The sequence below is a fragment of the Coturnix japonica genome, chromosome Z, assembly GCF_054131305.1.
Source record: "Coturnix japonica strain WE chromosome Z, WE-NBRP24, whole genome shotgun sequence".
NCBI lineage: Eukaryota > Metazoa > Chordata > Aves > Galliformes > Phasianidae > Coturnix > Coturnix japonica.
The window spans coordinates 6599884-6660831 of NC_140702.1; the positions used below are offsets into that span (position 1 = coordinate 6599884).

Consider the following 60948-nt stretch of genomic DNA (forward strand, 5'->3'; position numbering starts at 1 on the left):
AAGGAAGGAAGGAAGGAAGGAAGGAAGGAAGGAAGGAAGGAAGGAAGGAAGGAAGGAAGGAAGGAAGGAAGGAAGGAAGGAAGGAAGGAAGGAAGGAAGGAAGGAAGGAAGGAAGGAAGGAAGGAAGGAAGGAAGGAAGGAAGGAAGGAAGGAAGGAAGGAAGGAAGGAAGGAAAGGGAATTAGAGATAGCATGTTTCTGCATATCTATATGTGAAATCAGCCAGTTCAAAGACAATATTCCAACAGAATGACGTATCAACTCAAACTGAGGTTACTGGGCAACAACGGGGATCTCAGTGGAGGTAAATAGATATTTAAACGTGTAAGTAAATAAACTGAACTGTGCTTTATCCCTGTGGAGTGGGAACGCTTTCAGGTACAATAAATGTGTATCTCTTGTTTGCACTTAAAAAAGCAGGGAAATCATGATAAAAGAAGTTTGCTTATCACAGAAGCTTGATGTGAGTGGAATTTGTCACAGCTCCAGAAGTAAGCATGTATGCAAGTTGTTTTTACTCCCTGCTATCTTCAAATTCACCTTCATTTTTTTATTTTTATTTTTTTTTCAGTTATTGAACAAAAATAATCAAAACAATGAAAGAGGTTCCTTATCTTCAGTTAAAAAGCACGTGCACATCTGTAATCATACAAAACTTTAAAAGATGGGGGAGTTGAAACAAAATTGCATCTTTGACTCTAGATGGAAATCTCTTTTCATAAGGGCTGGAATCCACTGCAGTCTGCTTGAAATATGTTGAGTAAAAAGCTGGAGAGGAAATGCTTTTTCATGTACTTAAGAATGAAACTAGAAAATATTAAAAGATTGTTTGTTGTCACAATTTTGAGAACAAAAGGCTTTTACAGTTACTGTTTAGTGGTCTGATTTGGATGGAATTAACCAGGGGATGAAAATTTCCACCTTATGTTTCAGTTCTGAGTTCTATATCTGAGTTCTGTGCTAAGGTATTTGTGGAATTATGCAGGAACTAATTTCACGTGTTTAGATGAAATGTGATGGCCTGAAAGAATGTTCATTCATTTCCTAATGTAGCTGAGATGGATACATGCCCATACATTTGTGTGTGCCATTCCCATTTGGCTGTGTTGTCTTCTGCAGTGTGTGCTGAGCAGTCTCCAGGCCCTGCCAGGACACTTTTTAATTCCTCACATTGATTACTGCAGACATAGAGCAAACTGGACTGACCTCTGGCTAAGTTACTTGTTGGTGGAGCCTGCATCTTTGAGATGGCTTGTTTTTATTCTGTTAATGCCAGTTGTCAGAGTGCTTGAAAGGGAGTCAGTAAGTCCCTGGTGAAAGACATAATAATACATAACGCTATCTTGCTTTCAATTTGGGGTTCTTTTTTTTTTCATCCACTTGTGGTGAATACTTTGCTGTGCAGGCTAGACTGGGAAAGGCTATCTGATGTGCATCTAACAGAAAAGGAAATAAAAGAGCAGATGTGAAATACACTGCTTAAGTAAGACAGCTTCAAAACCTGTGTGTGTTCAGATGCTATTCTAGTACATCGTATCAACAAAATATGAAATCAAACCTTTTTCTAGCTCCTTTTCTTCTAACCAAAGTAAATAAAGTGGAGAGAAAATTCTTATCCCTGGACCAAAGGGACCATTTCGGAGTGCAAAGCTTACAGAATCAATGATGGGCTCCATGATTCTATGCTACTTATTGTCATCTAGGCTGTTCATTTTACACACTGGTAGAAGTAAAAGTAGTAAGAGAGTTGTTAACTCTTCCTCCTCGGTTTTGGGCTGCCACTTTTAGTGCTGGGTTTATTGATGACCACGTAGCAGTGGGCTCAGCAGGAGGACAGTATTCAGCAGGTCATATCATACCATGCATTTGCCAAATGCCAACACTAGATGGTGCCCCTAAACTTCCTGCAAAATCTGAACCAGTTGGCACTGGGTCTCATTAAAACTCATAAAACTGGCCCATCAATCCGACCTACCCAAATCCCTGTGCAGGCCCTTCCTACCCACAGGCAGACTGACACTTCCTCCAACCTTGTGTCAACTGAGAGTGCACTCAATCCCTTCATCCAGATCATCAGTAAAGATACTGAGAAGGACATCTGGTGTCTGAGACAGCAAGGCACTGTCCCTGGCTCCACAGAACCCCAGACCTGTAGTGCAAGAGCCACAGCAGGTGGCACAAAGAAGGTGCTATTTGTGTAGCTCCCAGCCCATACAGAGAGCTCACTGAAGGCAGCTTTTGGCTCAACTCTCAAAGACTGCTTTGAGACTAAAAGGAAGAGTGACATTCCCTGAACCCACACTCAGTTATTCAGGATGTACTTTGTACACAGAGAAAATGGTTTTGGCATCTGTTAGGAAAATATATATATATTAATAATTAAAAATTTAATAATAAGGAAGGGGTGTTCTAACAGATATGCTGAAAACAGCCACTCACAGCTTGCTCAGAAATGTGTGGTATGTTGAAAATGGAAGCCAGGGGGAAAAGAAATAGATGGAAGGCACTGGTGTTGTGGTGAAACCTTGCAGAGACAAGAAAACACGCTGGAAAGGCAGTGTGCCTTCAGAATGGGAGCTGTGAGGTTGGCCAGAGATAAGTACAGGTTCAGGGCAAGAGAACAGGAATCCATAAAAGGATGAGGACAGCAGTCACGTACCTCTTGGGGCTGGGCTCATTCTTCTCATCATGTCAGTGGTGAATCATTCTGGATTTCCCAATGACGGCACCTGGCAGAGATGTGCCCATGGCCTTGAACACCAGCCTGCCAAAAGAAGGTATGTTAGGCTCTTGTGAGGGTACTTCCCACTAACTGCCACTACCTGTTTTTTGTTGATGGTTTAGCTGTGTGTTTGCAGGCTTGCTAACAGACAAGTGCATCAGCACTGGGAATGAGGACATCCCCTGCCAGCACCAGGCAGCCCCCTGCCAGCTCTGCCAGTGTCAGCACTGACTTTGCTCCATGACTGAGGATGGAATTTGAAAGGGAAGCATCCAGTTTTAACTTACTTGGACAGCAGTCAGAAGAGTGTTCATTTATCAAGATATGAAAGCCAAAGTGCTGGTAGAAAATGAACTGAGCAGAGGTAAAGCTTCACAAGGAGGGGCATAGACCATCCATATTTGTGTGCTATCTGCAAGACACCTCTAGGGCACAAAGGGATGCACTGGCAGGCTGTCACCTGTGGAGCATTGGGACGGGCTCTGTGGCAGAAGGTCTTCTCCTCCCACTCCCACTGTGCGCCCCAGGTCCCCTCAAGGCAGGTCCTGATGGGTGGAGGAGCTCCAGCTGCAAGGTGGGTACTCATTTACCTGTTGCAGGTGTCATCATCTTCACTGCCCCAGTCCCAGCATGTGTTTGGGAACCCACTGATCTTTGCAAACTGCTATTTGCTCACAACAGACACACCTCCAAAATACTGATTGCAGGGTAACCCAGAGTTAAGGAGAACAAGACATCAGGGGTTGTGGTGCCCTTTCCAGACTGTGGTCCAGCTACCAACACACCTCTGGGACTTAGCATGGATCTTGGCTCTGCTTCAGCAAGCAGAAACAGCCCCTGGGGCCTTTCTGCTCTAAACCTTACCCAACTGCTAGGAGTAGCTGCAGCTGACTTGGGGCTGCTGACAGTCCTATTCTCAGCAGGGCTTTGCACAGAAAACAGGCAGACAAGACAAACCACAGCTGTGTTGGCACCAGCCTAGGGAATGCATGTGCTGGCAGGCACTCGGTTTGGTGCTGCCCCCAGACACCAAGGCAGATCCCTCTATGGCCTGAAATGGAACAGCCAAAAATGTTTTATTTTGCTCTCAAAATAACGTTTGACAGACTTCTAGAGTATGATGCATAGTCCTCACTGTGTGAGAATGCCTTGCTGTCCATGCTGTGCAGAAACAAGAGCCATTTGACACCCTGAAGCACAAGAAGAGACATGGACACTTGCAGGACCCCAGTCCCCCAGTTCCTCCCAGACTTGTGTCACACTGAAATCTGAATTTATTCTTGGAGATGGAGAGGTGTCTTGGTTGACTGTAGCACTTGTAGGTGTTCCTGTCATCCATGGGAATCAGGTCTACATCACTATTCACAAAGCAGTCACAGTTGTATTTCTTCAAAGCCTCTATGAACCCTACATTCAGCAGTTTAGCATAGTTAAATTCTACATCTCAATCCTGGTTTTAAACAAACAAACATACCCATGCACTCAGGGGTGCTGGTGGCCTGGGATGGTTGGTCACCCAGCACAGACCCTGGCAGTGATCACCAGGCCTCCACTGCGAGCAGCACAGGGCAGTGCTGAAGGAAACTGGAGACTTTTGCCAAAACCAAAGCTGCCAACTTCTCCTTGCTCAACTACATCCAACCTCCCCCTCTCCACAGCTTCAGGCACTCTCAAGCCAAGGAATGCCCGACATGCCTAGCTCCAGCAGCATGTGCATGCATGTGAGTGCAGACTGCCTCCCTGCCTGACTACATGCATCTGGTGTGGGATGCAAATCAAAGGCAGATAAAATTCAGAGAGCAGCCTCAAGCATCACAAATGGATCAATCCAAACTGGTTAGTAGCTCTGCAGCTTGAGAACCAAATAATTTAACTAGGGAACAGCCACAGCTAATTTCTGAACCAAAGATTTAACATGGCACTGTCAAACTGAGGTTTTCTGGGGCCTAAATGACTTCACAGAGAGAAGTGAGCTTTAGCAGAGGAGGACCTGAGACAGTTCTGAAGTAGAAGGTTCATGCCTTTCCTAAGGTGGTTCCTAAACAGATCACCATCACAGCAAGAGCTGTGAAAACTTCAGCACAGGAGGCAAAGAGAAGCTGAACAGAGGGGATGGGGAGAGGGAATGGCTGCAGCTGTGGGAAGGGAGTTCTTTGGTCTGTTGGCAAAGGGGCTCACGGTGCTGGCACAGTGGTGTAACCAGGTGAGCTGACTCACAGCTCCCACCTCATGTATTTCAGTGGGAAAATGGCCATGATGCATTGCCAACGACAGGCTGAGATGCCTGCTCTGCAGAGGAGGCTCATCTCCAAAGTGTCCCATCCACCTCACTGCTTTGCTGACTTCTCAGCGTAGAGGAGTGCTGATGGTGATAAGCCTGCTTGTGTGTCTGGGTAGGATCACAACACGCTGCTTTCCAGGAAAAAGTAATTTATCAGTGGCACAACAGCAAAAGGAATCGTGGCAAGAGGGACATGCTTTACATGGCATTGCTTTCCACAGTGGCAGCCCCAGAAGCTCCTGGCTCTGCCTCTCATTCATGGTCCCATTAGCAGCAGTGTGCTTCCCAGCCAAGAGCATGGCAGCTCTGACAGGGTGGATGTGCAGGAGGCAAAGACAGCTTGGATTGACCATCTGGCACTTGTTTCTGCTTAGGATCTGACTTCTGGAGGAAACAGCTGTTTTTCTTTCATGGCCAGGATCTCTCAACAAATAAACAGCTGGACAGAGAACATTAAAAATGAAAGCATTTTTAAACATGGCTGAAAATGAGACTTCTGCCTTATCATATTGGCCCATGACCTCAGAGGCAGATGGTGGTGCGGCAAGAGAGGTTACACCTTTCCACCAGTATTCCACTACCTGTTGCTGAGTTACAGATGGCAGCAGAGGGGCAGTCCGACAAAATGGGTCTGGCATGATACTGCAGATAAAGCAAAGGTGTGGAACTGAATTCCTCCATGCAGAAAAAAACAGCACCAACTAACATTCATCACTGATTGCTTAACGTTTATGGAGACCAATTGGTTGATGCTGGCACAGTGAGGTGGGTGGTGTGTTTCAGCAGTGACACCATCACAGCACCTGGGGAATGAGTTATCTCCGCTGATGCAGGTTTTCACAAGTGCTGCATGCAGGATCTTGTTCATCTCAGGGAAAAATACATTAATGATGGTGATTACGTTGAAAAAAATGTGTTTTGTAGCTGTAAGTGGCTCAGTGTTATTGAACTCTTTGTATCTGTTGTAGTTACCATATAAATGTATAGGGGACATTACTTTCAGAGCAGCCCATGTAATTCCTTTTGCCTTTCAGTCTTCCTAGAAGCAACTCTCAGACAGAGCATAGATCCCAAATGCTTTTATCACCTTATGTTACACAACTTCCTAGACATTAAAAACTTCTAATCCAAATTTGAATTCCAGCATTATTTTGCCAGCCTTGATCTATTCTTTCAAGTTACAAATAAAGGGAAGTGAACCATAAAAGCATATTACATTCATCAGGTTCTTGCAGAGATTAAACTTCATTCAGCTCACGTGTTTGTCCAGGAGCTGTTGAATGTTGGCTTCTCTCTCTGAGCATCACCAAAATCTGGGCAGTTTCACAAAAGTGCTCTGCTGTCAGTATTTGAAAGAAGTGGTAATAAATGCAATACCAAAGAGAACACAGGTCCCTCACCAGCATGCTGGCTGAAGACCTTGAAGCCATGTGTGTGCAAGCCCACATCTGAGAGCACCCTGGAACTGGGCCTGCTGGAAACCAAAGAGTCCTGAGCCATGAGGACCCACAACCTCTGCCCACACCCTTACCTGCACCAGTGCAAAAGCTGCATGAAAGTGTTGCAGTGACAGTATAAAGTGACAGAATCATATGTAAGCACTAAGTTTGGAAGAGACCTCTAAGAAGATCAAGTCCAATCACTGAGCCATCAGTAGGATGCCCACTAATGAGTGCCATATCTCCATATTTCTGGTACAGCCCTAGGAATGGTGTCTGTGTTTTCAGCTGACCATCCAGGCACCTACTGCATCACACTCTGAGTCTGGGGAACATGGAACTCTCCCATCTCCCAGGACATCAGATTGCCTGGGTGGTTCAGGGTGGATGTATTGGTCAGAGCAAAGCTTTGCTCCAAAGAGGCTGCACATTGCCATGTGTGGCCTGACCACATGGCTACTTGCAGCACAAAGTGATGGAGGGCAAAGAGTGAAAAACATGAATCAAAAACAGAAAACAGAGCAAAACACACATACACACACACACAAAACCAACAACGAAAAAAAAACCACAAAAAACCAAAAAAACCCAATCCATCACGGTCCCACTTAGTGACCTCAAACCACCTTCTTTGAAATAACAACCCCTTCATTTGCTATTCAGTTGCATAGACTCAGATGACCAGCGAGTACTGAGCGAAATGATAAATTTCTGCATCGGTTTTGCTAAAAGAAAACCACAGGGAACTTCTCAAAAGTCTCGCAGTGTTCTGCAGCACGAGGCCATGCAGCTCAACCGCCTGGTCCCAGTGCTGGTGGCCGCTCCAGAGTTCCCTTCTCCTGGCCCCGCTGTTCTGAAACGTGCCCTGCTGACGGCAGAAAACGCCCGCTTCTGCCTACGACTCTCTGGAAGAAACAGAACAGAGATGCTTGTAACTTTTCAGCTCGGCGGAGGCGCTGCCCACCCTCCCGTAGCGCGGTGCCGGCGGCTCCTTGTTAGGAGCCCGCATTGCTCGGAGCCGCCAGAGCTGAAAGACCCTTCCGCTCCTCCCCTCGTCTCTTGACGGGCGGTAGACGCAAAGCCAGAAGCGGCAGAACGCATCTCCGCAGCTGGTACCAGCCCGACTCCGGCCCCGCTCGCAGAGGCACACGTACCGAGGTGCCACGTTCGGTCCCTCCGTGACACCGGGGCACTTGGAGAGGAGCTCCCGGGAAGCGACCCGACCACCGCTCCCACCGGAGCCACGGGGAAAGCGGAGGATGCGCAGCGCAACAGCGTCGTAACCGGGAGTAGTCGAGGGAGGGAAGCGATATCTCGTCCCACGCCGCTTCCCCCGCCCGGCGCTTCCGAGGGGCTCCGGGGCTGCGCCGTCACGGGGCGCTGGGGTCGGAGCTCACCGAGAAGAGTCTCGGCGTTGACGATGCTGAGACGAGTCGGGTGTCGGGCGGCGGTGCCGGGCAGCATCAGTTCCTTCGTACCACCGCACTGATGAGAAGTGCGTGCCGCTTCTCGCTACTGCCTGCAACGGGATGGGGTCAGCTGGGAGCTGCCCCGCGCTGTGCCCGCAGCCTCTACTCGGCAGCGGAGCGGTACTGGCAGCACGCGGAGCTGCCCGGGGCTCGGGGCTTCCCCGTGTATTCCCGCAGCTGTCGGTGGCGGTGTTCGCCCGGCGGGGGATGTCCCCGCGCCGTGTCCCCGCTGTCCCCGGCCCCGCATGTCCCGCTCCGTCGCGCAGCTTCCAGCGAGGGACAACAGCAGACACCTTCTGTTATGCTCTCCCAGGTCTGAGAGTTCTGAGCTGCCTTCCCTTGGCACGGCTGAATTCTCCTCGAGGTCTTTTGTGCGGGCTGGAAAGGACCAGAGCTGCCTCCACACTGAATTTGTCACAGTACTCCTGAGAGTGTATCTGGCATGACAAAGAGCACAGGTCTCAGTGTCTCTTTGCTCTTCCCCAGTGGCTTCCAGTCACTGCTTGAAAGTGCCTCTGAACTTTTGCCACAGGAAAGTTCTTGGAGAAAGTTCAGTTGAAGTTCATGACCAGAGACATTTTCCTCCTCTTTCCTCTTTACTCAAACATTTCTCATTCCTTCTGATACGTGATGGAAGTCAGTCCAATAATTACCAATAATTTTGTTAAACTCTATATTGTTAGCATCAAGATGATAAGGCAGCTGCCTGTGACACTAGTGCTGTCATTGCCAGTGTGCTCAGCCAATATTCAACAAAATGCCAGCTCATAAATTGTGAGAAAAGGCAGTCCCCTGTTTTTTTCCATGGGATCACTGTCTTGCTCTTGTGGAACATGACTTTGGAAGCAGGACCAGGTTTAAAGATGAAAGAATACTGTGCTGCAGCCAGAAGTCATTTGCATTCTGCTTAGATGGAGGTCATGCAGTCGAGAGAGAATGATTAAATATGAGTATACATGGGTATGTAATGGCATCTTCTGGTTTTAATGAACAGAGAATTAGGCGATAGGAATGCATGCTTCACAGGAAGAATGTGTGCATGCATACATGACTTTAGGCTCTCCTACACACCTCACTTCAGCCCTCTCCAGCTGGTCAGTGTGGCTGTCTCTACCCCAGCCCAGTCAAATAAAAGTCCACTTCGTCACATCACCAGATCAGCTTCTAGAACTGCTGTATAATTATAGTGCTGTGCTGTACATGAGCACACCTGCAAGTCCACCATTCCTAATGACTTGCAGGTCTGATTTTAATCGAAGTTGACAATTGAGAGGCACCATAAACATCCAAAATGAGCGCTGAAATGAGGCAGTACTGTGCCACAGAGGGGAAACATCAGCCTGGAGGAGCAGCGTGTCCCCATGGGCAGGATGTGAATGCTGATCACAGGATGGGACACATGGAATGCAGGACAGGACAGTGCCTGGCCACAGCACTGGAAACTGGAGAACACTCTTTGGCCAGTATCTTAACGAGGTATTGCTTAATTTAAGCCCAGATTTTAGTCCCTAAGCCTTCTCCTATCCCTAAGTGAATCCACACTGTCCCCTAGTGGAGTTTCCACGCTGTTACTCACAATAGATCGAATGCTAAATAGCGTTGGCAGCGCTGACTCGTTCTTTGGTGAGAGCAGATTTAGTCATCCTTAAGTGCTGGAAAGTTTGTGTTGTTGTTGTGGGGTATTCCATTGTGATCCAGCCCATCTCCATCTGCCTTTTCCTTGTGCTGATGCAGCTCCCAAGTCCGCGGCTCCCCAACTCGCAGCGCTGCCTCTGCCAGGGCCGTTCTGCGGTGTCGGAGTGACATCTAGCGTCGCCAGGACAGCAGAGCTCCGCTCAGCCTCGCTGCGGGCCCGCGGCAGCCCTGCAGGGGCGCCATCCACCGTGCGATCGCCGTCACAGAATTATCAAGTTTGGGAAAGACCTGGAAGATCATCCAGTCCAACCATCACCAACACTTCCCAGTTAAATCATATCCTTCAACACAACATCCAGACGTTTCTTGAACACTCCCATGGTCGGTGACTCCACCACCTCCCTGGGCAGTGCATTCCAGTGCCTGAATACCCTTTAGGGGAAGTAATATTTCCTAATGTCCAGCCTGAATCTCCCCTGCTGCAGCTTAAAACCATTCCTTCAAGTTCTATCGCTGATTACACAAGAAAAGAGGCCAACCCCCAGCTCACTACAACCTCCCTTCAGTTAGTTACAGTGAGCAACGAGGTCTCCCTTGAGCCTCCTCTTCTCCAGGCTGAACAATCCCAGCTCCCTCAGCCGCTCCTCATAAGGCCTGTGCTCCAGACCCCTCACCAGCTTTGTAGCCCTCCTCTGAACACGTTCTAGGGCCTCAATGTCTTTCTTGCAGTGAGGGGCCCAAAACTGAATGAAGTACTCAAGGTGCGGCCGCACCAATGCCGAGTACAGGGGGACAGTTACCTCCCTGTTCCTGCTAGTAACACTGTTTGTGATGCAAGCCAGGATGCTTTTGGCCTTCTTGGCCACCCAGGCACACTGTTGGCTCATGTTCAGCCGAGCATCAATCAGTACCTGCAGGTCCTTACTTACTGAGGGTGCACTCCATGCCCTCATCCAGGTCATCAATAAAGATGTTGAAGAGGACAGGCCCCATCACTGACCCCTGGGGAATACCACTCGAGACCAGTCGCCAGCTGGATTTAACTCATTCACCACCACTCTGTGGGCCCAGCCCTCCAGCCAGCTCCTTACCCAGCTGAGAGTGTATCCATCCAAGCCACGCGCTGCCAGCTTCTGCAGGAGAATAGCATGGGAGACAGTGTCAAAGGCTTTGCTGAAGTCTAAGTAGACCACATCAACAGCCTTTCCTTCATCCACCAGACAGGTCAGCTGCACACTTCAGCCCTCTCCAGCTGGTCAGTGTGGCTGTCTCTACCCCAGCCCAGCCAAATAGAAGTCCACTTTGGCACATCACCAAATCAGCTTCTAGCTCCTCATCATTTCTTTTTAGTGTTCCCCCCGGCCCTCCCTCTACAAAGAACTTCTGTATAGTTATACTGCTGTGCTGTACATGAGCACACCTGCAAGTCCACCATTCCTAATGACTTGCAGGTCTTATTTTAATCAAAGCTGACAATTGAGAGGCCTCATAAACATCCAAAATGAGTGCTGTAACGAGGCAGTACTGTGCCACAGAGGGGAAGCTCAATGAAACAAGACAAGTTGTTCACAAGCAGACAATGGAATGTGAGGGGAAAGAGGGAGATTACAAGCTGCATCAGCCTGGAGGAGCAGCATGTCCCCAAGGGCAGGATGTGAATGCTGATCACAGGATGGGACGCATGGAAAGCAGGACAGGACAGTGCCTGGCCACAGCACTGGAAACTGTAGAGCCTCTTCGATCAGACTTGTCTTCTGTTTTGGATGGCTGCTGCTGTACTATCTCCAGTAGAGCAGAGCTCAAATCGTCTGTTACTGCAGTTGAAACATAGAATCATTACAAGGATACTTGTCATTTTCACTAGTGAATTTCTTGTTTATCCACTGTGCCAGCTCCTGTGACAGAGGGCAGCGAGTGAAGCATTGTCCAGAGGTGCCAAGACCTGACCATGACAGCAAGTGACATATTTTCCTGGTCAGAATATGGGATGTGCGTTGTGCACAGTGGTGTGGCTTGGTGCCTGAGAGTTTCACAAAGAAGTTATTTTTTGTAGCAGGTGGATCCTCAAAAAACGAGCTGTTTGCAGTGCTTCCAGTGCTGCTTTGGTCCATCAGTACAGGTGTAGGTGTCTGCAATGTGAACACAGTGATTTAAAAAAAAAATAGTTGCAAACAGCAAAGTTATCTCTGCATAGAAACCAAAACATGCAGGATTTACCTGGAAGAATCAGAATGGCTTCATCAGTGTGTGGCAGTGCCCTTCTATTTGATGCCATATGAGGAGCCTCTGGGTGTTTGTGGGTAGATACCCAAGGGTTTGACACAGATCCCTCACATGGCATCACGGAAATAAAGGAAAATATGCCACCTTTAAGGTGCAGGATTAAGGAGTGGCTGAGATCGGCCAGAATCTTGAACAGGTATTGCTTAATTGAAGCCCAGATTTTAGCCCCTAAACCTTCCCCTATCCCTAAGTGAATCCACACTGTCCCCTAGTGGAGTTTCCACGCTGTTACTCACAATAGATCGAATGCTAAACAGTGTTGGCAGCGCAGACTCGTTCTTTGGTGAGGGCAGATTTAGTCATCCTTAAGTGCTGGAAAGTTTGTGTTGTTGTTGTGGGGTATTCCATTGTGATCCAGCCCGTCTCCATCTGCCTTTTCCTTGTGCTGATGCAGCTCCCAAGTCCGCGGCTCCCCAACTCGCAGCGCTGCCTCTGCCAGGGCCGTTCTGCGGTGTCGGAGTGACATCTAGTGTCGCCAGGACAGCAGAGCTCCGCTCAGCCTCGCTGCGGGCCCGCGGCAGCCCTGCAGGGGCGCCATCCACCGTGCGATCGCCGTCAGCTGTCAGATCTTGGCCACGCCGCGCTGTGCGACCTGCAGGAAAACACCCCAAAGTGCCCGTTGTTGCACGCTCATCTGAATCACTGCAATGTCTGCTCTTGAAAAAGAGCTTCTTTGCAGTTCGGTTATAAAACAGATTATTGTTAATCGGAAATTCACGTGAAGCTTAATGACAACATAATAAACATCCTCCATCATATCTGAAACCATGGCTGTCCAGTGAAGTCCCCAGTGACTGTAAAAAGGGAAACATGAGCCCTGTATTTAAGAAGGGAGAAAGGAAGTCCAGGCGAACTAGAGGCAGTTCAACCTAATCTCTATTCCTGGGAAGATCATGGAGCAGGTCCTCCTCAAAGCCCAAGGCACATATGGGACAAAGAGGTGACCACTCAGTTGAATGGAACCGCTATTAAACACAGGCATGCACATAAAGGTATAGCCAAATGCTGACATAGATCATCCACATTTCATCATCAGAATTTCTAATTAGAGGCATAACTTTTTAAAATAGTAAATATTTAAAAATTTAAAATTAAAACATTTTAAACTAGTAAATAGTAACTGACATGCTGCATTAATGGCTGAGTTCAAACTTTTCACTCGTTGATGTTAGAAAACTGCCAGAAAGGTAACAGCATCTGTCTGTGTTAATTTCAGCTGCTTCTGACCAAGTGTAGGGAATTGCCTTATTGGACTGCAGTGCTCCCAGTTATTTGACAGTGTCATGTCATCAAATAAGAAATAGGGGCAGAGAACTGTATCTTCTGTGTGAAACTTGTCATTTATTTACACCTTTACAATTCAGAAATAAAAGAAATAAAGGAGTTTGTTCTGAGCCATTTCAGCCGGGCTCTGGAACCAGCCCTGCTCGGGTGGGTCCTGGGGAGCCCTTTGTGACCCATCTCTGTGACACCCAGGCAGAGCTGGCAGCGACAGCAGGCGGCCTGCAGTGTCCGTCAGGACAGCGAGCAGACAGGGCAGGAGTGTGCGGGTCTGGCGAAGAGCCCCCGAGCGCAGCCCCAGTCGTTTCTGTTTTCCTTTGGCAGCCCCGCGGCTGCCCCATCCATAGTCTGAGCCTTCATCCTGTAAACGTGATGGAGGAGAGATCCCCCAGCCGCTCCAGCATGGCCGGGGAGGAGAGTGGGGCTCCCCAGGACAGAAGATCTCCAGCGGAGCCCTACCAAGTGACCGAGGTCATCCCTCGGCATGCTGGTGAGTGAGGGTCCAAAGCGGGGTGGGCAGGGCTGGGGCAGCGAGTGCCCCCTGCTCCACACCAGGACCCCTTGTCACGGGCAGACTGTGCCAGGGGAGCGAGCCCAGGGCCGGAGAGGGCAGAGCTCCTTCTTCTGCTCCCGCCTGCCTTTGGCCCCTCTTGAGCACTGCTCTCTCTCCTTGGTCAGATGCTGAATTGCTGCCTCTGCCTGATGTGGAACAGGAGGCAGCGGATTTCATCCAAGCCAACAGCATCAGCATGGAAATGGTAAGAGCAGCCATCTCCATCGTGGCTGTAGCTGCATCTCCAGACGGTCCCTCTGGCTCTGCCTTCAGGCTGCAGGAGGGCTGCTGGCCGGGCAGAGCTGCTGCTGTCCTGCAGCTGTCCTGCGCTGCTCCACACCCCGCAACGCCTGGTCCCCCTGGCCACGGCTGTCCCCACTCACACTCCTCGGTCTCTGTGTGCTTGCCAGGATCTGGTGCAGAAGCTGCAATTCCTCAACAGCATTTGTATACTGTGCAGCACCGCTGGACAGACGGGCCTCACACTGAGCCCCAATATCTTGTGCTTGCTGAAAAATCAGTGCAAGAAGATTGAGGTGAGGGGACATGGCACCCAGGTAGCTGCACCCTGTGAGAAGGACAGGACAGGGGGAGAGGGAGGCAGGGAAATGACGCGCAGACACCCAAGCGCCCCAGATGGGACTCCAGGTGCTGCTGAGAGCTCAGCAGTGGAGGTGGACAGCAGCACCAGTGTGCCAGTGTTTGTCAAGGGCCACTGGGGCGACTCAGGCCCTAGCGGCCGGTGGCAGGTTTGCTGTTGCTGGGTGCTGGCAGCTGCCAGGTGCCATCCTGATTGTGCTTTGCAGGTTCTGTTGTGTGAGGAGCCCATGGAGCAGCTGAGCACCGGCCTGAGATACTGCTGCATGAACACCATTGCTGCCTTGAGGTACCTGCCCAGCCCCTGCTTTTGCCAGCACATCCCCCGGGCACCATCCTGGTGGCCCTGACGCAGCTCCCCGCTAAGTCTTGGCCGTCGCCCCAAAGCTGGTGACATCAGGACTGTCCTCTGACCCAGAGCAGCCCCGTGGGGGAGGAGGCACCTCCTGGCAGGGCTCCCCATCCCTCTCAGGGAGCCTTGCCCAGGGGAGGACCTGTTCCAGCCCTGCCTCAGCACCCAGGCACCGCTCCTAGCATCAGTGTCTCTCTAATTGCAGCACAGTGAATGCAGTTATGGAGGAAGATCTATTCCATCTGTTCAAGGTGTGCTGCAGCGTCGTCTTCTACCTTCCTCCATCCAGGGCCTTGAACATTTCCCTCTACAACCAGGTATGTATTACTTGGGATCAATCTACTGTTGACCCCATGCCTCTGGGCTGCCGCTTGCATTACCTGTGTCCAGAGATGTATCAAGATGTTTGTGGGACAAGGCAGCAGCCTTGCCTGCCCTCACCCCTCTCACTCTTGCCTTGGGCTTGGCAAACACCCTGTGCTGTAGCCTGGTCTGAGGGCAGCAGCCTTGCAGGGTGCCCCTGTGCACAGATCTGTGGGTATCCTTCCTTGGCAGCCAGAGGGGTTCACAGCAGTCTCCTGGGTATGAAAGGGAACCCTGAAAGACTTCCACAACCCACTGTTCTCTTTACAGACCCTGGAAGCTATGGACGACATGCTGCAGATTGTACTAGATGTCTGTCCCATTGCCAGTGTCAAGAGTCGGCTGCAGGGAATCTTGGAGGTCTGTCTATTGTGAAGTTCTGCCCCCAGAGCTCCCTTCTAGTAGAAGTATATCCCGCTCCATGGAAACGGCACTGGCAGCAGTTGGAGCCGGCAAGGGACCCCGGCGGCAGTAGCCCCATGATGGGCTTGGCTTAAGCTCAGGGGAAGCCTGGATGGATGCTGTGATTCCAGCCAGGAGCTCAGCAGACCTGCTTCTCCTGCAGTGGGCATCAGCAGCTCCCAGGCTAACCAGCAGCTCCTCTCCTCACAGGTGCTGCTGCCTTTCAGCATCTCCAAGACACAGACTGTGTGTGAGAGGGCTTTGGGGCGCATCTGGAAGCTTAGTAACTTCATGACCAGCAGCTCCTGGCAGCAGGTAAGGAGACATGAAAATTCCAGCCGGGCACTCTCATTCTTTGCATCCCAGAGCTGTCTCTATGACTCAGGAGTACCTGTGAGACAAGCTGGGGCTCAGGCATGAACCCACAGAATGCTTTTGACATGAGAGTCATTATCCTTCCTTTTGCCTGTGGTCATCCCGCTCCAGACACTATTCTCTCATTCTGTTTAACATGCCTTCCCTCCTTTTTTCCTTCTTACTGCAGGGCCTTGGAAAAAGTCTTGCCCCTTCTCAGAGGACAGACATTGCCCTCGTAACCCTGGAGAAGATCACAGGGGACTACAGTGTGGATGAGAAGAAGTGGGCTGAGACTATGCTGGATGTGCTTAGGAGAGACCCTGGCACCTGGCTGATGGATGTAAGCAGAGTGAGGCGACCCTGCCTGCCACAGCTCTTGGGAACTGAAGCCATTTGAAGGCAGCAAAGAGCTGTGGGAAGGGCAGTAATAACACAGCCTGGGAGGCAAATGGCTGCAGTGCAGTGGCAGCAGCAGTCTCCCTGTGTTCTCACAACAGGTGCCAGAGATTCTGGGATTCATCCACGCCAACCTGAAGATCCAGAGCACATCAGTCCAGCAGATCCTGCTCTCAGTGCTGGATGTGCTGACCGCCCAGTTTCCCAGAGATGTGCTGAGGAGTGTGCTGACCGACCTCCCACAGACTGACAGGTATCAGCCCAGACAGCCTCACATGTTTGTTCCATATGAAGAGCAGGGCTCAGAAATGGTCTGGTTGCCAGAGCCAAGGAAAGCTGCAGGACATCCCGAGGAGCAGGCCCTCCATCCCACTGTGCTTTCCAGAGCTGGTGGGCTGCTCAGAGCTGCAGCAGCCAATACCAACCATGGCAGCCCAGAGCCCCCCATCAGGCTCCTGCCTGAGCCGTGGTGCTGTGGCTAAGGCAGCCCAGCTGACACAGCATTGCTCTCTGTTTATAGCACTACCCTGGACATACTCAAGAGTGTGCTGACCCTGCTGGAAGCATCCAAGCGGATCTGGGATGAGCTCAGCAGTGTTCTGCAGGACCAACAGCTGTGTGAGATATTGAGCATCAGCACAGAGGAGTTGGGCCTCCTTCGCTTGACTGTGAGTTACTGGACAAGGGAACGTGCTCTCCGTAAGAGCACTGCTAGCTCAGGCTGGGCTATGTCTCCCTAGTGCCCTGCCTTGAGGTGCCAGAGCAGCCAGGAGCTGCAGGGTGCAGGATGTCCTGCTGCCTCTGCCTGCCTCTCACTGCTGTGTTGGTTTCAGGCGATGCCTCCCACTGAAGAGCTGGTCAAGGAGCTGTGTAAGCCAGCACTGCTCCAGAAGCTTCTGAATGTGGAAAGCCTGCCAGTGCTCTGGCTGGTGCTCAGACGCCTCGTGCTGCTGTCGGATAGACCTGAGACGGTGAGCAGGACCTTGTCAAACGAAGGCCTCATGTTGACAGCCTGGTGCTGGGGCAATGGGCAACACTGTGTTTCAGCCGCTGTCCTCCTGATGGAAAGGAAATTGTGTGTTTTGTACAGGCAAGAGAAATCCGGGCCCTGCTTCCAGGCGTCATGGAGAACCTGCTGTTTGCCAACACAGCCATTACTGTGAAGGTGCTGAATATCTTCAGGAATGCAATGCAACATCTGGGGAAGAGGCACGCCAGTCCCTTTGCTCTGGAGCTGGCTGAGAAGATCCTGCCTCTTTTTAATCACGTAAGTCTGTTGTGGGAGGCTGAGCTCTGCGGGTGGGTACTTGACAGGAGCATCTTCTCCTTTCCTTCTCTGGGCTCTCAGGAATGAGATGTCTTGTGGGCTCTGCAGCACAGCAGGCCGTGTCCCTGCTGGTGCAGCTTGGTTGTTCTTGGTGATGTCAGGCCCCTGTGCTGGGGCTCAGCCTACACTCATGCTCACCATGGGCAGTGAGAGTGTGCTGCTGAGGTCTGACGTCCTCCTGTTCTCCCTCAGGCATCATGTGAAGTGCGAGAAGGTTCCATCTGCCTCTTCACGGATGTGATGGATGCTGTGCTGTGGTCTCAGAAGGGAAGCATGAAGAAGACCGTGCGCAGGGCCCTGCTCCCTCTGCTCTTTCACATGAGTGATGAGACCCTGAGCGTAGCACAGGTACGAATTTCAGAGCTGAGCAGTGTGCAGGCAGTGGTGTTCTGACAGCTGAGCAGTGATGTGCAATTGAGAGCAAGTTGAGCAAGCATTCAGACACTGGGATGTGTGTCTGTGTGTGTGGTGCCATGTCCCTGCATCTGTTGTTCTGTAGGCATCTGGGGAAGCCCTTGTGTCCTGTGCAAAGTTCCTGAAGTGGAAGGAGCTCAAGCAGCAGGCCTGGCAGAAGAACACAGTGGGGATCATGAAGTGTTTGGTGAGGACAATCTCACAGCCCCCACCTTTTTGCTGGGGGAAAGGGGATGCTGGAGGAGGGGTTGCAGCAGCAGCTGTGGCCACTCTGCAAACCCATGCTCTTGTGCTCTTCTTCAGCTGCAGAAGGACAGAAAGGGAGTGGAAGGCCAACTGCAGCAGAGCCTGCCATACCTGGAGGATTCTCAGGCCTCCTTGCGATGCGAGGCTGTCAGATTCATTGGTGAGCCCAACCCCTGCGTCCCTCTTTGGGCCCTGCCCTGGCAGGAAGGCACAGCCCTGAAGCCCCCAGGTACAGCCTGCCCATGCCGGTAGCCCCAGTGGGTGCCTTGCTCATGTCCACCCTCGGGCACCGTACGGGGGAGTGGGTGTCTGACGGAGTTCTTTCCCTAGGGCTGATTGGGAAGCACTCCAGGGAGCAGAGTGAGGAGATGCTGAATGAACTCTGCAGTGGTGAGTGAGGGCAGTGCTGTGTGTGTTGGGGCTGGGGGCAGAGCTGGGCAGCATGCAGCTGTGCTTTGCCCTGCTGCAAGGAAATGCTGCAGGGACAGAGGAGCATTCCTGGCAGTCCTGAGCAGTGTCTTCCTGCTGTCCCGTCAGTCTCCCGTGCTCCTCCTGGCCAGGAAAATCAAGGATTGGGGCTGGCAAGGTCTGGAGTGGAAGCTGGTGGCTCTCTGCAGACTTGGGGTTCAATCTCTGCTCTGTTTCCTTCTGTTGCAGCCCTTCAACCGTTGGAAGATGACCCCCATCTGGCAGTCCGTGTTGTGGCATCTGAGACCATCCAGATACTGCGACAACAAAGGCAGAAGGCGGCACCAGCACGGAGAAGGCTCCCAGCACTTTTCCGCTGGTCCTGCATAGCCTTCTGAGGGATAATTCTTGTTCATCAACGTTGCTAGGACACCTGTACAGCAACGTTGCTGGGACACGCGTTCCTGTCATGCAAGGCAGACCCCCTGAACAACGGCAGGCGCCTTGGAGTACTGACATCTTGGAAGAAAGAACAGGAACCAAGCTGGTTATAACTGGGTCTGTAGGTACTGACAATTGAAATTGAAAAGCACGATAGAAATCCTTTGCAAGGAAGATCAGGAGAAGACGTCTGACCGTGACCACTAGAGAGCAGCATGCATGCACACAGACACAGAACTGATCATAATTTCTCTGACTTATCTGGAACTCATCATACGAGTTCTTGAATCTTAAATCAGCACGCAGAAAAGTTATGGTTTTCTCAACTTCTGCAAAGCCAAAATGCTTGACAGCAAAACTCCTGCTTGCTTATCGTGCTGTGTGCCTCTGCATTAGTGTCACGTGGAAAAAGACAAAAAAACACATGTTCTTTTCCTATGTCTTGGAGAGCCAGGAATCCAGAATTCAACATCTTTGCTTTTGAGTTTGCATTTCAAAATCACATTAGAAAGGTTTCTGCAAACTTTCTCTGATGACATTTGACTCTTCAAACAACAACAATACTACTGTTTCTAGTACTACTAATAAAAGCAACGCAACAACAAAACAATGGAAGATGAAGGAAGGCACGGGGGCAAGAGTCACTGGAGGAAATTTCTCCAATGAACTGAATTGGTGTTAGGGTCCCCCTGCACAAGAGCCAAGGACGGAGCAAGCATGTTTTGTCCTCTTCAGAATGCAGTCTGGTCCACCTTATTGTCATCCAAATGGGATCGGGATTTCACTGTATTGTTGAAAATTAGAAAGCAGTGCCAAAGTTGCATTTTTTGAAACAGAAAAAGAGTTATTTTAAAATCCCACAGCAATGGAGTGGAGAAGATCACCAGCAAATCCTGTATCGTTTGCCTTTGGAGTAAAAGCAACAGCAACAGCCAACCAAAGAAGTGGATGTTCATCCATTCCGTGCACTTTTGTAAGGATGTGAAAGCAAGCAGACTTACCTGAAGTTGGTGTAACGTTGGTGGTAAACATCACCAAGCTCCCTCCAAAAGTGGGCTTGACCTTTTGTCTCTGCAACCATCTACGTACAGAGGGAGCTTCTGGTGAGCTCTGCTGGGATCCTTCAGTTTTCACGTTTCTTACCATCTCCCTTCCAGAAGATCTTGTGAAGAAAGGCTTTTCCTGTGAGGATGAAGCATGGATAGGAAATGTTACATCTGGTTTTGCTGTGAAGTTTACCTCTGCTTGTGACACATTCATTTTTCTGACAACTGCTATCACTCAGTTTATTAATAAAAATCATTCTTTTATTACTTGTTTTGGTGGTGATGGGTTGATGTTTGGACTAGAGGATTCTAGAGGTCTTTTCCAACCTTAATAATTCTATGATTCTATGATATAGGGAAAAGCTGATTAGTCCTCAGAGTTGGCCAAGTCATGTTCCCTTCTCATTTCTAATTCTTAAACTACACTGAATAGCAAGATTATTTGGTTTGGGAAAAGTTTTATAAGATCTTTATCAGCCGTGTTGTGCAGGAAACCTCTCTGAGGGTTTGTGTTCTCAGCTACGGAAATAAGTATCCATGTTTCCTCCTTTCTATTTAAAGTATCAAAGTCCAACAGCAAATTTTGGTTGTTCCATGACTTAGTTCAAAACACAGAGTGAATTTTCCTTTCAGTTGGTTCATTCTTCCATCATTCTAAATGCAGGCAGTGTCAGCGCACCTCTCCAGTTAATCTCAGATCCCTCTATAGACTGGAAAGTGGAAGCAGACCCCCATAGCAGGCATGTTACAACCTTCCTTTCCAGCCTATCTTAATAGATACTGTGTGCTGACCAGTTAAATATACCTTATTCCTACTACAAATTTGTGAAGTAGTCTTTCAAAATAAAGAAGTGCATTTTTGATACATAACGTCAGTAGCAATACAGTCAGTGTAGATATTACACTGCTTTTTTGAACATGGGGATAGCAAGGATATCTCCCTATTAGTCTTGAGCCTCTGAGAGGGCATAGCAACAATTGTAATGTATATATTATCTTTTTCTTTCTTTCTCCATTTATTTATTTTTTTTCCCTGAAATTCTGTAATTTCTGATTATGGAAGCTATCATTAGTCATGAATAAAATGAGAATGCAGCCATGAGTAGTTTGCTGCCTTTAGATTGACTATGATCATATAGACAAGCAAAACCCTTCTCCAGTGGGTAGAAGTACACAGGATAGCCCAGAGAGAAATAACACCAGGAGTTTTACTGCTTCTGTACATACAGATCAGGCTGCCCAGGGAGGTTGTGGATGCTGTGTCCTTGGAGGTGTTCAAGACCAGGTTGGACGGGGCCCTGGGCAACTTGATCTAGTAAAGGTGTATGTTTGGTGGCCCTGCCAGGCAGGGGGGTTGGAACTACATGATCCTCGAGGTCCCTTCCAACCCGGGTCATTCTGTGATTCTGTGATTACATTGTGCCTCGCAGATTAATCTGGTTTTAAGAAAATCGGGCTGACTTTGTTTGCTTTGCTCAACACCAGCCACATCAAGACAACAGAAGACATTACTTACAAGAATAATTGCAGCTATCTTCTAGTTGGCTTGTGCTTCTGTGCTTCTGAGAAACACCCTCTAGCAATTTCTTCTTCTCCTTTTTTTGCATGAGTCCTGTTTGCTGGTGTGTGTTGTGCTCTGTTGTTTGCTGACCAGCAGGTGAAAGGACTGTGTTTGTGTGAGGATAACGTCCAGCCGCGATGTGCCGGCGGGGCGACCACAGCTTTGTAGCTCAGCCCATGTAAAGCCCTGCAGCATCGCCGGCGCTACAGGTCAGTCCAACACCGCGGCTCGTGCTCTCTTTCTCCTGCGGCTGCGTTCGGGCGGACCATCTGCAGGGATTGGAGCAAACTCTGATGGCATCTGGAGCTGGAGTGGCTCCTTTGTACTGGTATTGTTGAGAAATGGGGATCTAATTTGGATTCCATTGGTTTCACACTGGCTGGTGGAAGCAGTGCTTTCTGTGCGAGTTGGAGATTTAGGTCTACTTCAGGGACCGTGCAATTAGGTTCATCTTTTGTCATACTAAGGGGCAGCATGTTTATATTGTCCAGGATCTCTTCAGGGCTTGAAGCTGTGCTCATTAAGTCTGGACTGGTTGATGAGTTCATGGATGAGCCTGAGCTCAGATTCCCTCACACCAGGTATGTTGGCCAGTACTATGGCATTGCTAAGGCTGTGAAACCCTGGCACTCAGGCAACTGCCCAAGAGTTCAGACATGTGGGAGCTTGAGCTTCATTGAAGAGGACTGCTATCATGCTGCAGTGCGGCTGCACTAAGGTTTAACAGCACTGGGAGCCTTGTGCAGTGCATGAGCTCAAGCTGCTGCCAGGGTTTTGCTTCCTCCTGGCTGTGAAGCTCCAGGAGCTCTGCCAGCACATTGCAGCTGAGCATTATCTGCTGTGCCTTTTCTGTCGTCCAGAAACTGTGTGTAGGAGTGTCACCTCTCCAGCAGGCTCCAATCTTGGCCACACCACCCTGTGCAAGCCATTCTCTTCAAGATGGCTTGTACTTCCACTTGTATTCTGCTGAGGAAATCCCGTAGCAAAGAGACAGTCCACCAGCAGAAACATGCTCTGAAAGTTATTCTTTCTGTCTGGGACATCAAAAGTGAATGTGAGGCTGCACCCATGTGAAATATATCAAGGGAATCACTGACTTTGACTGGATGACTATGCTTTGCTCAGTGTACCCCATTTCAGGCTCTGATTTTCAAGAATATGATTAAGGTAATCTTTCTGTACTCTCACATGGAATTTCAGATGTGCACTGGAATTTTAATGGAAAGCTGGTGGTCTTGTAGTGTCATAGCCTGGCACTAGAGTTCCTTTATAGCATGAGATTTGCTGCCTGCTGTTAGCCACATTCTTGATATCAAGATCCCTAATCTTGTTAATGGTGCTCTGTACCATCTTTAGCAGTGACCTAGACAGTGGGATCAAGAGTACCCAGAGTGAGTTTGCATGCAACAACCAAGCTGTGTGGTGCTGTTGATACAACGGAATGAAGGGATGCCATCCAAAGGGAACTGGACAAGCTAGAACATCGATCGGACCCTTGGAACCAAGTGGGATCCAACAATAACAAATGATGTCTGTTAGCAACAAATGAGGTGCTCAGCATCCAAAAGGGGAGAATTTCTTTCCTGGTTCTTCCTGTTACATTATATCTGATAAGCAGCCTGACATTGTGGGTATTTTTTGCCACTTGGACGTACTTTTCTTGCACGTTTTGCTGGCTGTCCATTAACAACCCCCAGAGCCTTTCTCTCTGTGCAGTTTTCCAACCCCTCCAGGCCAAGTCTGCATGCGGTTGCACGGGCTCGCATGTGCTATGCTGTAGCTCATACCAGCGACCCAGCCCGTCTCCATCTGCCTTTTCCTTGTGCTGATGCAGCTCCCAAGTCCGCGGCTCCCCAACTCGCAGCGCTGCCTCTGCCAGGGCCGTTCTGCGGTGTCGGAGTGACATCTAGTGTCGCCAGGACAGCAGAGCTCCGCTCAGCCTCGCTGCGGGCCCGCGGCAGCCCTGCAGGGGCGCCATCCACCGTGCGATCGCCGTCAGCTGTCAGATCTTGGCCACGCCGCGCTGTGCGACCTGCAGGAAAACACCCCAAAGTGCCCGTTGTTGCACGCTCATCTGAATCACTGCAATGTCTGCTCTTGAAAAAGAGCTTCTTTGCAGTTCGGTTATAAAACAGATTATTGTTAATAGGAAATTTACGTGAAGCTTAATGACAACATAATAAACATCCTCCATCATATCTGAAACCATGGCTGTCCAGTGAAGTCCACAGTGACTGGAAAAAGGGAAACATGAGCCCTGTATTTAAGAAGGGAGAAAGGAAGTCCAGGCGAACTAGAGGCAGTTCAACCTAATCTCTATTCCTGGGAAGATCATGGAGCAGGTCGTCCTCAAAGCCCAAGGCACATATGGGACAAAGAGGTGACCACTTGGTTGAATGGAACAGCAATTAAACACAGGCGTGCACATGAAGGTATAGCCAAACGCTGACATAGATCATCCAAATTTCATCATCACAATTTCCAATTAGAGACTTCACTTTTTAAAACAGTAAATAGTAAATATTTAAAAATTTAAAATTAAAACATTTTAAAATAGTAAATAGTAACTGACATGCTGCATTAATGGCTGAGTTCAAACTTTTCACTTGTTGATGTTAGAAAACTGCCAGAAAGGTAACAGCATCTGTCTGTGTTAATTTCAGCTACTTCTGACCAAGTGTAGGGAATTGCCTTATTGGACTGCAGTGCTCCCAGTTATTTGACAGTGTAATGACATCAAATCAGAAATCAGGGCACAGAACTGCATCTTCTGTGTGAAACTTGTCATTTATTTACATCTTTACAATTCAGAAATAAAAGAAATAAAGGAGTTTGTTCTGAGCCATTTCAGCCGGGCTCTGGAACCAGCCCTGCTCGGGTGGGTCCTGGGGAGCCCTTTGTGACCCATCTCTGTGACACCCAGGCAGAGCTGGCAGCGACAGCAGGCGGCCTGCAGTGTCCGTCAGGACAGCGAGCAGACAGGGCAGGAGTGTGCGGGTCTGGCGAAGAGCCCCCGAGCGCAGCCCCAGTCGTTTCTGTGTTCCTTTGGCAGCCCCGCGGCTGCCCCATCCATAGTCTGAGCCTTCATCCTATAAACGTGATGGAGGAGAGATCCCCCAGCCGCTCCAGCATGGCCGGGGAGGAGAGTGGGGCTCCCCAGGACAGAAGATCTCCAGCGGAGCCCTACCAAGTGACCGAGGTCATCCCTCGGCATGCTGGTGAGTGAGGGTCCAAAGCGGGGTGGGCAGGGCTGGGGCAGCGAGTGCCCCCTGCTCCACACCAGGACCCCTTGTCACGGGCAGACTGTGCCAGGGGAGCGAGCCCAGGGCCGGAGAGGGCAGAGCTCCTTCTTCTGCTCCCACCTGCCTTTGGCCCCTCTTGAGCACTGCTCTCTCTCCTTGGTCAGATGCTGAATTGCTGCCTCTGCCTGATGTGGAACAGGAGGCAGCGGATTTCATCCAAGCCAACAGCATCAGCATGGAAATGGTAAGAGCAGCCATCTCCATCGTGGCTGTAGCTGCATCTCCAGACGGTCCCTCTGGCTCTGCCTTCAGGCTGCAGGAGGGCTGCTGGCCGGGCAGAGCTGCTGCTGTCCTGCAGCTGTCCTGCGCTGCTCCACACCCCGCAACGCCTGGTCCCCCTGGCCACGGCTGTCCCCACTCACACTCCTCGGTCTCTGTGTGCTTGCCAGGATCTGGTGCAGAAGCTGCAATTCCTCAACAGCATTTGCATCCTGTGCAGCACCGCTGGACAGACGGGCCTCACACTGAGCCCCAGTATCTTGTGCTTGCTGAAAAATCAGTGCAAGAATATTGAGGTGAGGGGACATGGCACCCAGGTAGCTGCACCCTGTGAGAAGGACAGGACAGGGGGAGAGGGAGGCAGGGAAATGACGCACAGACACCCAAGTGCCCCAGATGGGACTCCAGGTGCTGCTGAGAGCTCAGCAGTGGAGGTGGACAGCAGCACCAGTGTGCCAGTGTTTGTCAAGGGCCACTGGGGCGACTCAGGCCCTAGCGGCCGGTGGCAGGTTTGCTGTTGCTGGGTGCTGGCAGCTGCCAGGTGCCATCCTGATTGTGCTTTGCAGGTTCTGTTGTGTGAGGAGCCCATGGAGCAGCTGAGCACCGGACTAAGATACTGCTGCATGAACACCATTGCTGCCTTGAGGTACCTGCCCAGCCCCTGCTTTTGCCAGCACATCCCCCGGGCACCATCCTGGTGGCCCTGACGCAGCTCCCCGCTAAGTCTTGGCCGTCGCCCCAAAGCTGGTGACATCAGGACTGTCCTCTGACCCAGAGCAGCCCCGTGGGGGAGGAGGCACCTCCTGGCAGGGCTCCCCATCCCTCTCAGGGAGCCCTGCCCAGGGGAGGACCTGTTCCAGCCCTGCCTCAGCACCCAGGCACCGCTCCTAGCATCAGTGTCTCTCTAATTGCAGCACAGTGAATGCAGTTATGGAGGAAGAACTAGTCCACCTGTTCAAGGTGTGCTGCAGCGTCGTCTTCTACCTTCCTCCATCCAGGGCCTTGAACATTTCCCTCTACAACCAGGTATGTATTACATGGGATCAATCTACTGTTGACCCAATGCCTCTGGGCTGCCGCTTGCATTACTTGTGTCCAGAGATCTATCAAGATGTTTGTGGGACAAGGTAGCAGCCTTGCTTGCCCTCACCCCTCTCACTCTTGCCTTGGGCTTGGCAAACAGCCTGTGTTGTAGCCTGGTCTGAGGGCAGCAGCCTTGCAGGGTGCCCCTGTGCACAGATCTGTGGGTATCCTTCCTTGGCAGCCAGAGGGGTTCACACAGTCTTCTGGGTATGAAAGGGAACCCTGAAAGACTTCCACAACCCACTGTTCTCTTTACAGACCCTGGAAGCTATGGACGACATGCTGCAGATTGTGCTAGATGTCTGTCCCATTGCCAGTGTCAAGAGTCGGCTGCAGGGAATCTTGGAGGTCTGTCTATTGTGAAGTTCTGCCCCCAGAGCTCCCTTCTAGTGGAAGTTTATCCCGCTCCATGGAAACGGCACTGGCAGCAGTTGGAGCCGGCAAGGGACCCCGGCGGCAGTAGCCCCATGATGGGCTTGGCTTAAGCTCAGGGGAAGCCTGGATGGATGCTGTGATTCCAGCCAGGAGCTCAGCAGACCTGCTTCTCCTGCAGTGGGCATCAGCAGCTCCCAGGCTAACCAGCAGCTCCTCTCCTCACAGGTGCTGCTGCCTTTCAGCATCTCCAAGACACAGACTGTGTGTGAGAGGGCTTTGGGGCGCATCTGGAAGCTTAGTAACTTCATGACCAGCAGCTCCTGGCAGCAGGTAAAGAGACATGAAAATTCCAGCCGGGCACTCTCATTCTTTGCATCCCAGAGCTGTCTCTATGACTCAGGAGTACCTGTGAGACAAGCTGGGGCTCAGGCATGAACCCACAGAATGCTTTTGACATGAAGGGAGGGTCTTTATCCTTCCTTTTGCCTGTGCTCATCCCGCTCCAGACGCTATTCTCTCATTCTGTTTAACATGCCTTCCCTCCTTTTTTCCTTCTTACTGCAGGGCCTTGGAAAAAGTCTTGCCCCTTCTCAGAGGACAGACATTGTCCTCGTAACCCTGGAGAAGATCATTGGGGACTACAGTGTGGATGAGAAGAAGTGGGCTGAGACTATGCTGGATGTGCTTAGGAGAGACCCAGGCACCTGGCTGATGGATGTAAGCAGAGTGAGGCGACCCTGCCTGCCACAGCTCTTGGGAACTGAAGCCATTTGAAGGCAGCAATGAGCTGTGGGAAGGGCAGTAATAACACAGCCTGGGAGGCAAATGGCTGCAGTGCAGTGGCAGCAGCAGTCTCCCTGTGTTCTCACAACAGGTGCCAGAGATTCTGGGATGCATCCACGCCAACCTGAAGATCCAGAGCACATCAGTTCAGCAGACACTGCACTCAATGCTGCAATTGCTGACCTTCCAGTTTCCCAGGGATGTGCTGAGGAGTGTGTTGACCGACCTCCCACAGACTGACAGGTATCAGCCCAGAAAGCCCCACGTTTGTTCCATGTGAAGAACAGGGCTCAGAAATGGTCTGGTTGCCAGAGCCAAGGAAAGCTGCAGGACATCCCGAGGAGCAGGCCCTCCATCCCACTGTACTTTCCAGTGCTGGTGGGCCACTCAGGGCTGCAGCAGCCAATACCAACCATGGCAGCCCAGAGCCCCCCATCAGGCTCCTGCCTGAGCCATGGTGCTGTGGCTAAGGCAGCCCTGCTGACACAGCATTGCTCTCTGTTTATAGCACTACCCTGGACATACTGAAGAGTGTGCTGACCCTGCTGGAAGCATCCAAGCGGATCTGGGATGAGCTCAGCAGTGTTCTGCAGGACCAACAGCTGTGTGAGATATTGAGCATCAGCACAGAGGAGTTGGGCCTCCTTCGCTTGACTGTGAGTTACTGGACAAGGGAACGTGCTCTCCTTCAGGGCACTGCTAGCTCAGGCTGGGCTATGTCTCCCTGGTGCCCTGCCTTGAGCTGCCAGAGCAGCCAGGAGCTGCAGGGTGCTGGATGTCCTGCTGCCTCTGCCTGCCTCTCACTGCTGTGTTGGTTTCAGGCGATGCCTCCCACTGAAGAGCTGGTGAAGGAGCTGTGTAAGCCAGCACTGCTCCAGAAGCTTCTGAATGTGGAAAGCCTGCCAGTGCTCTGGCTGGTGCTCAGACGTCTCGTGCTGCTGTCGGATAGACCTGAGATGGTGAGCAGGACCTTGTCAAACGAAGGCCTCATGTTGCCAGCCTGGTGCTGGGGCAATGGGCAACACTGTGCCTTGGCCGCTGTCCTCCTGATGGAAAGGAAATTGTGTGTTTTGTACAGGCAAGAGAAATCCGGGCCCTGCTTCCAGGCGTCATGGAGAACCTGCTGTTTGCCAACACAGCCATTACTGTGAAGGTGCTGAATATCTTCAGGAATGCAGTGCACCATCTGGGGAAGAGGCACGCCAGTCCCTTTGCTCTGGAGCTGGCTGTGAAGATCCTGCCTCTTTTTAATCACGTAAGTCTGTTGTGGGAGGCTGAGCTCTGCGGGTGGGTACTTGACAGGAGCATCTTCTCCTTTCCTTCTCTGGGCTCTCAGGAATGAGATGTCTTGTGGGCTCTGCAGCACAGCAGGCCGTGTCCCTGCTGGTGCAGCTTGGTTGTTCTTGGTGATGTCAGGCCCCTGTGCTGGGGCTCAGCCTACACTCATGCTCACCATGGGCAGTGAGTGTGTGCTGCTGAGGTCTGACGTCCTTCCGCTGTCCCTCAGGCGTCTTCTGAAGTGCGAGAAGGTTCCATCCGCCTCTTCACGGATGTGATGGATGCTGTGCTGTGGTCTCAGAAGGGAAGCATGAAGAAGACCGTGCGCAGGGCCCTGCTCCCTCTGCTCTTTCACATGAGTGATGAGACCCCGAGCGTAGCAGAGGTACGAATTTCAGAGCTGAGCAGTGTGCAGGCAGTGGTGTTCTGACAGCTGAGCAGTGATGTGCAATTGAGAGCAAGTTGAACAAGCATTCAGACACTGGGATGTGTGTCTGTGTGTGTGGTGCCATGTCCCTGCATCTGTTGTTCTGTAGGCATCAGGGGAAGCCCTTGTGTCCTGTGCAAAGTTCCTGAAGTGGAAGGAGCTCAAGCAGCAGGCCTGGCAGAAGAACACAGCGGGGATCATGAAGTGTTTGGTGAGGACAATCTCACAGCCCCCACCTTTTTGCTGGGGGAAAGGGGATGCTGGAGGAGGGGTTGCAGCAGCAGCTGTGGCCACTCTGCAAACCCATGCTCTTGTGCTCTTCTTCAGCTGCGGCAGGACAGAAAGGGAGTGGAAGGCCACCTGCAGGAGAGCCTGCCATACCTGGAGGATTCTCAGGCCTCCTTGCGATGCGAGGCTGTCAGATTCATTGGTGAGCCCAACCCCTGTGTCCTTCTTTGGGCCCTGCCCTGGCAGGAAGGCACAGCCCTGAAGCCCCCAGGTACAGCCTGCCCATGCCGGTAGCCCCAGTGGGTGCCTTGCTCAGGTCCCCCCTCGGGCACCGTACGGGGGAGTGGGTTTCTGACGGAGTTCTTTCCCTAGGGCTGATTGGGAAGCACTCCAGGGAGCAGAGTGAGGAGATGCTGAATGAACTCTGCAGTGGTGAGTGAGGGCAGTGCTGTGTGTGTTGGGGCTGGGGGCAGAGCTGGGCAGCATGCAGCTGTGCTTTGCCCTGCTGCAAGGAAATGCTGCAGGGACAGAGGAGCATTCCTGGCAACCCTGAGCAGTGTCTTTCTGCTGACCCATCAGCAGTCTCCCGTGCTCCTCCAGGCCAGAAATAGCAAGGAGTTGGGCTGGCAAGGCCCAGAGGGGATGCTGGTGGCTCTCTGCATACTTGGGGTTCAATCTCTGCTCTGTTTCCTTCTGTTGCAGCCCTACAGCCGTTGGAAGATGACCCCCATCTGGCAGTCCGTGTTGTGGCATCTGAAACCATCCAGATACTGCAACAACAAAGGCAGAAGGCGGCACCAGCACGGAGAAGGCTCCCAGCACTTTTCCGCTGGTCCTGCATAGCCTTCTGAGGGATAATTCTTGTTCATTAACGTTGCTAGGACACCTGTAGAGCAACGTTGCTGGGACACTCATTCCTGTCATGCAAGGCAGACCCCCTGAACAACGGCAGGCGCCTTGGAGTACTGACATCTTGGAAGAAAGAACAGGAACCAAGGTGGTTAGAACTGGGTCTGTAGGTAGTGACTAATGAAATTGAAAAGCACGATAGAAAGCCTTTGCAAGGAAGATCTGGAGAAGTCTGCCCGTGACCATTAGAGAGCAGCACGCATGCACACAGACACAGAACTGATCATAATTTCTCAAACTTATCTGGAACTCATCATATGAGTTCTTGGAACTTAATCAAGCAAGCAGAAGAGTTTTGGTTTTCCAAGCTTCTGCCAAGCCAAAATGCTTGGAAGCAAAGCTCCTGCTTGCTTATAGTGCTGTGTGCCTGGGCATTAGTGTCACGTGGAAAAAGACAAAAAACCACATTTTCTTTTCCTATGTCTTGGAGAGCCAGGAATCCAGAATTCAACATCTTTGCTTTTGAGTTTTCATTTCAAAACCAGATTAGAAAGGATTCTGCAAACTTTCTCTGATGACATTTGCCTCTTCAAAGAACAAGAATACTGTTTCTAGTACTACTAATAACAGCAATGCAACAACAAAATAATGGATGATTAAGGAAGGCACGGGGACAAGAGTCACTGGAGGAAATTTCTCCATTGAACTGAATTGGTGTTAGGGTCCCCGTGCACAAGAACCACGGACGGAGCAAGCATGTTTTGTCCTCTTCAGAATGCAGTCTGGTTCATCTTATTGTCATCCAAATGAGATCGGGATTTCACTGCATTGTTGGAAATGGGAAAGCAGTGCCAAAGTTGCAATTTTGAAATGGAAAAAGTGCAATTTTAAAAGCCCACAGCAATAGAGTGGAGAAGATCACCAGCAAATCCAGTAGCATTTGCCCTTGGAGGAAAAGCAACAGCAACAGCCAACCAAAGAAGCAGATGTTCATCCATTCCATGTACTTTTGTAAGGACGTGCAAGGAAGCAGACTTACCTGAAGTTGGTGTAACGTTAGTGGTAAACATCACCTAGCTCCCTCCAAAAGTGGACTTTACCTTTTGTCTCTGGGACCATCTACATACAGAGGGAGCTACTGGAGATCTCTGCCCGGATCCTTCAGTTTTCACGTCTCTTACCATCTCCCTTCCAGAAGATCTTGTGAAGAAAGGCTCTTCCTGTGAAGATGAAGCACGGATAGGAAATGTTACATCCAGTTTTGCTGTGGGGAGTTTACCCCTGTGTGTGATACATTCATTCTTCTGACAACTGCTATCACTCAGTTTATTAATAAAAATCATTCCTTTATTACTTTGTGCCTCGCAGATTAATCTGGTTTTAAGAAAATTGGGCTGACCTTGTTTGCTTTGCTCAACACCGGCCACACCAAGACAACAATAACATTACTTACAAGAATAATTGCAGCTATCTTCTAGTTGGCTTGTGCTTCTGTGCTTCTGAGAAACACCCTCCACCAATTTCTTTTTCTCCATTTTTTTGCATGAGTCCTGTTTGCTGGTGTGTGTTGTGCTCTGTTGTTTGCTGACCAGCAGGTGAAAGGACTGTGTTTGTGTGAGGATAACGTCCAGCCGCGATGTGCCGGCGGGGCAACCGCAGCATCGTAGCTCAGCCCGTGTGAAGCCCTGCAGCATCGCTGGCACTACAGGTCAGTCCAACACCGCGGCTCGTGCTCTCTTGCACCTGAAAGAGTGAAAGACTGTTGTATAGGTGGTGCTGGTACACACAGTTTGTGGAGCACAGCAACTGCTGTGTTGAGCAGGAACATCTGGACAGGAATGTCAAGGCACTGAGGTTCAACAACACTAGGAGCCTTATGGAATTTAGGAGCTCAAGCTGCTGTCAGGGTTTTGCTTCCTTCTGGCTGTGAAGCTCCAGGAGCTCTGCCAGCACATTGTGTCTGAGCATTATCTGCTGTGCCTTTTCTGTCCTCCAGAAACTGTGAGTAGGAGTGTCACCTCTCCAGTAGGCTCCAATCTTGGCCACACAGATCACAGAATCACAGAATCACAGAATGACTCGGGTTGGAATGGACCTCAAGGATCATGTAGTTCCAACCCCCCCTGCCTGGCAGGGCCACCAAACATACACCTTTACTAGATCAGGTTGCCCAGGGCCCTGTCCAACCTGGTCTTGAACACTTCCAAGGATGGGGCATCCACAACCTCCCTGGGCAGCCTGTTCCAGGGCCTAACCACTCTCCTAGTAAAGAACTTCCCCCTAACATCCAACCTAAATCTTCCCTCTTTTAACTTAAAACCATTTCCCCTAGTCCTGCTATTATCAGCCCTTTCGAAGAGTTTGCTCCCCTCCTGGGAGTAAGTTCCCTTCAGGTATTGAAAGGCTGCAATGAGGTCACCCCGCAACTTTCTCTTCTCCAGGCTGAACAAACCCAACTCCCTCAGCCTGTCCTCACAGGGGAGGTGCTCCAGCCCCCTGATCATCTTTGTGGCCCTCCTCTGGACCCTTTCCAAAATCTCCATGTCTTTTTTGTACTGAGGGCTCCACACCTGGACACAGAATTCCAGATGGGGCCTCACAAGAGCAGAGTAGAGAGGGACAATCACCTCCCTATCCCTGCTGACCACGCCTCTCCTGATGGTGCCCAGGATCCCATTTGCTTTCCGGGCTGCCAGAGCACACTGCTGGCTCATGTTAAGTTTCTAGTCCATCAGTACCCCTAGGTCTTTCTCTGCTGAGCTGCTCTCAAGGACCACTCCTCCCAGTCTGTACAGGTGCCTGGGGTTCTTCCGGCCCAAGTGCAAAACCTTGCACTTTGCCGTGTTGAACCTCATTAGGTTCACCCGAGCCCAGCTTTCCGGCCTGTCAAGGTCCCTCTGAATGGCATCCGTTCCCTCCACCATATCGACTGCACCACTCAGCTTGGTGTCATCAGCAAACTTACTGAGGGTGCACTCCATTCCCTCATCAATGTCATTAATAAAGATGTTAAAGAGCACTGGTCCCAAGACAGACCCTTGAGGGACGCCGCTCGTTACCGTCCTCCACCTGGACATAGAGCCATTGACCACCACCCTCTGTCTGCAGCCTTTCAACCAATTGCTTATCCATCTAGTTGTCCACCCATCAAATCCACCTCCCTCCAATTTGGAGATGAGGATGTGATGGGGGACCATGTCAAAGGCCTTGCTCAGGTCCAGGTAAATGACATCGGTCGCCTTCCCTTCGTCCACCAATGCTGTCACTCCATCATAGAAGGCCACACCACACTGTGCAAGCCATTCTATTCAAGCTGGCTTGTACTTCCACTTGTATTCTGCTGAGAAAATCCCTTAGCAAAGAGACAGTCCACCACCAGCAACATGAGAGCTGCTCTGAATGTAATGCTTTCTATCTGTGATTCAGAGGTGAAAGTGAGGCTGCACCCATGTGAAATGTAGCAAGGGAATCACTTACTTTGACTGGATGACTATGCTGTGCCCAGTGTACCCCATTTCAGGCTCTGATTTTCAAGAATATGACTAAAACTATTCACTTTATACTCTCACATGGAATTTCAGATGTGCACTGGAGTTTTAAAGGAAAGCTGGTGGTCTTGTAGTGTCATAGCCAGGCATTAGAGTTCCTTTATAGTGTGAGATTTGCTGCCTGCTGTTAGCCACAGTCTTGATATCAAGATCCCTAACCTTCGTAATGATGCTCTCTAACATCTTTAGCAGTGACCTAGACAGTGGGATCAAGAGTACCCATAGTGTGTTTGCATGCAACAACCAAGCTGTGTGGTGCTGTTGATACAACGGAAGGAAGGGGTGCCAGCCAAAGGGACCTGGAGAAGCTAGAACAGTAGGTCCATGTGAACCAAATGGGATCCAACAGTACCAAATATCCCGCATGCCCCACTCCATTGTGCAGCTTAAACGAATGGGCAACAGCAGACCCCCTCTGTTATGCTCTCCCAGGTCTGGGAGTTCTGAGATGCCTTCCCCAGGCACGGCTGAATTCTCCTCGAGGCCATTTGTGCGGGCAAGAAAGGTCCAGGGCTGCCTCCACACTGAATTTGCCACAGTACTCCTGAGAGTGTATCTGGCATGACAAAGAGCACAGGTCTCAGTGTCTCTTTGCTCTTCCCCAGTGGCTTCCAGTCACTGCTTGAAAGTGCCTCTGAACTTTTGCCACAGGAAAGTTCTTGGAGAAAGTTCAGTTGAAGTTCATGACCAGAGACATTTTCCTCCTCTTTTTCCTCTTTACTCAAACATTTCTCATTCTTTCTGATATGTTATGGAAGTCAATCCAATAATTACCAATAATTTTGTTAAACTCTATATTGTTAGCATCAAGATGATAAGGCAGCTGCCTGTGACACTAGTGTTGTCATTGCCAGTGTGCTCAGCCAACATTCAACAAAATGTCAGCTCATAGACTGTCTTCACAAATGAGTAGGCCTGGCTTTCAAAGTCTCCAGGCTCACTGTACCTCTCTTATGTGTTGATGAGAAAAGGCCTGGAGGAGCAGTGGGCCCCAAGGGCAGGATGTGAATGCTGTTCACAAGATGGGATGCATAGAATGCAGGACGGGACAGTGCCTGGACACAGCATTGGAAACTGGAGAGCCTCCTTAATCAGATCTATCTTCTGTTTTGGATGGCTGATGCTCTAGAACCTCCAGTAGAGCAGAGCTCAAAGCGTCTGTTACTGCAGTTGAAACATAGAATCATTACAAGGATACTTGTCATTTTCACTAGTGAATTTCTTGTTTATCCACTGTGCCAGCTCCTGTGACAGAGGGCAGCGAGTGAAGCATTGTCCAGAGGTGCCAAGACCTGACCATGACAGCAAGTGGCATATTTTCCTGATCAGAATATGGGATGTGTGTTGTGCACAGTGGTGTGGTTTGGTGCCTGAGAGTTTCACAAAGAAGTTATTTTTTGTAGCAGGTGGATCCTCAAAAAACGAGCTGTTTGCAGTGCTTCCAGTGCTGCTTTGGTCCATCAGTACAGGTGTAGGTGTCTGCAGTGTGAACAAAGTGATTTTTAAAAAAATATAGTTGCAAACAGCAAAGTTAACTGTGCAGGTTTTGAGAGGAATAGCAAAAGCTGCAGGATTTACGTGGAAGAATCAGAATGGCTTCGTCAGTGTGTGTCAGTGCCCTTCTATTTGATGCCCTATGAGGTGCCTCTGGGTGTTTGTGGGTAGATACCCAAGGGTTTGACACAGATCCCTCACATGGCATCATGGAAATAAAGGAAGCTCAACGCCACCTTTAAGATGCAGGATTAAGGAGTGGATGAGATTGGCCAGAATCTTGAACAGGTATTGCTTAACTGAAGCCCAAATTTTAGCCCCTAAACCTTCCCCTATCCCTAAGTGAATCCACACTGTCCCCTAGTGGAGTTTCCACGCTGTTACTCACAATAGATCGAATGCTAAACAGTGTTGGCAGCGCAGACTCGTTCTTTGGTGAGGGCAGATTTAGTCATCATTAAGTGCTGGAAAGTTTGTGTTGTTGTTGTGGGGTATTCCATTCCGATCCAGCCCATCTCCATCTGCCTTTTCCTTGTGCTGATGCAGCTCCCAAGTCCGCGGCTCCCCAACTCGCAGCGCTGCCTCTGCCAGGGCCGTTCTGCGGTGTCGGAGTGACATCTAGTGTCGCCAGGACAGCAGAGCTCCGCTCAGCCTCGCTGCGGGCCCGCGGCAGCCCTGCAGGGGCGCCATCCACCGTGCGATCGCCGTCAGCTGTCAGATCTTGGCCACGCCGCGCTGTGCGACCTGCAGGAAAACACCCCAAAAGTGCCCGTTGTTGCACGCTCATCTGAATCACTGCAATGTCTGCTCTTGAAAAAGAGCTTCTTTGCAGTTCGGTTATAAAACAGATTGTGGTTAAGAGGAAATTCACATGAGGCTTGATGAGAGTGGCCACATAAACTAGTTCATTCTGATTTTTGCATAGCAAGTAAAACTCTGGAATTTCAAATTATCTAGAAATAGATATTTTCTATTTCACTCTATCTGTCGATTAAAATAATTGTTGAAAGAGTATCCCATGTGCAAACAGTGCACAGAGTCCCCTTGAATGTTCTGTCACAGTCTTTTTTCAGAGCTAAGGCCTATAGGAGCAATGTAGCTCAGTCAAAGCCAAGTTGCCCTCTATCAGCACCTCGCATCTGCAGCAGCTGTCTTCAGCACACTGCAAGAACTGTCTGGACCACACGTGCAGTGTCCTTCCCTGACACTGAAGGTAAAGGAGAAAACACCACCTGCACACTGTGCCTTCAGCGACCCACCCCAGTCTCCTGAAGCCAAACCAGTTTTGACCTCTAGACATAAAATGTGAACACTGACGCTCTTATAAAATTGAGTAATTGTGGAAGCTGGTAGGGATTGTCTTTACTCCATCCTTCTCTTGAATTTTTGTGATATCTGCTATGTGAAAAGGATGGGAAACCAACAGTCCCATATCCCATAGAAGAGTATATGGTGATCATTAGAAATTCATGGAATCATTAAGGTTGGAAAAGACCTCTAATACCATCTAGTCAAACTGTCATCCCACCTCCACTGTGCCCACTGAACCACGTCCTTCAGTGCCACATCTTCCCTTTCCTTGAAAACCTCCAGGGATGGGGATTTCACCACTTCTCAGGGCGGCCTGTTGCGATGCCTCACTACTTGTTCTGAGAAGAAATTTTTCCTAGTATCCAATCTGTACCTCCCCTGGTGCAACCTGAGGCCATTACCTCTCATCTTGTTACTAGCTACCTGGGAGAAGAGGTGACTCCCCACCATGCTACAATATCATGACCCTATGTTTGGTGCAGCCCGCATAATACACATCCTCCATCATATCTAAAACCATGGCTGTCCGGTGAAGTCCCCAGTGACTGGAAAAAGGGAAACATTAGCCCTGTTTTTATGAAAAGGAGAAAGACAGACCAGGCGAACTAGAGGCAGTTCAACCTAATCTCTGTGCCTGGGAAGATCATGGAGCAGGTCCTCCTCAAAGCCCAAGGCACATATGGGACAAAGAGGTGACCACTCAGTTGAATGGAACCGCTATTAAACACAGGCGTGCACATAAAGGTATAGCCAAACGCTGACATAGATCATCCACATTTCATCATCACAATTTCCAATTAGAGACTTCACTTTTTAAAATAGTAAATAGTAAATATTTAAAAATTTAAAATTAAAACATTTTAAACTAGTAAATAGTAACTGACATGCTGCATTAATGGCTGAGTTCAAACTTTTCACTCGTTGATGTTAGAAAACTGCCAGAAAGGTAACAGCATCTGTCTGTGTTAATTTCAGCTGCTTCTGACCAAGTGTAGGGAGCGCCTTATTGGACTGCAGTGCTCCCAGTTATTTGACAGCGTAATGTCATCAAATCAGAAATCAGGGCACAGAACTGCATCTTCTGTGTGAAACTTGTCATTTATTTACATCTTTACAATTCAGAAATAAAAGAAATAAAGGAGTTTGTTCTGAGCCATTTCAGCCGGGCTCTGGAACCAGCCCTGCTCGGGTGGGTCCTGGGGAGCCCTTTGTGACCCATCTCTGTGACACCCAGGTAGAGCTGGCAGCGACAGCAGGCGGCCTGCAGTGTCCGTCAGGACAGCGAGCAGACAGGGCAGGAGTGTGCGGGTCTGGCGAAGAGCCCCCGAGCGCAGCCCCAGTCGTTTCTGTGTTCCTTTGGCAGCCCCGCGGCTGCCCCATCCATAGTCTGAGCCTTCATCCTGTAAACGTGATGGAGGAGAGACCCCCCAGCCGCTCCAGCATGGCCGGGGAGGAGAGTGGGGCTCCCCAGGACAGAAGATCTCCAGCGGAGCCCTACCAAGTGACCGAGGTCATCCCTCGGCATGCTGGTGAGTGAGGGTCCAAAGCAGGGTGGGCAGGGCTGGGGCAGCGAGTGCCCCCTGCTCCACACCAGGACCCCTTGTCACGGGCAGACTGTGCCAGGGGAGCGAGCCCAGGGCCGGAGAGGGCAGAGCTCCTTCTTCTGCTCCCGCCTGCCTTTGGCCCCTCTTGAGCACTGCTCTCTCTCCTCGGTCAGATGCTGAATTGCTGCCTCTGCCTGATGTGGAACAGGAGGCAGCGGATTTCATCCAAGCCAACAGCATCAGCATGGAAATGGTAAGAGCAGCCATCTCCATCGTGGCTGTAGCTGCATCTCCAGACGGTCCCTCTGGCTCTGCCTTCAGGCTGCAGGAGGGCTGCTGGCCGGGCAGAGCTGCTGCTGTCCTGCAGCTGTCCTGCGCTGCTCCACACCCCGCAACGCCTGGTCCCCCTGGCCACGGCTGTCCCCACTCACACTCCTCGGTCTCTGTGTGCTTGCCAGGATCTGGTGCAGAAGCTGCGGTTCCTCAACAGCATTTGCATCCTGTGCAGCACCGCTGGACAGACGGGCCTCACACTGAGCCCCAGTATCTTGTGCTTGCTGAAAAATCAGTGCAAGAATATTGAGGTGAGGGGACATGGCACCCAGGTAGCTGCACCCTGTGAGAAGGACAGGACAGGGGGAGAGGGAGGCAGGGAAATGACGCACAGACACCCAAGTGCCCCAGATGGGACTCCAGGTGCTGCTGAGAGCTCAGCAGTGGAGGTGGACAGCAGCACCAGTGTGCCAGTGTTTGTCAAGGGCCACTGGGGCGACTCAGGCCCTAGCGGCCGGTGGCAGGTTTGCTGTTGCTGGGTGCTGGCAGCTGCCAGGTGCCATCCTGATTGTGCTTTGCAGGTTCTGTTGTGTGAGGAGCCCATGGAGCAGCTGAGCACCGGACTAAGATACTGCTGCATGAACACCATTGCTGCCTTGAGGTACCTGCCCAGCCCCTGCTTTTGCCAGCACATCCCCCGGGCACCATCCTGGTGGCCCTGACGCAGCTCCCCGCTAAGTCTTGGCCGTCGCCCCAAAGCTGGTGACATCAGGACTGTCCTCTGACCCAGAGCAGCCCCGTGGGGGAGGAGGCACCTCCTGGCAGGGCTCCCCATCCCTCTCAGGGAGCCTTGCCCAGGGGAGGACCTGTTCCAGCCCTGCCTCAGCACCCAGGCACCGCTCCTAGCATCAGTGTCTCTCTAATTGCAGCACAGTGAATGCAGTTATGGAGGAAGAACTAGTCCATCTCTTCAAGGTGTGCTGCAGCGTCGTCTTCTACCTTCCTCCAGCCAGGGCCTTGAACATTTCCCTCTACAACCAGGTATGTATTACTTGGGATCAATCTACTGTTGACCCCATGCCTCTGGGCTGCCGCTTGCATTACTTGTGTCCAGAGATGTATCAAGATGTTTGTGGGACAAGGCAGCAGCCTTGCTTGCCCTCACCCCTCTCACTCTTGCCTTGGGCTTGGCAAACAGCCTGTGTTGTAGCCTGGTCTGAGGGCAGCAGCCTTGCAGGGTGCCCCTGTGCACAGATCTGTGGGTATCCTTCCTTGGCAGCCAGAGGGGTTCACACAGTCTCCTGGGTATGAAAGGGAACCCTGAAAGGCTTCCAAAACCCACTGTTCTCTTTACAGACCCTGGAAGCTATGGACGACATGCTGCAGATTGTGCTAGATGTCTGTCCCATTGCCAGTGTCAAGAGTCGGCTGCAGGGAATCTTGGAGGTCTGTCTATTGTGAAGTTCTGCCCCCAGAGCTCCCTTCTAGTGGAAGTTTATCCCGCTCCATGGAAACGGCACTGGCAGCAGTTGGAGCCGGCAAGGGACCCCGGCGGCAGTAGCCCCATGATGGGCTTGGCTTAAGCTCAGGGGAAGCCTGGATGGATGCTGTGATTCCAGCCAGGAGCTCAGCAGACCTGCTTCTCCTGCAGTGGGCATCAGCAGCTCCCAGGCTAACCAGCAGCTCCTCTCCTCACAGGTGCTGCTGCCTTTCAGCATCTGCAAGACACAGACTGTGTGTGAGAGGGCTTTGGGGCGCATCTGGAAGCTTAGTAACTTCATGACCAGCAGCTCCTGGCAGCAGGTAAAGAGACATGAAAATTCCAGCTGGGCACTCTCATTCTTTGCATCCCAGAGCTGTCTCTATGGCTCAGGAGTACCTGTGAGACAAGCTGGGGCTCAGGCATGAACCCACAGAATGCTTTTGACATGAAGGGATGGTCTTTATCCTTCCTTTTGCCTGTGCTCATCCTGCTCCAGACACTATTCTCTCATTCTGTTTAACATGCCTTCCCTCCTTTTTTCCTTCTTACTGCAGGGCCTTGGAAAAAGTCTTGCCCCTTCTCAGAGGACAGACATTGCCCTCGTAACCCTGGAGAAGATCATTGGGGACTACAGTTCAGATGAGAAGAAGTGGGCTGAGACTATGCTGGATGTGCTTAGGAGAGACCCTGGCACCTGGCTGATGGATGTAAGCAGAGTGAGGCGACCCTGCCTGCCACAGCTCTTGGGAACTGAAGCCATTTGAAGGCAGCAAAGAGCTGTGGGAAGGGCAGTAATAACACAGCCTGGGAGGCAAATGGCAGCAATACAGTGGCAGCAGCAGTCTCCCTGTGTTCTCACAGCAGGTGCCAGAGATTCTGGGATTCATCCACGCCAACCTGAAGATCCAGAGCACATCAGTTCAGCAGACCCTGCACTCAATGCTGGAATTGCTGACCTTCCAGTTTCCCAGGGATGTGCTGAGGAGTGTGTTGACCGACCTCCCACAGACTGACAGGTATCAGCCCAAACAGCCCCACATGTTTGTTCCATATGAGGAGCAGGGCTCAGAAATGGTCTGGTTGCCAGAGCCAAGGAAAGCTGCAGGACATCCCGAGGAGCAGGCCCTCCATCCCACTGTGCTTTCCAGTGCTGGTGGGCCGCTCAGGGCTGCAGCAGCCAGTACCAACCATGGCAGCCCAGAGCCCCCCATCAGGCTCCTGCCTGAGCCCTGGTGCTGTGGCTAAGGCAGCCCTGCTGACACAGCATTGCTCTCTGTTTGTAGCACTACCCTGGACATACTGAAGAGTGTGCTGACCCTGCTGGAAGCATCCAAGCGGATCTGGGATGAGCTCAGCAGTGTTCTGCAGGACCAACATCTGTGTGAGATATTGAGCATCAGCACAGAGGAGTTGGGCCTCCTTCGCTTGACTGTGAGTTACTGGACAGGGGAACGTGCTCTCCGTAAGAGCACTGCTAGCTCAGTTTGGGCTATGTCTCCCTGGTGCCCTGCCTTGAGCTGCCAGAGCAGCCAGGAGCTGCAGGGTGCAGGATGTCCTGCTGCCTCTGCCTGCCTCTCACTGCTGTGTTGGTTTCAGGCGATGCCTCCCACTGAAGAGCTGGTGAAGGAGCTGTGTAAGCCAGCACTGCTCCAGAAGCTTCTGAATGTGGAAAGCCTGCCAGTGCTCTGGCTGGTGCTCAGACGTCTCGTGCTGCTGTCGCATAGACCTGAGATGGTGAGCAGGACCTTGTCAAACGAAGGCCTCATGTTGCCAGCCTGGTGCTGGGGCAATGGGCAACACTGTGCCTTGGCCGCTGTCCTCCTGATGGAAAGGAAATTGTGTGTTTTGTACAGGCAAGAGAAATCCGGGTCCTGCTTCCAGGCGTCATGGAGAACCTGCTGTTTGCCAACACAGCCATTACTGTGAAGGTGCTGAATATCTTTAGGAATGCAATGCAACATCTGGGGAAGAGGCACGCCAGTCCCTTTGCTCTGGAGCTGGCTGTGAAGATCCTGCCTCTTTTTAATCACGTAAGTCTGTTGTGGGAGGCTGAGCTCTGCGGGTGGGTACTTGACAGGAGCATCTTCTCCTTTCTTTCCTTCTCTGGGCTCTCAGGAATGAGGTGCCTTGTGGGCTCTACACCACAGCAGGCCGTGTCCCTGCTGCTGCAGCTTGGTTGTTCTTGGTGATGTCAGGCCCCTGTGCTGGGGCTCAGCCTACACTCATGCTCACCATGGGCAGTGAGTGTGTGCTGCTGAGGTCTGACGTCCTCCTGTTCTCCCTCAGGCATCATGTGAAGTGCGAGAAGGTTCCATCCGCCTCTTCACGGATGTGATGGATGCTGTGCTGTGGTCTCAGAAGGGAAGCATGAAGAAGACCGTGCGCAGGGCCCTGCTCCCTCTGCTCTTTCACATGAGTGATGAGACCCCGAGCGTAGCAGAGGTACGAATTTCAGAGCTGAGCACTGTGTAGGCAGTGGTGTGCTGACAGCTCAGCAGTGATGTGCAATTGAGAGCAAGTTGAGCAAGCATTCAGACACTGGGATGTGTGTCTGTGTGTGTGGTGCCATGTCCCTGCATCTGTTGTTCTGTAGGCATCTGGGGAAGCCCTTGTGTCCTGTGCAAAGTTCCTGAAGTGGAAGGAGCTCAAGCAGCAGGCCTGGCAGAAGAACACAGCGGGGATCATGAAGTGTTTGGTGAGGACAATCTCACAGCCCCCACCTTTTTGCTGGGGGAAAGGGGATGCTGGAGGAGGGGTTGCAGCAGCAGCTGTGGACACTCTGCAAACCCATGCTCTTGTGCTCTTCTTCAGCTGCAGAAGGACAGAAAGGGAGTGGAAGGCCAACTGCAGCAGAGCCTGCCATACCTGGAGGATTCTCAGGCCTCCTTGCGATGCGAGGCTGTCAGATTCATTGGTGAGCCCAACCCCTGTGTCCCTCTTTGGGCCCTGACCTGGCAGGAAGGCACAGCCCTGAAGCCCCCAGGTACAGCCTGCCCATGCCGGTAGCCCCAGTGGGTGCCTTGCTCAGGTTCCCCCTCGGGCACCGTATGGGGGAGTGGGTGACTGACGGAGTTCTTTCCCTAGGGCTGATTGGGAAGCACTCCAGGGAGCAGAGTGAGGAGATGCTGAATGAACTCTGCAGTGGTGAGTGAGGGCAGTGCTGTGTGTGTTGGGGCTGGGGGCAGAGCTGGGCAGCATGCAGCTGTGCTTTGCCCTGCTGCAAGGAAATGCTGCAGGGACAGAGGAGCATTCCTGGCAATCCTGAGCAGTGTCTTCCTGCTGACCTGGCCAGGAAAAGCAAAGATTGGGGCTGGCAATGTCCGGAGGGGAAGCTGGTGGCTCTCTGCAGACTGGGGGTTCAATCTCTGCTCTGTTTCCTTCTGTTGCAGCCCTTCAGCCTTCGGAAGATGACCCCCATCTGGCAGTTCGTGTTGTGGCATCTGAGACCATCCAGATGCTGCAACAACAAAGGCAGAAGGTGGCACCAGCACGGAGAAGGCTCCCAGCACTTTTCCGCTGGTCCTGCATCGCCTTCTGAGGGATAATTCTTGTTCATTAACGTTGCTAGGACACCTGTACAGCAACGTTACTGGGACACGTGTTCCTGTCATGCAAGGCAGACCCCCTGAACAACGGCAGGCGCCTTGGAGTACTGACATCTTGGAAGAAAGAACAGGAACCAAGGTGGTTAGAACTGGGTCTGTAGGTAGTGACTAATGAAATTGAAAAGCACGATAGAAAGCCTTTGCAAGGAAGATCTGGAGAAGTCTGCCCGTGACCACTAGAGTGCAGCACGCATGCACACAGACACAGAACTGATCATAATTTCTCAGACTTATCTGGAACTCATCATATGAGTTCTTGGAACTTAATCAAGCAAGCAGAAGAGTTTTGGTTTTCCAAGCTTCTGCCAAGCCAAAATGCTTGGAAGCAAAGCTCCTGCTTGCTTATAGTGCTGTGTGCCTCTGCATTAGTGTCATGTAGAAAAAGACAAAAAACCACATTTTCTTTTCCTATGTCTTGGAGAGCCAGGAATCCAGAATTCAACATCTATGCTTTTGAGTTTTCATTTCAAAACCAGATTAGAAAGGATTCTGCAAACTTTCTCTGATGACATTTGACTCTTCAAACAACAACAATACTGTTTCTATTACTACTAATAACATCAACGCAACAACAAAATAATGGAAGATGAAGGAAGGCATGGGGACAAGAGTCACCGGAGGAAATTTCACCTATGAACTGAATTGGTGTTAGGGTCCCCGTGCACAAGAACCAAGGACGGAGCAAGCATGTTTTGTCCTCTTCAGAATGCAGTCTGGTTCATCTTATTGTCATCTAAATGAGACCGGGATTTCACTGCATTGTTGGAAATGGGAAAGCAGTGCCAAAGTTGCAATTTTGAAATGGAAAAAGTGCAATTTTAAAAGCCCACAGCAATAGAGTGGAGAAGATCACCAGCAAATCCAGTAGCAATTGCCCTTGGAGGAAAAGCAATAGCAACAGTCAACCAAAGAAGCAGATGTTCATCCATTCCATGTACTTTTGTAAGGACGTGAAAGGAAGCAGACTTACCTGAAGTTGGTGTAACGTTAGTGGTAAACCACCAAGCTCCCTCCAAAAGTGGACTTGACCTTTTGTCTCTGGGACCATCTACGTACAGAGGGAGCTACTGGAGAGCTCTGCTGGGATCCTTCAGTTTTCACGTCTCTTACCATCTTCCTTCCTGAAGATCTTGTGAAGAAAGGCTTTTCCTGTGAGGATGAAGCACGGATAGGAAATGTTACATCTCGTTTTGCTGTAGGGTTTACCTCTGTGTGTGACACATTCATTCTTCTGACAACTGCTACCACTCAGTTTATTAATAAAAATCATTCTTTTATTACATTGTGCCTCGCAGATTAATCTGGTTTTAAGAAAATTGGGCTGACTTTGTTTGCTTTGCTCAACTGCGGCCACATCAAGACAACAGAAGACATTACTTTCAAGAATAATTGCAGTTATCTTCCAGTTGGCTTGTGCTTCTGTGCTTCTGAGAAACACCCTCTAGCAATTTCTTTTCTTTTTTATTCTTTTTTTCTGAGCTAGTCCTGTTTGCTGGTGTGTGTTGTGCTCTGTTGTTTGCTGACCAGCAGGTGAAAGGACTGTGTTTGTGTGAGGATAACGTCCGGCCGCGATGTGCTGACGGGGCGACCGCAGCTTCGTAGCTCGGCCCGTGTGAAGCCCTGCAGCATCGCTGGCACTAGAGGTCAGTCCAACACCGCGGCTTGTGCGCTCTTGCACCTGAAAGAGTGAAAGACTGTTGGACAGGTGGAGCTGGTACACACAGTTTCTGGAGCACAGCAACTGCTGTGTTGAGCAGGAACATCTGGACAAGAATGTCAAGGCACTGAGGTTCAACAGCACTAGGAGCCTTGTGCAGTGCATGAGCTGAAGCTGCTGCCAGGGTTTTGCTTCCTCCTGGCTGTGAAGCTCCAGGAGCTCTGCCAGCACATTGCGGCTGAGCATTATCTGCTGTGCCTTTTCTGTCCTCCAGAAACTGTGTGTAGGAGTGTCACCTCTCCAGCAGGCTCCAATCTTGGCCACACCACACTGTGCAAGCCATTCTCTTCAAGCTGGCTTGTACTTCCACTTGTATTCTGCTGAGGAAATCCCTTAGCAAAGAGACAGTCCACCAGCAGCAGCATGAGAGCTGCTCTGAAAGTAATGCTTTCTATCTGTGATACCCGAGGTGAAAGTGAGGTTGCACCCATGCAAAATATATCAAGGAAATCACTCACTTTGACTGGATGACTGTGTTGTGCCCATTGTGCCCAGGCTCTGATTTTCAAGAATATGACTAAAATAATCACTCTATGCTCTCACATGGAATTTCAGATGTGCACTGGAGTTTTAATGGAAAGCTGGTGGTCTTGCAGTGTCATAGCCAGGCATCTCTGTTCCTTTTCAGCATGAGATTTGCTGCCTGCTGTTAGCCACATTCTTGATATCAAGATCCCTAATCTTGGTAATGGTGCTCTCTAATATCTTTAGCAGTGACCTAGACAGTGGGATCAAGAGTATCCAGAGTGAGTTTGCATGTAACAACCACGCTGTGTGGTGCTGTTGATACAACAGAAGGAAGGGATGCCAGGCAATGGGACGTGGACAAGTTAGAACACTGGGCACATGTGAACCAAATGGGATCCTATAATACCAAATACAAGGTGTTGCACCTGGGTTCTGGCAATCCTAAACATAAGTAGAACTCCTTCAGAGCAGCCCTGTAGAGAAGGACTTATGGGTAGTGGTGGATGAAAACCTTGACATGTTAGCAGTGTATGCTAGCAGCCTGGAAAGCCAACAATATCCCAAGCTACATTAAAAGGGTGATGAGTGCAGGGTAAGAGAAATTATTGTCCCCTTTTGCTCAGGCTTTGTGAGTACTTGGAGATATCAAGGCCTAGGTCCCCCAGCAGAAGAAAGCTGTAGAGCTGTTGGAGTGGGTGCAGATTAGAGCCAAAAGGATGATCAGAAGGTTAGAACATCCCTCTTAGGAATAAAGTTTGAGTGATCTGGGCTTGTTCACACTGGAGGAGAGAAAGCTCTGTGGGGTTCTTATTTCATCCCTCCCGAGGGCCATTCTACAATCCCATGATTCTGTGACTTCCTGAAAATGCTGGATAGAGTAACTGCATGTAATGTCTGTCATTTGAAAAGAGCAGCATTTGTTCTGGTACTGAATATGCTGGTACAAAACCAGGAATTCAGTCCAAACAATCCTCTTTTGGTAGAACAAATTTCAAACTGGGATTCCAGTTATAAGTTGTGTAATTAAAATTAGCTGCAACCTATTTTCTGTACAGTTTCCTTAATTTGAAGTAGAGAAGAAATATGTTTGATGATGAATGTTCTCAGAGCTTTGATTCCCCCAAGTATTCTGATTTCTGTTTACTCGGCAGGTGCTCAGGTTAGTGTCAAAGACAAACAGCAGAAAGGACACCCATAAGAAATGTTAATTTGTTCCCTAGGTAGATTGGTGGTCACTAGACAGTCTGCCAACTAAATATAATTGTTTCTATGTTTTCCATGCTTTTCAGAGGTGAGGATTAATGTGACTTTAGTCTTTTCCTTTCTCTGCACAGTACACTTTGAAAGAGCATAAGCTTTAAAGCTGGATTTTATGAGACTAGTATTGCTCAGCTATGTAAATATCAGGGTACACATGCTTTTTGTACCAAAGTTAATTTTCTTTGCACTCTTGCACTATCTCTTATTAAAACATAAGTCTGAAAACAATGCTCTGGATGTTTGTAGTTTTTTTTCTCTGTAAGAAATTATATTCACCTCTTTGAAGGGCTACAAAGCATGTCTTCTGCTCTTTGCTGAGGTTTCTGGAGGGGACACAGCGTTAAAAGTACAGCCTTCATAAAGTGAGGAGCTTTCCTCACTTGGCACCCACCTGTTTTTGATCTAAATCTTAAACTCGTTAGCAGACATAGGTAAAGAATGAATCCACATCTGCGGGTTCTTACTGCTTTCATTCCAGTTCTAGTTGACTGAGAATAGTGTGAGTAACAATTAACATTTCTCTACCATTTCAGACAATGTGTCTTGCATTGCTATTGTTACCATCTGTCTCCAGAAATAAAAGCTGGATGTGCTTTGTAAGCTCCTTGGCTCTCGTGAGCTTTCCTTGCATGTGGAAACGTTCAATGATTTCTTTCATCACTGTATACTAATTACCATAATTACACTGATGATAGGACAACTAATTGTCAGTTAGCAGCATGTCCTCAGTCTATTTCCATCTGTCTAAAACACCCCATTTTGTTGGATCTTTCTCAGGGACTATGTTTTCAAAGCTGGTTCTCCGCACTGTCTCTGAAGATGTAGGCTACCAAAAGAGTTCTTGCCGGTGCTGGTGTGGTGGCTTCCTGTGCCATGCAGATGTTACTCAGTTCGTATCTCCTTTTTTTCTAAGCATGTGTTTGGCTGTGTTGCCTTGTTCCTTTTCTTTCCTTTCCCCCCCCTGCAGTAGTGAATCCACGTTTCTTGCAGTTGTATAGTCATTTGTACACGAGTTTACATCTATCCTTCTATGTTATTGTATTATTGAAGGCCACTTACTGTTGCCCAAGATGATCTTTATCTGCATCAGGGAAGGATCAGGCTGGGTGTTAGAAAAAGATTCTCCACCAGAGGGCGTTCAGGCACTCAAATTGATCCTAGAGGGCATCGAGGTGTGTGGTGTGCACGTACCATACCCCATTTCTCAAGCAGAGCGATGCTTACTTCTAATAGCTGAGATGCTACTTTGTATGGGTGGGTGAGAAAATTTATTCTCCTTTTTTTTTTTTTTTGAGTCGCAGAACTTTCTCCATAGATGAAACACAGGTCCATAATGGAGAAAAGATATATTTTGTTTATTCATGTTTTCAAAGTCAGCCAGCCACTTCATCCACCTTATCCGATTTTGGCAATATCCTTAAATCTTGCTGAATCTTAAAGAAAACCTGAAATACACCCAGGAGTCCCACATTGCTGATTTAACCATCCAAAGAATATTCAAAGTTCGACCGTAACCAGCCTATGAGAAGAAACGAAATGTGAAAGAGAAAGGGGTGGTGAGGAATCAGTGCAAAGTGTTTTCTCCCTCACATCCAGGCTCCCGAAGAAGACAATGCAGAGTGTAATCATTAATAGGCTTCAAAATATGACTCCCGAAGCACAAATATGACTGAAATGCTGAGTACAAGTACCAGATTAGTTTCCTGACCAGTAATTTTATCATACCATAAGCCAAGATCACACAGCACAGCAAACTGACAACATTAATCTAACCTCCAGAGATGGCAAACAACAGAAAGGGGAACATATATTGCGAGTAAAGCACTAAATAATATGGTTACAAGATTCTGAGAGGAGCTCCCCACAGTTTCTCAATTTTTATTTTATTTTATATATATATATTTTTTTCCATGATGCCATGTAGTCAGAAATACCCTTTTGGTCAGTTTAGGTCAGCTGTCCTGGTTCTGTCCTCTCCCAATTCCTTGTGCCCTCTCAGCTCCCCTCACTGATAGGAGAGTATGAGAAGCTGGACACCTAAAACGTCCTTGGCTCTGTACAGCTCTGCTCAGCAACAACTGGAACATCAGTGTGTTACCAGTGTTTTTCTCCTGAAGCCAAAGGACAGCACCATACCAGGTGCTATGAAAAAATAACCACAAAATCATTTCTTCCACACCTTAAATTGGGAGGTTAATCATTCCTGAAGACAGTATACAGTTATTTCAGGTTTGTATTTGTTGCCTCCAGCTATGCTAATTAATTCCTAATTATTTTTACAAATTAAGTAGGGGTTCTTCCTGTTCTTGCAGCTAATTAGTGACATGAAACACCATTGATCTGAGCAGAGATTTTAAAGTCCTAGAATTCCTAACCTTACAGAAAAAAAACTCATTTTCTTCTTCAGCACTCAGGACTGAGACCACTTCAGTCCCCTCTTCTAATACTTTCCTGAGAAAGAAAAAGAGAAGGAAACATTTGAATCAAGTAAGAGAAAGGAGTAATTTGCCCAATTCCATTTTATTTATTTATTTTTAATGGATCCTGTACATAACTTAGCAGCAAAATTAAAAGGGTAGGAGCATATAGAGCTGCTATTCACTGCAGATGCTTGCCCATTTCCTCATGATAATATATGGAGCAATGTAAGGCTGTAAATTGCTGTTTTTCCTAATTCATTGTCACACTGAATGCTTTCACTAACCATGCAGCACTATTATTTGTCTTTAGATGTGGGAACTGTTGGGGGAGGACATTGGTATTTTCTTTACCTTTTAAATCTTCAGTCACCTTTTGCTGCTGCTCACCTATCTCTACACAGGAAACCAGTGATTCATCTTGCCTTCCATTTTGGCTGCCTGTGCTCCTCGTGCCACTGCAGCTCCCGAGTCCTGCAGGTGTCCGTGTCTTTTACTATCATCACTCTGTGCTACCTTTCACTTTCCAGTGAGGCACGACCACTTGCCAAAGACAAAAAGGAACTCCGGCATGGAGTGATAAGGAGAACAATGAAGGGGATGTGTTCTTACTGCACTAACTCATAGGTAGAAAGTTAGCACTTATATCTTGGATTTCTCCTTCAAATTCACTTAGAAGAAATGGAGCATGTGAAATTAAAAGCCATTCATCACATGCTTATGGGCTCAATGTGTGAAATAACACAATACTGGGGTGTGATTTCATCATCACCTGCCGGTTTTTAGCGCTCTAAATTACCAGTATTTTCAGTAATTAGATGCATTTTCGAGATGTTTTGGCACCCAGCCTGTCACTTCATCTGCTACTTTCCTATGTTAACGGTAGCAATATGCTATCACATACAAATTTTCTGTTGGTTACACATACAGTTTTTCAGTACCTCACATTTCCTCCCACCCCCATTCTGCATCTTCTGCACCCCGTTCATTGCGTCCTAATCTTGGTTGGTCTGAGGGAGGCCACACTTGTCTAGTTAATGTCCCTACATGTTGTGTGAGTAGTGCCTGGATGGGAAAGGGGAATGAGCAAATAAGAACTGATCCTGTTTTCACTGTAGTAACTTGTCTCACCTTAAATCTTCTAAAACAGCAGTAAAAGAGCAGCTGCATCCTAGAAATTTGCAACAAAAATAGATCAATACATCTTCTCTGTGGTAATGCCGTGCCAGTACTCACAGAGTGATGATATCAAGTGAGTAATCTTTTTTCATGAAAGAATTTCCTATCTCATTCCTTAACTTGTGCCTCAAATATTTCAGTGGTAGCTTTTTTATGAGGCTGTTATAGGTAGTGGTTTTCTTTCTATTAAATAAAACAACAAAAACAAACAAACAAACAGCAGTATAAAAATCACAGAATCAATCTAGCTTGCTTACTTTGCATTTTCACTTAATGAGGGTATTATTTTATCTTAGAAAGTGGTGGTAGGAGAAGGTTTTTCTCGCAAAATAGAAAGGCAGATGGAGTATTAGAGGCAACCTCAGTACCATTCATAGAATTTATGAAAATGCCTTGCTCCCAGGAGGATAGCTGAGCAGAAAATGCTGAACAGCTAATGGTGAGTTCCCCACTGCAGCTGAAAGCGAATAAATAGAATGGCAATGGAATAGCCCTCCAGCTACTGAGCAAGAGAACAAATAATTCCCTCCTTGGACATGCTTTGCATTCTAATAGGGAAAAAGGGTGGGGAAAGGAAGAAAGGAAGGAAGGAAGGAAGAAAGAAAGAAAATGGCTGCAGACTTCAATTTTACCAGGTTACACAGATGCTGCAGGCTTGCAAGTTCAAGTGCATTTTTGTCAGCACTGATCAGGAGGCAAGCAGCAGAATCTGTTTTTCTGATGTTTATTTATTTGTTGAATGCTGTGCCAAATGGAGTAACTTGTGGCATTTCTTTCCAAGAATGACATCAGATGTTATTCTGTCAGTGTAGCACTGGAGGTTGTGAATAGCTCACTGTTCCCACTGTCTGTGATACCGCAGTGATCCTTTGTTGTCTTTTGTTCCTGTTCTCTTTTCTCACAATCTTTCATCCAGTTGTCAAAGTAAAAATCTTTTCATTTGATATGAATTGTATCACAGTCAACAATACTTGTAAAATATTGGCGATAGATAGATGGAAGCACACACAGTGCAGCTTATCACTTTGGTACTTTGTTGTAAGGGACAGATCAGTGTGCAGACAGCAGATGTGCAGTGATCTTCACTTTTCTGCACTTGTACATCTGCCTGGGTGCACGAAAAGCTTCTTGTGGTACATGTCAGACCATGTTATCTAGACAGCAAGATTCTGCTCTATATCCAGGATAAAACTGCAGAAGTGAGGCAGTAGGATGCATGTGTAAAACAAGGGATATCTTCCAACCTGCACCCATAAACATGTCCAGCGTTACTCACAGTGTTCTGTAGATCAAAACCCTGTTATTGTTTGCTATTGATTTTCATTGCTTCCTTTTTGTTTTTTTATATTGTGGCTGCCATTCTTATCCCTCTTTCCTCACTTGACTTACCTGCTCACTAGAAAAAAACAAGTGAGGTTACAGTGGGTTGACCAGCGTTCTTGATTTACAGATGGTGCATCCTGGGCCTTAAGTGGCTTGGAACCTTACAATATTAACTGATACCTGTTAAATCAGTGGAAAACTCCAGGGATATTAAGATATGCTAAAACAAAATCAAGATGAAAGTCCCACAGCTTTGTGCTAAGCCTGTGTTAAGTGAGGTCTGTGACTAGGTATCTTTGCTATAATGACTTCAGTGGATTTTGGAAGTCAAATCAGTAACATTACAATCCTGTCCCTAGAGATATGATTTAATCTGCCAACTGCAAGGCTTGCACCTGGCTTGAGGCAATCCCAAGCATAAATGCAAGCAGGGTAGGGATGGAGTGCAGCTCTTTGGAGAATGACTTGAGAGTATTGGGGAAAAAACCTGAATATGAATCAACACTGTGTCCATCTCCTTGGAAGGCCAGCAGGATCATGGGCTGCATCAAGAGAAGTGGCCAGCAGGGGGAGGAAAGTGATTGTACTCTTCTACTTTGTCCTTGCAAGGCCCTACTTGGAGTACTGCATCCAGATCTGGGGCCCTCAGCACAAGAAAACATGGAACAGTTAGAGTGGGTCCAGATGAAGCCACAAAGATGATCAGAGAGGTGGAGCAGTCCTGTGAAGAAAGGCTGAGGGGGCTGGACTTGTTCAGCCTGAAGAAAGGAAGGCTCTAAGAAGATATCTTTGTATTCTTTCAGTACTTAGAGGGGATCAGCAGGACTTTATATCAGGGAGTGTTGTGGTAGGACAAGAAGTAATGGCTCTACTCTAAGAGAGGATAGATTTAGATTAGATGTTAGGAAGAAACTTGTCCCTCTGATGTAAGGCACTGTAACAAGTTGCACAGAAGGTATTGAGTACCTCAGGCTTCTCCTCATCCTTGGTTGTAATGTTTCTAGCTGCATCTATTAAATGATGTCACTCTGCAGTCATGAGAATAATTCCACCATGTTTCAGTGATGATGACTATATCATAGTTTTCCTGTTGCAAAATGGTATCTCAGATCACCAGGCTGAGGAGGTTGTCACCTGGTTACACCACTCACAGATGATGTCTTTGTATGTATGGGGGAAAATAGTGGGGCTCCTGGCCCCATCCCTGCCACATTGTCAGTTCTCTTAAGGACTGGGTGATGCTGGGTGACTTTCTCCTTGCCGTGGGAGCAATTACAGGAACTCCCTCACACACCTCGTCACCCCTGTTGTGCTGCAGATCATCTGTGCATGGGAGCTGACTGCCTTGGGAAAAACTGTAGAAAACAGAATGTGACATGTAAAATGAAGCAAAAATCTGTTTTGAGAGAATGTATTGACTTGTGGAATCAAACTCAATAATCACAAAGCAGTTATAAAGTAGGTATGTTTATTGTACACTGGGTGCAGGGGGATATAGCTCCTCCCTAACATGTACACCAACAGCAGGTAAGTACCTTTATTTATAGAGCAAATACACGCATGTTCATAATATTTCTAAGCAAAGATTTGGTTATTACAGTTATTTTTGGGGCTTCATTACAGTACTACACACCCATTCTATGACCTGAACTCCACCCCTAATTAATGCTTACATACATGTGTGGTGCCTCCTGCTGGTCGTCTCCATGGTTGTAAGGATGAAGCCTGCAGAGAACTATCAGTTAAGCAGTGGCTGCAATGCTAAAGAGTCAGCTTCAGTCATTTGGATGCTGCTTTGTGTTTTTTGAGCTCGTGAAGACACAGCTCTGGTTCTCTTTGACAGCTGTGACACCTTCTGAGGGACCTGTGTTGACCAGATGCACGTTGCAGTGCTCAGCAAGCAGATAGATTGCATCCCATTGCAGCTCATCTTTTTGATATTTTCCCCCAGGTTTTGAATAAAGCTCCAATATACACAATCAGCAGAACCTCTGGGCAAAATGCTTATTTGAAGTGGCTGGTTACACATGATCAAAGAAGTCTGCTTATTAATCTTGACTGAATTTTTACTTGATAAATTATTCAGTTATAAAGAAAAAAGAGCACTGTGCTTAGAGAGGTGTTTGCTACTGGATTAGTAAGTAAAAGCAATACTAATAATTGCTTTGGCAAGGAAGTGCTACAGTGATTGGGCTTTCCTGGTATCTACCTACACATTATTTCAGTGGTGTGTTAACTGCAGTGTGGAGGCAGCACTGGTCTGCACAGTGGCAATGGTTCTGCTTTTCAAATGCTTTTGTCCCCTTGTGCATGCATAAAACAATACTCATACATGAGTGCTTCTTACCCAGTAAGTGCACAGGGAAATAGGTAGTTGTGGAATCTGCAAATGCACAGGAATAAACTTCTATTTCTTCCAGTTGCCTGCATTATATCTGACAAAGCAGCATAGTTATATTCACCTGTTTTGCAGAAGTCTTTAAGTGATCAAAGGGATTTTGTCTGATCATCTCTATTTTGTTGTTACGCTCTTGTACACGTTCTTTTTTTGAAGCTGTATGCTGAGCTGCAATCTGTACGTTCTAACATCTTAAGAAACACTAAGAGTTACCACTCATAAAATCAAGAGTTTTGTTTTGAGTCAAATACTTTGCTTCAGCTGATTAGTTGTGATGTGTAGCGATAACAGAAGATGGTAATGTTAGGACAAACACAGGGAGATTCACATTAGTGAATTTTCACATTTTGCTCAGTAAAAGTGAGCGAGTATCGAAGACTATGAAAGCTCATATCATTCTGCAGAGGTTAGTAAGGAGTTTATTAACAGAGAAAAAAGCCAAGTTTTGAGAAACAGTGCAGCAATTTGTTAACAGAGTATTATACATAGTTGTCTGTTGGAGAAGCAAAATTATCTGCTCACTGGGAATTTCTCATGCAGACAAATATTGCATGAATGTTATTTTATAAGAGAATATATGCAAAGCTTGTTTATGTTTTATGTGTCAATTACCATCTTTAATTTTTTCCTCGTGTCCCCTAAACAGTGAAGATGTTCATAAAGCAAATTATATCCATGTCTGCAATTTTGTTTCTCCAGCCTTTTCCCATGAATCACTAGTGAACAACATTCAGTGCATAGAAATGTGTGGGAGAGCAGCCTAAAGAGAGAAGAAAAAGAGTAAGAATAGTACAGAAAGTAAATGGCAGAAATACAGCTCAGCTGTATTCTTCTGTTCTTTTCTTGATTTATTGATTGACTTTTATTTAGTTTAGTTTATTTAGTTTGTTAAGTATAAAAGACCAATGCTAACTCTTGGGAAATAAAGAAAAGATAACAGTTGTTAGTGTGTAATGCAGTGCTGTCTGAATCTGTGAAGAAAACTCTCTAACTCTCATATGGAATTAGAAAGCAGAGTTCCTTTATTCCTTGTGATGTGTACTGGGCAACCTGGCAAGTCAGGTGTGTGCTCTCAGAGTTCAAGTTCTACAGTTGAGATGCACATATGCAGTGCACTGGCATACATATCCATTATTTCTCAGGAACTCATCAATATATGCTAATGTCCACCTGGGCATACCTTGTAGGGACCTCTGGTGGTCTTTGACCACATACTTCCTCCTCATTTTTCCATCATCACCTTCATCACATTCAGGCTACCTTTAGCTGTTCTTCTCCAATTTGACAAGTTTCCATTGCTTGTCAAGCCATAATGAGCAACTTTCTATCTTGGTGTACCACAACTCCAAACAACATACATGAAATCCAAGGGAAAAGTCCTTGTGCCTGCACAAATGAAGACAAAGAATATTTGTCTGTAGATATGACTTTATTCTACTGGTGGGCACTTCCTCAGGAATGAGAGATTCAATAAAAAAAATTATTTTGGTTTCCAGTTCCTAGGTAGGGTTATAATTTATTTTTTAATGAAACTGGGCTGTGAGCCATGAAGAAACTAATGAGACTTTCACTAAATCTGGGAGGAAGAGATTTTGGTGCCAGCATCATTATTAGCTGGCAGCTAAGGCATGTGCCTAGGTGATGATGGTTAGAAAGAGAAGGCTTTAAACAAAGCAGAGAGCAAACCTGAACTCAGATTTTCTGTGAGCTGGAGGCATGATCAACGCAGTAGGCTGAAAAGGAGCACTCTTTTCTCTTTAATGTTATCTAAATATCTTCTAAGTCTGGCCCCAATTAATTTACATTTTAAAACGTGAAAGCAAGGTGCTTTTATGTATTTGTTTCTGTTTAATATCTGTTCTAAACTTCATGATTTTCACTGAAGATCAAAGCAAAATATCCATGCAGTTTTGCTTTGAACAGAACATTGTCTGAAAAGGTGGGATTATGATGTCTGGGAAAACACTCTTTTCACAACAGTTTTCTAAATGGATTTTCTATGCTTATTTGTTATCTACATCTTGTGTTACTGAAGTGTGACCACAGAAGAAACCCGTAGTTTTGTGATTAATCAGTTTTGAAAGAAGGAGGTATGAAGGAAGAAACCAGAGGTAGGCTGCTGTTATTCTACTGGCTCCTGAAAACTTGTCTTGCTCAGGGTCTTCCAGCAAGCAACTTATAATGCCAAAGTCTACTGGGTCCATCCCATACATTCACTGGTCATCCTACCTTCACTGACTTGTCAGCTTAGAGCCAATTTACTAAAAGGCTGTGCCTATTGTTACAGAATGTATGCAGCAAGCATGATAGAAACATTAATAGAATAGTATGTGAAGCAATGAATGTATGTTTTCAAGTGTCCCACTGTGTTAGAGAATATTAAATTACCTGTTCAGGATATAAATTCTTTATATAGCACTTTCAGCACTGTGCTAACAGTTCAGTTCAATTTAATGAGTGAGATATTTTAAATATAACAGGATGGAAGCCATTTAAATAACCTTAAGTAGCTATTGGAAAGTTATATTCTAAAGCTGAGTGACAATAGAGTAAGATAATTTGGACTAACTTTAAACTAAGAGATCTGTGTAAACAGCCATTTCCTGACTATAGCATTTGTTCTAAATGGCTTCCCCATGTTGTGGTTTAAGCCAGAGGGTAGCAAAGCACTGCACAGTCCTTTTCATTCTCCCTGTGCTCCCAGTGGGATGGAGGACAGAATCAGAAAAAGAAACACAAAGTAGAACTGTGGGTTGAGGTGGAAACTATTTGCTACAGTAGAGAAAAGGAAGAGGATATTAGTTATGATGATGATGATAATAATACATATACCCAAAGCAAATGATGCACCAGCAATTGTACACCACAGGCTGACTGATGTCCAGCTAGTTCCCAAGCAGTAGCTGGCTTCCTGACCAACTCCCACAGCTTTTAAGCTTTTTTTTTTGGCACATGATATTATGTGGCACACCAAATTGCTTTGCCCAGTTTAGTTCAGCTGTCCTGATTGTGTCACCATTGTTCCCCACTCCACCCTCACCATTGGCAGGACATTATTAGGTGCTGTAGCCCTGCTGAGAAGGACTTTATTAAAGGCAGTCCTACAGAGTACTTCAGATGGCTTACAGTTACAAATATGACAGCTCCTGTTTTTAAATCTTTGAATATATTTAATGCTACAAGCAAGACAATTACACTCAATACATTAAAAGTGGAGAATCTGTATTTTGAACAATAACTTCATGCTAAGTTTGCACATGTACATTCTCATTCTTGAGAATGAGCAGAGAGCTGCTGTTGGATCAGGTTGGGCAGAACATCTAGTTCTGTTGGTGGAGAATGGTATGCCCTGGGCATCCTACACAACCATCCATAGCAGCAATGCTTGGTTCTCTGTGACAAAAATAAATACTTGTCCTTTCTTTTACTCGGTCTATGCTCTTCTGCCAGAATTTCTGCTGCTCTTTTAGTCTTGTGCTACCTGGGATATAGCTCAGCATGTATAAACCTGCTGTTATGAAATACTGCCAGTATCATACACCTATTCTATACAATTGGGATAGGTATTGGGAAATAAGCAATTTTTTCCAGTAATATTTATGGAGCTGTGAACAAACTTGTGAGAAAGTGGCTCATGGCAAACAATAATAATGAGGTGACAACTTAGGTAATTCTGGCTTTCTGCTTGGATGCAAGGGACGCTTTGTCTTTAACAAAAGGTTTCTCTATAAATCAAATGGATGGATTAGTATGGGAGGCATCTTACCCTGTAAGAGAGCATTTATAGTCAGCTGAGGGAGATTACTGCTATTCACAGTGAGCATCTCCATCTCTCTGGGAGAAAAACAGCATGAATAGAGGCATAAAGTTAAGTGCATATTAGGATAGCCAGTGTTCTGTAATTTCATGTGCATTTGGAGTGCATGTCATCAGTTTCTCTGCCAGACTGTTGATCTCCCTGGATTATGAACATGTTGTCTCTGCTACTGCACAGTCAGAGGAGTTTTGTGAGCACTACAGCATTAATCAACTACTTGAGATGTTTCACAGGTATTCACAATATTCCACATCAGAGATGATCTGGTCATTAAAGTCTCCTGCAGTCTGGCATTTATTCATGACTTTTGTCTCCTTCATGAAGCGATTATAAAAAGAAACATCTGACAGCAAAACAGAAGTCTTTATGGCATACATCCCAGGAGAATTTTGCTATTGCAAAGGCCTGGCAATAACTTAATGGATGCACTGCAGGTCCTCTTTCACGGGCCTGAGCTATCTTTGGTACTGTGTTTGCCTTCCAGGCTCACATCCAGAACAAGAACTGGAAAGCAATAGTACTGGAACATATTCTTATCTTTCAGTTATGGATTAATTCAGATTAATTAAGGCTGTCTCCCAGTGCTGCTTGGTAATGGGCAGACAATAAATACATCTGGCAAAACGTGATGTGGATGTATGAAGTGCATGAATTAAGTTCTACTTGTTTTATGGAACTGGTCATTTTAATCCAGGGCCTTACCTGACTAACCTCGATATTACCAGAAGATTGCAGCATTTAGACAGATCTTCCTCTGATGTAAAGGGGCTTAGCATTGTGATTCTGTGGGATGACAAACCGCATGATACAGCAATATCACCATTGCTGAGGTTCAGAGGCCTGAAGATCCTTCAGCAGCACCAAGCTAAAACAACTCTCACTGTGTCTCTAGTGCACTGAAATGCAATAGACAATCAAAGGTGAGCTAAAGTAGAACATGCGGGACATTGCGAGACCTTTACTGTTGCTCATTTACCTGGGATAAGCTTTACATGTCTTAATTCAGGTTGTTTTCTATTGATTACTTCTGCCTTTAGGATTTTGTGTTCTTGTGCAAAATCCAAATTTATTTACTTCAGGCAATTTTTGCTGAGCTCTTTTTAATTCAACTGTCCTTTCAATGAAGTATGAAAGATGAAAGTAAGTGATGTTATTATAAGAGCCCTAAAACAAATAGAGAGAGCTCAGTTCTACTCAGTTATACATGAAGTTTTCTGTGAATCTGGAGGACTGTTGCTTTCATTGTAGTCACTGCTTGTAATTGCCCGGTGTGAACAGTAATGGTTGGGTTAGATGAGTAAGCTCTACTGGTTGCAGCGGTTCTACAGGAAGAAAATGTGTGCAAAAGGTTTTCTTTACCTCAGGAATCATTCCAGGAGATCTTTGAGGTCAGTTGTAAACACTGACATTATTGATTTATCTATTCACTGCCATGGAGGGGCACCATTAACACAGCTGTGTAGTGAAATAATTTCTGACAACTGAAGCCCAGGAAAGTTCGGTTGACAATGTAGAAGGAATTAACTATTTGTTCCAACAAAGAAAGGAAGCATTCAACAGTGAGGTTAAAAATAATCCTTAATTGTATAGTGTAGACAAAGACAGTGGAAAATGAGTGCTCTTGAGCTAATGCCACTGAAATGAGTAAGTTTGAAATGCCTGCATGCATACTGAAAAGAGCACGGAGGAGGGAAATGTGTGACATCTTTTAAGCAGTTAGTTAATTCCTTTTGATTCTTTAAAGTAACATTCTTCCTCTCTCCTCCTCTCTTTTCCCTGCACCTCCTGGAAAAGTAGTTTATATTTGTTACATTTTATAGTTGAAATTTCCCCACTTTTATTTTAAAACTCTTCTCCTTTGTCCTACCATGATCAGGTATTGTGAAAAGTTGCTCTCCCTCCTACTTATGAGCTCCTATTAGGTACTGGCTTGTTACAATGATGTTTCCCTGTAGCCTTCTATTCTCCAGAGTGAACAACCCCCAGCTCCCTCAGCCTTTATTCCTATGAGAGGTTTGGAGAGGTTTGGAATGTCTTCTCTGCATCAACAGGGCCTATGATGAAACAGGAAAGTCAAGCATTAATAAAAATATAAACAAGTGGAATGGGATATGAATTCATGTAGGTAACAGGAGACTGGCTCAGCAGCTATGTGGTTTCTCCCAGAGCTATGTCCTAGTCAAACCATTTGAAGTATTTTAAATGCAAACAGCAGAATGACAGTGTTTTGTAGCAGAACAAGGAACGTGTGAACAAGGGTACTGGACTATGTAAGGTATTATAATGGCTGTTTTCTGTATTACTTAAGAAACATGTCATTATTCTGCATCTTGTGTCCCTGGAACTCTAGGTGGGGGTCAGATGAGTGAAATCTTCCCAGTGTAAGAGCAGAGCAAGTTCAAGAGCATCTCATGACTCTGAATGTGGACAAGCCCATGGATTTGGATGACGTACATTCCAGGGTGTTGCAGTAACCACTGATCACTGGTTGATGCAGTGGTGAGTAGTGTTCCCCAATGATTCCTCTTGGGATTGGTACTCTTTAAGATCTTTGTCAGTGACATAGACAGTGGGGTCAAGGGCACCCTCAGCAAACTAGCAGATGACACCAAGCTGAGTGGTGCAGTTGACACAGCAGAAGGAAGGAATCCTATTCAAAGAGACCTGGACAGGCTCGAAGAGTGGGTCTGCATGTACCATGTATCTGCTTATAGTGGGTTTTACGTTCCTACAACTTTCTATTATTCCTCATTGCAAAGAGGAATTCCAAAGAGTGACTTGTCTTTTTTGACATTTTTGACAGTGATAAAAGATGGAAGTTAGAAATCTCGGATCAATGTCTTGAAAAGAAAAAAAAATAAGAGATAAAATGAGCAAAACTAAATAGATTGTTGTGACAGTGTAAAACATAGCAGTCCTCCGCATGTTTTTCAGCTCATTATTGAAGTAGGAATCATTAATAACTGTTGCAGCTATGTGATATCCTACAAGTTAA

At 48.1% G+C, this 60948-nt stretch overlaps 3 protein-coding genes across 3 annotated transcripts; all 3 read left to right on the forward strand.

Moving 5' to 3' along the window:
• The first annotated feature begins 14823 nt into the window (after positions 1 to 14823).
• LOC146753691 (uncharacterized) lies at positions 14824 to 18368 on the forward strand. The gene is made up of 11 exons (XM_085529431.1): positions 14824 to 14928; positions 15245 to 15334; positions 15587 to 15691; positions 15921 to 16073; positions 16231 to 16382; positions 16650 to 16797; positions 16963 to 17100; positions 17220 to 17396; positions 17649 to 17804; positions 17956 to 18057; positions 18174 to 18368. Exons 1-11 carry the CDS (start codon positions 14833 to 14835, stop codon positions 18366 to 18368), a joined length of 1512 nt encoding a protein of 503 aa, XP_085385557.1. The 5' UTR covers positions 14824 to 14832.
• A 7655-nt stretch (positions 18369 to 26023) lies between these two features.
• LOC146753692 (uncharacterized) lies at positions 26024 to 29042 on the forward strand. Its single transcript, XM_085529436.1, has 9 exons — positions 26024 to 26119; positions 26435 to 26524; positions 26777 to 26881; positions 27116 to 27268; positions 27426 to 27577; positions 27843 to 27990; positions 28156 to 28293; positions 28413 to 28589; positions 28842 to 29042. Exons 1-9 carry the CDS (start codon positions 26024 to 26026, stop codon positions 29040 to 29042), a joined length of 1260 nt encoding a protein of 419 aa, XP_085385562.1.
• An 8838-nt stretch (positions 29043 to 37880) lies between these two features.
• LOC146753693 (uncharacterized) lies at positions 37881 to 44651 on the forward strand. Its single transcript, XM_085529437.1, has 17 exons — positions 37881 to 37998; positions 38187 to 38266; positions 38472 to 38597; positions 38868 to 38947; positions 39216 to 39327; positions 39643 to 39732; positions 39985 to 40089; positions 40324 to 40476; positions 40634 to 40785; positions 41053 to 41200; positions 41366 to 41503; positions 41623 to 41799; positions 42056 to 42211; positions 42363 to 42464; positions 42581 to 42683; positions 42854 to 42913; positions 43159 to 44651. The coding sequence occupies exons 1-17, from the start codon at positions 37881 to 37883 to the stop codon at positions 43305 to 43307; spliced, it is 2049 nt and encodes a 682-aa protein (XP_085385563.1). The 3' UTR covers positions 43308 to 44651.
• The last annotated feature ends 16297 nt before the right edge of the window (positions 44652 to 60948 follow it).

Coding starts and splice junctions, on each gene's coding strand:
- LOC146753691 (XM_085529431.1), top strand. CDS start 14,833: ATGGAGGAAGATCTATTCCATCTGTTCAAGGTGTGCTGCAGCGTCGTC. Junction 16,074..16,230: donor CTGGCACCTGGCTGATGGAT/GTAAGCAGAGTG, acceptor TTCTCACAACAG/GTGCCAGAGATTCTGGGATT. Junction 17,805..17,955: donor AGACCCTGAGCGTAGCACAG/GTACGAATTTCA, acceptor GTTGTTCTGTAG/GCATCTGGGGAAGCCCTTGT.
- LOC146753692 (XM_085529436.1), top strand. CDS start 26,024: ATGGAGGAAGAACTAGTCCACCTGTTCAAGGTGTGCTGCAGCGTCGTC. Junction 26,120..26,434: donor ACATTTCCCTCTACAACCAG/GTATGTATTACA, acceptor TTCTCTTTACAG/ACCCTGGAAGCTATGGACGA. Junction 28,294..28,412: donor TGTCGGATAGACCTGAGATG/GTGAGCAGGACC, acceptor TGTTTTGTACAG/GCAAGAGAAATCCGGGCCCT.
- LOC146753693 (XM_085529437.1), top strand. CDS start 37,881: ATGGAGGAGAGACCCCCCAGCCGCTCCAGCATGGCCGGGGAGGAGAGT. Junction 38,948..39,215: donor AACACCATTGCTGCCTTGAG/GTACCTGCCCAG, acceptor CTCTAATTGCAG/CACAGTGAATGCAGTTATGG. Junction 39,733..39,984: donor GGCTGCAGGGAATCTTGGAG/GTCTGTCTATTG, acceptor CTCTCCTCACAG/GTGCTGCTGCCTTTCAGCAT.